Source organism: Lucilia sericata, unplaced genomic scaffold (genome assembly GCF_015586225.1).
Source record: "Lucilia sericata isolate MDLA Ls3-8-SP2 unplaced genomic scaffold, ASM1558622v1 Contig000296F_arrow, whole genome shotgun sequence".
Taxonomy (NCBI): Eukaryota; Metazoa; Arthropoda; class Insecta; order Diptera; family Calliphoridae; genus Lucilia; species Lucilia sericata.
Window position 1 is genome coordinate 251,976 of NW_023994321.1, and position 72,089 is coordinate 324,064.

At 31.2% G+C, this 72,089-nt stretch overlaps 3 protein-coding genes and 1 long non-coding RNA gene across 6 annotated transcripts; 1 reads left to right on the forward strand and 3 right to left on the reverse strand.

Annotated features, from left to right (window-relative positions):
- Nucleotides 1–2,961: 2,961 nt before the first annotated feature.
- LOC119603362 (facilitated trehalose transporter Tret1-2 homolog) lies at nt 2,962–35,738 on the reverse strand. 2 transcript variants are annotated; one of them, XM_037955370.1, is made up of 7 exons: nt 35,522–35,738; nt 16,229–16,343; nt 16,014–16,163; nt 11,274–11,330; nt 11,007–11,135; nt 10,696–10,940; nt 2,962–4,348 (listed from the first exon to the last, which is right to left on the reverse strand). In XM_037955370.1, the coding sequence occupies exons 1-7, from the start codon at nt 35,546–35,548 to the stop codon at nt 3,575–3,577; spliced, it is 1,497 nt and encodes a 498-aa protein (XP_037811298.1). In that variant the 5' UTR covers nt 35,549–35,738; the 3' UTR covers nt 2,962–3,574. The 2 variants fall into 2 exon arrangements, with proteins under 2 accessions (XP_037811298.1, XP_037811297.1); XM_037955369.1 differs by lacking the exon at nt 35,522–35,738 and adding an exon at nt 21,035–21,459.
- A 117-nt stretch (nt 35,739–35,855) lies between these two features.
- Nucleotides 35,856–38,680, reverse strand: LOC119603366. Of its 2 annotated transcripts, none has more exons than XM_037955380.1 (3): nt 38,403–38,680; nt 38,097–38,313; nt 35,856–36,436 (listed from the first exon to the last, which is right to left on the reverse strand). In XM_037955380.1, exons 1-3 carry the CDS (start codon nt 38,561–38,563, stop codon nt 36,287–36,289), a joined length of 528 nt encoding a protein of 175 aa, XP_037811308.1. In that variant the 5' UTR covers nt 38,564–38,680; the 3' UTR covers nt 35,856–36,286. The 2 variants fall into 2 exon arrangements, with proteins under 2 accessions (XP_037811308.1, XP_037811307.1); XM_037955379.1 differs by having other exon boundaries at nt 35,859–36,457.
- A 115-nt stretch (nt 38,681–38,795) lies between these two features.
- Nucleotides 38,796–41,206, reverse strand: LOC119603365. Its single transcript, XM_037955378.1, has 4 exons — nt 40,997–41,206; nt 40,654–40,921; nt 40,486–40,587; nt 38,796–39,748 (listed from the first exon to the last, which is right to left on the reverse strand). The coding sequence occupies exons 1-4, from the start codon at nt 41,078–41,080 to the stop codon at nt 39,024–39,026; spliced, it is 1,179 nt and encodes a 392-aa protein (XP_037811306.1). The 5' UTR covers nt 41,081–41,206; the 3' UTR covers nt 38,796–39,023.
- Nucleotides 41,207–45,611: 4,405 nt separating this feature from the next.
- On the forward strand, nt 45,612–46,312 carry LOC119603367. Its single transcript, XR_005231406.1, has 3 exons — nt 45,612–45,810; nt 46,124–46,216; nt 46,289–46,312. It is a non-coding gene; the product is annotated as an uncharacterized LOC119603367 (long non-coding RNA).
- Nucleotides 46,313–72,089: the final 25,777 nt, after the last annotated feature.

The following is a 72,089-nucleotide window of genomic DNA, read 5'->3' on the forward strand; positions in this document are numbered from 1 at the left end:
TACTTTAACACTCATTACTGGCCTAAAAATTCGAGTATAGCGATGAAATTCGGTATAAGTAAGTTTCTTACGAACCAAAACCTTTTAACCAATTTTTTTTAGGATCGGCCCATAAATGACCCCCATATACGGTCCCCTTCTGAAAATGACTCTAACACTCATTACTGGTCCCAAAATGCAAGTATAGCAATGAAATTCTACATAAATAAGTTTCATGTGAGCCAAAATCTTTCTACCAAATTTTTTGAGGATCGGTCCATAATTGACCCTACCCCCATATAAGGTCCCCTTCAGAAAATGACTTTAACACTCATTACTGGTCCAAAAATGCGAGTATAGCGATGAAATTCGGTATAAGTAAGTTTCTTACGAACCAAAATCGCTCGACCCTATCCTCCATCTGAAAATGACTTTAACGCTCATTACTGGCTAAAAATTACGAATATAGCAATAACATTTTACACAATTAAGTTCCTCGCGAGCCAAAATATTTTTAATAACTTTTATGTGGATAGGTCCATAATTGGCCCTACTCCCCCTATTGGGTCCACTTCAGGAAATAGCTTCAACGCTCATTACTGTCTTAAAAATATGAGTAAAGCGATGAAGTGCTACACACTTAAGTTTCTTACGAGCCAAAACCTCTGTACCAATTTTTTTTTTTGGATCGGCCAATAAATTACCCTTCCCGCATATAAGGACCACCTCTGCAAATAACTATAATGCTCATTACTGGCTTAAAAATATGACTGTAGTGACGAAAATTGATGCACATAAGCTTAATGCGTGCCAAAATCTCTCCACCAAATTTAGGGAGGATCGGTCCATAATTTACCCTACCGCCCTTCAGAAAATACTTAAACGATCATTACTGGCTTAAAAATATGAGTTATGAAATTCGCTCCGAATTTCATGCGGAATGTGTCGGTAATTCACTCTACCCCCCATACAAGCCCCCTTCATAAAATTACATTAACGTTAATTACTGGCATAAAAATTCGAGTAAGGCGATGATATTTAATGTAAACAAGTTTTATATGAATCAAAATCGGTCTACAAAAAAAGTTATGAGGATAGGTCAACAATTGACCATACCCCATATGAGTTCCTCTTTAGAAAATTTTATGAAGAAAATTCAGATAATTGGAAGTACAGCGATTAAAATCGACATTAAAAAAGTTTATACTTAGGAACATAATTCTTCATTCCGAATTTAATGAGGACTCATTTATAACTGACCCTAGCCCCTATAAAAGGTTCCCTTCAGGAAAGAGTTTTGGTTATTGAAATACGAGTTTTCCTTATTTAAAATAAGAGTATAGCGCTGAAATTTTGCATAAACAAGTTCTATACAAACGAAATCTATGTACAAAATTTTATGAGTATCGGTTCATAATTAACGCATATAAAGGTCCTCTTCAGAAAATTACTCATACGCTCACGGTTTAAAAATTTAAATAAAATATTTGGTTTTTAAAAATTAATATTTTGTTAGTTCAAAAGAGCTCGGTCCATAATTGACTTAAGCCATATTCCAAATATCACCCTGATGTTTATAGGGGATCATTCCTTTTATGGCATACAGTTTGATGGTGGGCTCAGCCGAATATAACAGTCTTACTTGTTAATTTTCATACTGCTCTACGTTGGCCATGAAGCAGTAACTTTAGCTTTTATTACATTTGAAAAAAGGCACATTAAGTTGGGTTTCCAATGATGGTCAATTTATGATAATCGATGAAAAAGGTTATGAGTTGTGCTAAGTTTTATAAAAATATAGCATATTTCTTCCATACAAAAACGTTCATGTTTCTGGTTTTCTTTGTAACAAGTTTAAAAAATGTTTATATATAAATGTTTGTATGGAGAAAACCAAAAATTCGAGAAACATTCTATTAGAAAAATTGGCATAAATCATCCAGTTTTTCATAGATTTTTATGAAATAACAAGTTTTAGAAACCTTCCTTTATGTGATTCTTCAGGAAAGTAATAAAAGATGAACTCACTGCCTCATGGTCAAAGTAGAGCATGATGAAAATGAAAATTTTTTAAAAAAGTGTGAGTTTTTGACATTTGACCATAAATTTTGGATTTCTGTTTTTGGATTAAAAGACACTTGTATCATTAGAAAAAATATCGGATTTGAAAATCGGATGAAAACTACTAAACTTATGATTTTTCAAATTTAAAACTTCAAATATGGCTCTTTTTCGCATCTTTTGCTCTTAAAAAGTACTCTATGGACTATAACGAAATAGAATTGGTATATGAGAACGCCTGCATTTTATTTTTCTTCACTTTTGTATCACAGTGTTATTTATAACAATAAGACATCAAAATATGTATGGGGGTCCGTGAAATTAAATAAATTCCTCAAGGGGTCCGCGAAGTAAAAAATGGTGGGAACCGCTGGTCTAGTCTATAGTCTAGTCTATAGTCTAGTCTATAGTCTAGTCTATAGTCTAGTCCATAGTCTAGTCTATAGTCTAGTCTATAGTCTAGTCTGTAGTCTAGTCTATAGTCTAGTCTATAGTCTAGTCTATAGTCTAGTCTATAGTCTAGTCTATAGTCTAGTCTATAGTCTAGTCTATAGTCTAGTCTATAGTCTAGTCTATAGTCTAGTCTATAGTCTAGTCTATAGTCTAGTCTATAGTCTAGTCTATAGTCTACTCTATAGTCTAGTCTATAGTCTAGTCTATAGTCTAGTCTATAGTCTAGCCTACAGTCTAGTCTATAGTCTAGTCTATAGTCTACTCTATAGTCTAGTCTATAGTCTAGTCTATAGTCTAGTCTATAGTCTAGCCTACAGTCTAGTCTATAGTCTAGTCTATAGTCTAGTCTATAGTCAACAGTACTTGACAAAAACTCATTAAATTATTATTTTTCGTTTTTTTTCCAAAATAAAAATTCCTTTATTTTTACAAATTCAATATTCATATTAATAAGTAAATATAATTAATAACTTTTACATAGTTTTTTTTGTTCTTTCTAAAATTTGTTCACTAAACAATAAACTTAAAAATAGTGTAAATATTTGCACATTACAGTTTGTTATTGTTGTTTTTTTTTTAATAAATTAATAAATAACAAAAATAAACATACGTTAATATTTCAACAAAAAATTATAAAATAATAAATAACTTAAAAAGTAACAACAAAAAAATTAATTCCATAATAAAATAAATTTAAACAAGACAACTAATTTGTATTTTACTACAGATTAAGTAAATATGTATTTTTTTAAACAAAATGTTAACAATCATTTGGAAAATTTTTTTTAAATTTTAAAAATCATTGTAAATTCATAAATTAAAAAATTTATTTGTTAACTTCCTTAATGTTTTATTACGTATACCAAGTAAACTTAACTATTTCCGATTTAGTAGGGAGGTTTCATTTTATAAACTAAACATTTTTTTCAATATATTTCATTTGTAGTTTGGTGTTAAGCTGTTTTATATACAAATTAAAAATTTATCTAAACTATAGACTACAAGAAACTTTAAATTACATAAATTATTACAACTAAAACAAAATAAAATAATAACTAAATTATCTCTGCCTGTCATTAGTTTATTTATCACCGCCCAACCACATTTGAATTTGGGCAGAACTTTTGCCTTTTGTCTCCAACACCATTGTGTAGACATAAATGGTGGCGATAAGCATGCATAAGGCAAAGAACCAAAAAGTCATATCGGAACCCCAGGCGGTGATCATGGAACCAAAAGTTTTTGTCACACAAAATACCGAAAACCAATTGGACATGACCGTAAGAGCCACAGCAGTGGCTTTAACATCAGGCAAAAATAGTTCACCCATCATTAGCCAGGGCACTGGACCATAACCCACCGAAAAGGTTACCATAAACAAGACCACACAGAGTAGTGGTAACCAGCCCAAAGAAGAAACGTCTTTACCGTTATCCTTCATATTGAAATAAGCACCCAAAATGACCAAACAAATGGTTACAATGGTACTACTGAAAAGCAACAAAGATTTACGTCCAGCTCTTTCAATCATAAAGGACGAGGCCAAAGTCATAACGACCTGAACAAAACCCACAATAATTGAACAGATTGAAGGATCTAAAGTACTGCCGGCTGACTGGAAAATAGGTACTGTATAAAAGATGACCGCATTGACGCCTGAAAACTGCTGAAAGAACATGAGCAGCATAGAGATGATCAGACCACGACGTGCCGCAGGTATACGGAAAAGATCCATAAATGAGACATTACTACCGGCCTGATCCAATTCTGCTTGAATTTGTTGAATGGCCGAGCGTGAATCACAATAACGACCCCAGAGAAATTTAAGAGATAAAGCAGCATCACCACGACGACCCTGGAAATAGAAAGCGAGGGAAATAAAATTGTTACGATTTTCGAGTAAAAAATAAATGTTCCGATTACGGACCATGTTTTAAGACTTCTTAAAACTTCGTCAAAGAAGTAAATAGCTTTTTTAAAATAAAAAAAAATATTCTGAATATGTGGGTTAATCTCCTACGAACAATACTACTGATAAAATAGGCTATAGAATAGACTATAAAGTAGAATATAGACTAGATTATAGACTAGACTATAGACTATAGGCTAGACTATAGTCTATAGTCTAGTCTATAGACTACACTATAGACTAGACTATAGGCTACACTATAGTCTAGACTATAGACTAGACTATAGACTAGACTATAGACTAGACTATAGACTAGACTATAGACTAGACTATAGACTAGACTATAGACTAGACTATAGACTAGACTATAGACTAGACTATAGACTAGACTATAGACTAGACTATAGACTAGACTATAGACTAGACTATAGACTAGACTATAGACTAGACTATAGACTAGACTATAGACTAGACTATAGACTAGACTATAGACTAGACTATAGACTAGACTATAGACTAGACTATAGACTAGACTATAGACTAGACTATAGACTAGACTATAGACTAGACTATAGACTAGACTATAGACTAGACTATAGACTAGACTATAGACTAGACTATAGACTAGACTAGACTATAGACTAGACTATAGACTAGACTATAGACTAGACTATAGACTAGACTATAGACTAGACTATAGACTAGACTATAGACTAGACTATAGACTAGACTATAGACTAGACTATAGACTAGACTATAGACTAGACTATAGACTAGACTATAGACTAGACTATAGACTAGACTATAGACTAGACTATAGACTAGACTATACTATAGACTAGACTATAGACTAGACTATAGACTAGACTATAGACTAGACTATAGACTAGACTATAGACTAGACTATAGACTAGACTATAGACTAGACTATAGACTAGACTATAGACTAGACTATAGACTAGACTATAGACTAGACTATAGACTAGACTATAGACTAGACTATAGACTAGACTATAGACTAGACTATAGACCAATCGCAGGGGACAAGCCCTCATGGATTTCTTTAATACTAAAGACTTGATAACATTGAACTTAGGTAATAAAGCTACCTTCGTCAATAGAATCAGAGAAGAAGTATTAGATATAACTATATGTTCAGAAGAGCTTATAAACGAAATTCAGGATTGGAGAGTTTCGGACGAGCACTCCTTTTCTGATCATCGGTACATAAGATTCAAAATACTAAGGCCACCACCAAAGCCGATAAAGTTTCGGAATAAGTCTAAAACTAATTGGACAATGTTCGGGGCCTTACTAAAGAACCGTTTAGGTCAGGATACTTTTCAATGTCGAAATAAAGAGGATATAGATGCCAAAGTGGAAACGTTCACAAGTGCCCTGGTTGAATCGTTCGAGGACAGCTGCCCTCTGCGAGAGCGGAGATCTGCCCAGGAAAAACCCTGGGTAACTGGGGAGATCCGGAACCTTGGGAAGACTCTTCGCAAACTATTTAACCGGGCACGGCGTAAAAAGACCGCAGTATACTGGGATGAGTATCGTAATAAACTTGGTGAATATAAGAAAATCGTTCGAAAAGCCAAACGAGACTCCTGGAAACTTTTCTGTGAACAGGTAGATAGCGTAAATGACGTATCGAAGATAAAAAAATTCCTATCCAAAACTCATGTCCAACCGGAATCTATGATCGATGACACGGGCAGGAGGCTTGAGGATATGGAGGAGACAATGAAACTCCTAATGGATTCTCATTTCCCACCCGGTATATCGAATAACATAGATGAACCGATATTGGAGGAAGGGGAGGGTAACACGGAAATAGTTATTACAACTGACATGGTTAAAGGGGCAATCAAGAGCTTTGCTCCCTATAAAGCTGCAGGGCCGGATGGAATTTTCCCGGCACTTTTGCAGATGGAGGCGGGACTGGTTTCCGTACATCTGTCACAGATATTCACTGCATGCTTAAAATTGGCATATACCCCAGTTAAATGGCAGGGTGCAAAGGTAATATTTATACCCAAACCAGGGAAACCTAGCTATGCGACACCTAAGTCCTATCGACCGATAAGTCTTACGTCCTTCCTACTTAAAACCTTGGAACGGATAGTCGATAGCATGGTTAAAAGCAGCATACCATACAATGACCTTAAATATAAGCAGCATGCTTATGTAAAGGGACGATCGGTGGAAACCGCTTTAAATGAAGTTGTCCACTACATAAGTGAATCTTTCGATAGCAAACTGTATACACTGGCAGTATGCATTGACATCGAAGGCGCTTTCAATAACGTGCACACTGATACCCTTATCCAATCCCTAGACCAGTTTTATGTTGACCGGGTGCTCCGTAACTGGATCAACTACATGCTAAGGAACAGATGGATAAGCTGCGAGATGTACGATATAACTATCAGGAAACAGGTATTTCGCGGTATACCACAGGGTGGCATTTTGTCACCTTTACTCTGGGTCACCACGATTAATAGCCTCCTAAGGACCCTAACCGAGAAAGGACTTAGACCTGTCTGCTATGCAGACGATGTCGTAATACTTTTAAAGGGAAAGGATCCAAATTACTTGTGTAGAAGAGCTGAGGAGGCTCTGAATACGGCCTTGAGCTGGGCTCAACCGAGAGGCCTCAATGTTAACCCGGCGAAGACGGAAATCTGTCTTTTCACAAGAAAGACAAAAATTTCTACATATACTGAACCTTGCTTCTTGGGCAAGAAGATACCGGTGACAGACAAAGTTAAGTACTTAGGTGTAATACTTGACCGGAAATTAAAATGGAGACACCACATAGAGGATAGGATCAACAAGGCACATCGGTGCTGGGCGATATGTAGGAGAACCATAGGCATGAAATGGGGTCTTAGTCCTACTATGACAAATTGGCTTTATAAAAGTGTAATTAGACCAATTCTAGCTTATGCTTCAATAATTTGGTGGAGTGCTTTGGACAAAAAGTGTAATATCAAACTACTGCAGGGAGTTCAGCGTACATGCTGCTTGGGTATAAGTGGTGCCATGTGTACTACTTCAACCAAGGCTCTGGAAACGTTGCTAGATATTCCACCCATTGAAACATATATAAGATATGAGGCGGCGCTTACAGCCGAACGGCTCTTTACTTTAGGCGAACTGGCCAAAAACGGTTATAGGACACGTCATCAATGTATACTGGACACATTGGAAGGTTATACACATTCATCGGACGTGCCTGATCGCATACCAGACACTGAATATGTCGGAAACTTTGAAACGCTAATCCCAGATAGAATGTCTTGGTCAAGCGGAACATTAGAGCAAATACCAGTAGGAATCCGTTGCTACACGGATGGCTCTAAATTAGGGGACAAAGTGGGTCTGGGGTTCTATATTGAAGACCCAGAAACAGAAATATACCACCGTTTACCTAATCATAACACAAGCTTCCAGGCAGAAGTACGAGCAATAACGGAATGTGTAAATTGGATTAGAATAAATATGGCGCCCACAGGGCTTAATATATTTACCGACAGCCAGAAGGCAATTTGTGCGATATCAGGTGATAGAATTAAATCTAAGACTGTATTGGATTGTAAGAAAGCTTTAACTGAATACTCTCCCAGAGGTAAGGTTCACATCATATGGGTACCAGGCCACTCGGGAGTAGTCGGCAACGAAAGGGCGAATGTAATAGCTTTAAAGGGAAGGGAGCTCGATGTAGTTAACCTGACAAACGCAAAACCATTCGACGCAACAAAAGCTGAATTAAAAATATGGATGAGAGAATCCCATAAGGCCTCTTGGAATAATGAAACGGTGGGTAGAACCACAAAGATTCTATGGGGTGACCCTGATGAGAGCAAGACGAGAAATCTTCTCAAAATGAGCAAGTCTGAGGTTAGTATGATGGTACGTATTCTCAGTGGACACACAGGATTACGAGCACATCTATACAAAATTGGACGTGCGAATTCAGACGAATGTAGAGCATGTGGAGAGGACAGTGAAACTCTGGAGCACTTTCTTTGCCATTGTCAGGCATTCGTCGAAGTTAGATCCAAGTACCTTGGAAGTGATGTTATTCCAGAAATAACATTCTTAACCAACACCGATTGGAAGATTCTTAGGAATTACGTCCAGGAAACTGAGTTTCTGAACATGGAAAAATAATACATTCAGTGAACAATTTTTTTTTTTTTTTTTTTTTTTTTTTTTTTTTTCTTGAATTGGAGCGCACAACAGGCCCGATAGTGGCCTAGGTGTATTTCTTCGGATTTGATGTAGTATACATCCTCCTATCAACCTACCTACCTACCATAGACTAGACCATAGACTAGACTATAGACTAGACTATAGACTAGACTATAGACTAGACTATAGACTAGACTATAGACTAGACTATAGACTAGACTATAGACTAGACTATAGACTCGATTGTAGACTAGACTGTAGACTAGACTATAGACTAGACTATAGACTAGACTATAGACTAGACATTAGACAAGACAATAGACAAGACTATGGACTAGAATATAGACTTGACTATGGACTAGACTGCTGACTGAACTGAAAGTTGTAATATTCTTAATCACCGAAATTACCTTCTTCAATAATAGACTATAGATTAGACTATAGACTAGACTATAGACTAGACTATAGACTAGACTATAGACTAGACTATAGACTAGACTATAGACTAGACTATAGACTAGACTATAGACTAGACTATAGACTAGACTATAGACTAGACTATAGACTAGACTATAGACTAGACTATAGACTAGACTATAGACTAGACTATAGACTAGACTATAGACTAGACTATAGACTAGACTATAGACTAGACTATAGACTAGACTATAGACTAGACTATAGACTAGACTATAGACTAGACTATAGACTAGACTATAGACTAGACTATAGACTAGACTAGACTAGACTAGACTATAGACTAGACTATAGACTAGACTATAGACTAGACTATAGACTAGACTATAGACTAGACTATAGACTAGACCATAGACTAGACTATAGACTAGACTATAGACTAGACTATAGACTAGACTATAGACTAGACTATAGACTAGACTATAGACTAGACTATAGACTAGACTATAGACTAGACTATAGACTAGACTATAGACTAGACTATAGACTAGACTATAGACTAGACTATAGACTAGACTATAGACTAGACTATAGACTAGACTATAGACTAGACTATAGACTAGACTATAGACTAGACTATAGACTAGACTATAGACTAGACTATAGACTAGACTATAGACTAGACTATAGACTAGACTATAGACTAGACTATAGACTAGACTATAGACTAGACTATAGACTAGACTATAGACTAGACTATAGACTAGACTATAGACTAGACTATAGACTAGACTATAGACTAGACTATAGACTAGACTATAGACTAGACTATAGACTAGACTATAGACTAGACTATAGACTAGACTATAGACTAGACTATAGACTAGACTATAGACTAGACTATAGACTAGACTATAGACTAGACTATAGACTAGACTATAGACTAGACTATAGACTAGACTATAGACTAGACTATAGACTAGACTATAGACTAGACTATAGACTAGACTATAGACTAGACTATAGACTAGACTATAGACTAGACTATAGACTAGACTATAGACTAGACTAGACTAGACTATAGACTAGACTATAGACTAGACTATAGACTAGACTATAGACTAGACTATAGACTAGACTATAGACTAGACTATAGACTAGACTATAGACTGGACTATAGACTAGACTATAGACTAGACTATAGACTAGACTATTAGACTATAGACTAGACTATAGACTAGACTATAGACTAGACTATAGACTAGACTATAGACTAGACTATAGACTAGACTATAGAGACACTAGACTAGACTATTAGACTAGACTATAGACTAGACTATAGACTAGACTATAGACTAGACTATAGACTAGACTATAGACTAGACTATAGACTAGTACTATAGACTAGACTATAGACTAGACTATAGACTAGACTATAGACTAGACTATAGACTAGACTATAGACTAGACTATAGACTAGACTATAGACTAGACTATAGACTAGACTATAGACTAGACTTAGACTAGATATAGACTAGACTATAGCCTATAGACTAGACTATAGACTAGACATTAGACAAGACTATAGACTAGAAGACTAGAATTTAGACTTGACTATGGACTAGACTGCAGAGGACTGAACTGAAAGTTGTAATATTCTTAATCACAGAAATTACCTTCTTCAATAAATATGTTGGGGTCTCCGGCAAGAATAGCATGCCCACAAACAAAGCCAATGGCACCATCAAACACAACACACTCAATGTGGTCCAGCTGACAACAGCACCAATCAAATACACCAATAGAATGCCAAAAGTCAACATCAACTGAAACAAAGTACCCAAAGTGCCTCTTATACTATCTTCAGCAATTTCCGAAATATACATGGGAGCAACAACACAGAAACTGCCAGTAGCCAGGCCTTGAAATAGGAAAAACAATCTGTTGTTAAGAATGGTTTATAGAAGTATTTTACAACTGTGTCTACCAATAGTAAAACGTGCAAAATATAACATGCCAGCAGATTTGGCGAAAATAATGCAAATCCAGGCGACAATAAAAGGAACATCCATGGCCAAGGCGGTGTAACGTCTACCAATGGCATCAGCAACATAACCTGGTTGAAAAAGAAATAGATTTTAAAAATGTAAGTCAATAGATTTTTTTTTAGATAATACAAACCAGTTATTCACTTAGTGAATGAGTATATGGTTTGTGTTATCATATTAAGCTATATTTCAGAGTTAAAACTTACCTGTTGGTAAAGCTGCCAAAAAGGCTCCTATAGCCAGCAAGGAACTAACCCAGGTCTCTATAAAAAAAGTTAAATGTTTATTATGATTAAATAGTTATATTTTGATATTATAATCGTATGTGCGGGGAATATGTCAGTTACGTGGTGTCAACATTTCATCGAATTACTTATTATATAACTTCGTGATTACATTTCATATTTGCTAATACATTTTCAATTGTCACTATTGTATTTTGCCATTTGTTTAATTTTGCAATCTTCATGGAATTGTTATTTAATTAAATTATCAAGGTTTTTACCCTTGATTGATTTTCATATTCTATTTATTAAATGATAAAAATATACTATTCAAGTTTCATTAAATTTTTAAGTACTATTCAGATCGCAATTGACTGTGGAAAATTATAGAACTGCTCAAGATAAATTCACTTGTCTAGGTTGGGTAATGTTTAGGGGAAATATTTTCAGGAAATTATTTCTAAAAATTTCTTTTAAGGTATTTCTTTATTTTAGAAAATAACTCATTTTTACTCTATATTATGATTTTCTTTCAATTTATATATACATAGATGTTATGGATACATAGATTTCTCATTTTTGAGGCAGTTTTGTCAATAGTTCCCTTAATACTCTGATGAAGATATGCCGTTATCAACTTTCAACAAAGTAATCTAAAAAACTTTCCACTTATTTAATAGGTATTAAATAATTTTTGGCACAATTTGTTTAACCCAAAGTATTTGTTTATTTATCTGCAATTTCCTATGTCGAATGCAGATAAAAATTAAATGACTAATTAATTTGGACGCCTTAAGTTGGTGACGTTGATTTGAACCTTTGGACCGATATCAATGTAGTAACAATAATCAAGCATTTCTATATGTATTTTATGTCTGATATATTCAACTTCTAACCTTCAAAGTACTTATTTACATTCAGATTCAGATCTCGTAAATAAGAAATTTACGATTTTTGATTCTAAATCTAATAGTTTGCCATGCTTACCTGGTAATTTCGCCAAGTGTTAATTGGGATTTCAATGTAACCTATGACAAATTTTAAGATTCTGGCTCTAATAGTTTCCTAGATATACGATTTTTTTGTATCATATGGGGGCTTGGCACCTCCCATATGAATTAACGCCCTTTTTTCTCAATGTTCTTCTTAAAAAATTTGATAATTCTACTTCTAATAGTTTTCCAGATAAAATAATTTCTATATTTAATTTATATGGAAGATGCCACGCCCCTATTGCTAGTCGAATAATTTATTATCCAAATGTTTACATGGATGTCAAAGTTGTTCTTACAAAATTTGGGGATTTAATATCAATTAGTTTCTCAGATATAACAATTTTTGTATGAGGTGTCATGCCCCCTATAGATAGTCCGCTAATTGTATCCCCAAATTGTTCTTGTAAAATTTTATGATTCTAGCTCTAACAGTTTCCCAAATGAATTTCTGTATTTAATTCATATGGAAGATGACACGCCCCTTATTGCTAGTCCGCCCATTTTTTGTCCTTGATATTCATGTTGCTACTAAATTGGCTCCGAAAGAAATTTGAGGACTCAAGTGTTAGAGTTTCTGAGATATGCAACTTTAAATACTTATTTTGTATGTCAGGAAAATTGTTCCAGCCGTTTAGCCGTCGAGAAATTTTTGTCCGTCTGAATGTTTGTTTAAAAATTTTTTCTGAAGATATCTTTAGAAGTCAAATAATTCTGTCAGGCATTCTATCGAGAAGTTTCCTTTTTAAAATCGGTCCACAAATAACGGAAATATAAGCAGAATTCCTAAAACAATAACAGATTTTGTCGCAATACTTTCCATCCAGAGATAAAAACGGCTTTTTGGTCGCTTAGTGGGATGTGAGTGGGATATGTAGCGAATTTCATCCCTATCGTAAAATATTGGTTTCAAAAGTTGGGTCATTTAACATGAAATCCCCATATATATATATATAAAAACTAGGTATTGAAGAATATCCGAAGCACTATAACTTGTTAAAGTAGCAAGAGGACTGAAATCGTAAGCTAATTTTACACATGAATATACCTTAAACCCGAGATTCGAAATCTGTCGATTGGTATACTTTAAGAAGGGTGTGAGATCAAATTGTTGTTCATTACCAATACCATCACATCCGGTTATGCATATTTAATACTAATAGTTTTTAAATTAAACTGATTCATAATTTCGGAAATACCTTAAGAGCCACTAAACAATTCAGTTTTAACACTTACAAAACTATTTGTATTAGAGGTTATAAACGATTTCTTTCTTCCAACTAGGCGCCCTAAAACATAAATATTTGTTTAATTTGTGTTTATTTTTACCCTAGTATTCTATTTACATACTTCAAACATTAATTGAAATTAAAAATTAAGATTTTTTTGCGATAAATCAACACTTCACTTAACACATTACCAATGATTCAGTTAGAAAAAGTCGTACGTAAATCATAAACACGCGTTGCAATAGTGTTGCATGTTATTTACGGCAAAGTACTATAATTTGAAGTGTTCACACATGTCAGTGGAAAACTAAAAGAATGAGTTCTTTAAAAAAATACTAAGTTCCAATAGATTTCATGGAAGTATGCATAACTTTAATACTCTGTTTAATAGTTAAATAATAGTAACACTAGAATTGCATTACGTTAATTTAATATAAAAGAAAATTATAGTTTAATGTATAAAGTATGCATGTATGTATATGTGTACTACGGTAGTAATGAAAAATCCAAAACGAGCAAATTTATTTATTTAATATCAAGTTTACATTTATAACATCATCCACAATTCAACACAACTCAAGTGCAAGTATAAGGGAACTTAACACTTCTGCAAACAAAACTCATCAATTGCAATACTGTACAGTTCAAATCCTAGAAATTTTATTTGGACTGTGATTTAAAAAAAATCGAACAAAAACAATTATGAAAGTATAGACGGCCATAACCGACTATGTACGGATGTTTAATGTGGGGGCTAGGACCGATCGTCATGGAAAGTTTATAGAAGAGTTCATAAGAAACTAATGATCTTTTTTATAGAAAGGTTAATCAGAGATTGATGATATTTTCTTAGTAAGGTTGATAAGAGATTGATGATCTTTTCTATAGAAGAGATGATCAGAGACTGATGATCTTTTTATAGAAAAATTGATCAGAGGCTAATGATCTTTTCTACAGAAAAGGTAATCGGAGAATGATGATATTTTCTATAGAAAAGTTGATCAGAAACTGATAATATATTCTTAAGAGAAGGTGATAGAAGAATTCATATGAAACTCATGATTTTTTCAATAGAAATGATGATGATCTTTTTATAGAAAGATTGTTAAGAGATTGATGATCTTTTCAATAGAAAAGTTGATCGGAGAATGATGATCTTTTCTATAGAAAAGTTGATCAGAGAATGATGATATTTTTTATAGAAAAGTTGATCGGAGAATGATGATCTTTTCTATAGAAAGGTTGATCAGGGAATGATGATCTCTTCTATAGAAAAGTTGATCAGAGACTGATGATCTTTTGTATAGAAAAGTTGATCAGAAACTGATGATCTTTTATATAGAAAAGATGATCAGAGACTGATGATCTTATCTATAGAAAAGTTGATCAGAGACTGATGATCTTTTCTATAGAAAAGTTGATCAGAGACTGATGATCTTTTCTATAGAAAAGTTGATCAGAGACTAATGATCTTATCTATAGAAAAGTTGATTAGAGACTGATGATCTTTTCTATAGAAAAGTTGATCAGAGACTGATGATCATTTCTATAGAAAAGATGATCAGAGACTTATGCTCTTTTCTATAGTAAAGATGATCAGAGACTGATGATCTTTTCTATAGAAAAGTTGATCAGAGACTGATGATCTTTTGTATAGAAAAGTTGATCAGAGACTGATGATCTTTTGTATAGAAAAGTTGATCAGAGACTGATGATCTTTTGTATAGAAAAGTTGATCAGAGACTGATGATCTTTTCTATAGAAAAGTTGATCAGAGACTGATGATCTTTTCTATAGAAAAGTTGATCAGAGACTAATGATCTTTACTCTAGAAAAGTTGGTCAGAGATTGATGATCTTTTCCATAGAAAAGTTTCTAAAGAAACTGATGATCTTTTCTAGGGAAAAGTTAATAAGAATCTGATGAACTTTTTCTATAGAAAAGTTCATCAGAAACTGATGATCTTTCTTAATTAGAAGTTGGTCACAAACTGACGATTTTTTATAAAAAAGTTAATCTGAAACGGATGATGTTGTCTATAGAAAATTGATAAGAAACTGACGATCTCTTTTACAGGAATCAGGAACTAATGATCTTTTCTTAAGAAAATTTTCTCAGAAACTGGTGATCTTTGGAATACTTTTTCTTAATCAAAAACTGATGTCCTTTTCGAAAGGAAAATGGATTAGTAAATGATAATCTTTTCTATAGAAAATTTGATCAGAAACAGGTGATCTTTTCTATAAATACAATTTGCTAGAATTACTTTTGATAATTTACAAAATTGGAGTAATACTGATTCTCTCCAATAAAATAGTGTAGGGTATAATAATGTGTAATCACTTGAAAAGTATTTACAAACAAAAGTTTCTATGTAATACTTTAATTGAGGCATTGAAATCATTATAGTATTTGGTTGACACTTGAAAATTTAATCACAGTTAAATTGAACAATAAATTTATTTTTGTTCATATTTTCCGCATTAATGCATTTGACTTACGTTGGCTTAGCGTCAATTGTAATTCTGACGTATTAGTATCGGTTGAATTACTAACTGTTGTATTTGTACTCGTATCAGGAGCACTGATTTGTGGTAGAACGGGTGAGGTCCAGGCAAGTGCTGTACCCGCTGAGACGGCACCAAGACACACTGTAAAAAGTAGTGGTGATATATTATTTGAGGTTTTTATTATGCTTTAGTTTTCCACAACTCACCTATCAGGGCAGCCACATATTGCATTTTCTTAGAAGTTTTAACCACGCCATCTTGGAGTGGATCATACAGCATGGGATTGCGGGCATTTGGATCACTATCTTCCTGGCTGACAGTCTGTAAAATAAAAATAATAAATTATTATCTTGATAATTTAAACAAGAAATAAATTAAAAATTCTTAATTTTTTTGAACTATACCACTGTGCATATTTGTTTATTTAAATTAACAATTTGCTAAAAAAGAAATCTAAACTAATTTATATTTTTGCTTCCTCCTAAGTACTTCCTTCTTTTTTAATTTCTTTTAAATCGATTAAGAAACAATGAAATTCTTTAAAACATTTTTTTTTATAAAAAATAACAAATTTCGGACTTTGTTCTTTAATTTTAAAAGTTCAAGTTTACTTGTTTTGTTATTTTCTTAAAATAAATTTTCAAAAAATACACACAATTTTAAGATAAAAAGAAAATTGCTTCTGTCTAAGGTATGCACAACAACAACAACGAAAACAACAATAATATTAAATAAAAAAAAAAACAATGATGTTTTGTACCACTGTAATGTCTAATTTTAAAACAAATTGTTGGCGTATTGCACGTGCTGAAAATAACAACAAAAACAAGACAGAAAGAGAGAGATAGAGACAGTGAAAAAATCTTATACGTCAGTGACTAAATGGCGCCAAAGTTTTAAATATTTTCAAAATTTTTTATTTAAAGGAACTGAAGTAAACAATATTTTTAAAATTTTAATTAAAGAAATTACATAGAATTTTTTTATTTATTTAATATTTTTTTAAAATAATATAAATTTTGCATAATTTTTAATCTGCCGTATCTTTTTAATTTTATTTTTGTTGTTGTTTTTTTTTTTTGTCTTTTTCTTCGCAATTTTATTTGGCTTTAGTCCATGTACGCAATAATAGATAAAACTTAAATTGTGGTGTTTTCTTGGTGACAATTTTTTATTCGTCACAATTATTTAACACTTGCGACAACCGTTTGTATGTCTATTTATTTTAAAAATTATGAGTAATTCTTTTTAAATTAGATCAAACTTGTACACTTTTTAATTGCTGAGACTAAAACTTTTATCAAGCTAATGCGTAATTTTTTGGAGTTTTATAAAATTAATTCTTATTCTTACAATTAAATTATTACAAAGAATGAATGAAAAAAGGCGCTTTAAAACCGTTTCGTTGAATTTAAAAAAAAAAGCTTATTTGATTCAGAATTTTTTGCGAAATAGTTATCAAAACATATTATTAAATTGGATTGCATATCTAGAATGAAACGATTTGCATCTATATTAAGAGGATGCTTTCTTTTTTAACAAAACTTAAAACAAAACTTTTTCTTAAATCGTATACAGTGGGTTAAAAGTAATCTGAATAGGCCAAAATCAAATTATTTATTTTTTTTTTTTGGTTTTTTCCTTTTCCTCGTCTAGAATTTAATATAGTTCTAGTTCAGTTCTACTACAGTTCTAGTTCAGTTCTAGTTCAGTTCTAGTTCAGTTCTAGTTCAGTTCTAGTTCAGTTCTAGTTCAGTTCTAGTTCAGTTCTAGTTCAGTTCTAGTTCAGTTCTAGTTCAGTTCTAGTTCAGTTCTAGTTCAGTTCTAGTTCAGTTCTAGTTCAGTTCTAGTTCAGTTCTAGTTCAGTTCTAGTTCAGTTCTCAGTTCTAGTCAGTTAGTTTCTAGTTCAGTTCTAGTTCAGTTCTAGTTCAGTTCTAGTTTCAGTTCTAGTTCAGTCTAGTTCAGTTCTAGTTCAGTTCTAGTTCAGTTCTAGTTCAGTTCCTAGTTCAGTTCTAGTTCAGTTCTAGTTCAGTTCTAGTTCAGTTCTAGTTCAGTTCTAGTTCAGTTCTAGTTTCAGTTCTAGTTCAGTTCTAGTTCAGTTCTAGTTCAGTTCTAGTTTCAGTTCTAGTTCCAGTTCTAGGTTCAAGTTCTAGTTCAGTTCTAGTTCAGTTCTAGTTCAGTTCTAGTTACAGTTCTAGTTCAGTTCTAGTTCAGTTCTAGTTCAGTTCCTAGTTGCAAGTTCTGTTGCAGTTATAGTTCAGTTCTAGTTCAAAGTTCTAGTTCAGTTCTAGTTCAAGTTCTAGTTCAGTCTAGTTCAGTTCTAGTTCAGTTCTAGTTCAGTTCCTAGTTCAGTTCTAGTTCAGTTCTAGTTCAGTTCTAGTTCAGTTTCTAGTGTCAGTTCTAAGTTCAGTTCTAGTTCAGTTCTATTCAGTTCTAAGTTCAGTTCTAGTTCATTCTAGTCAAGTTCTAGTTCAGTTCTAGTTCAGTTCTAGTTCAGTTCTAGTTCAGTTCTAGTTCCGTTCTAGTTCAGTTCTAGTTCAGTTCTAGTTCAGTTCTAGTTCAGTTCTAGTTCAGTTCTAGTTCAGTTCTAGTTCAGTTCTAGTACAGTTCTAGTACAGTTCTAGTTCAGTTCTAGTTCAGTTCTAGTTCAGTTCTAGTTCAGTTCTAGTTCAGTTCTAGTTCAGTTCTAGTTCAGTTCTAGTTCAGTTCTAGTTCAGTTCTAGTTCAGTTCTAGTTCGGTTCTAGTTCAGTTCTAGTTCAGTTCTAGTTCAGTTCTAGTTCAGTTCTAGTTCAGTTCTAGTTCAGTTCTAGTTCAGTTCTAGTTCAGTTCTAGTTCAGTTCTAGTTCAGTTCTAGTTCAGTTCTAGTTCAGTTCTAGTTCAGTTCTAGTTCAGTTCTAGTTCAGTTCTAGTTCAGTTCTAGTTCAGTTCTAGTTCAGTTCTAGTTCAGTTCTAGTTCAGTTCTAGTTCAGTTCTAGTTCAGTTCTAGTTCAGTTCTAGTTCAGTTCTAGTTCAGTTCTAGTTCGTTCTAGTTCTAGTTCTAGTTCAGTTCTAGTTCAGTTTAGTTAGTTCTAGTCATTCTAGTTCAGTTCTAGTTCAGTTCTAGTCAGTTCTAGTTCAGTTCTAGTTCAGTTCTAGTTCAGTTCTAGTTCAGTTCTAGTTCAGTTCTAGTTCAGTTCTAGTTCAGTTCTAGTTCAGTTCTAGTTCAGTTCTAGTTCAGTTCTAGTTCTAGTTCGTTCTAGTTTCAGTTCTAGTTCAGTTCTAGTTCAGTTCTAGTTCAGTTCTAGTTCAGTTCTAGTTCAGTTCTAGTTCTAGTCAGTTCTAGTTCAGTTCTAGTTCAGTCTAGTTCAGTTCTAGTTCTGTTCTAGTTCTGTTCTAGTTCTAGTTCTGTTCTAGTTAAGTTCTAGTTCAGTTCTAGTTCAGTTCTAGTTCAGTTCTAGTTCAGTTCTAGTTCAGTTCAGTTCAGTTCTAGTTCAGTTCTAGTTCAGTTCTAGTTCAGTTCTAGTTCAGTTCTAGTTCAGCTCTAGTTCAGTTGTAGTTCAGTTCTAGTTCAGTTCTAGTTTAGTTCTAGTTCAGTTCTAGTTCAGTTCTAGTTCAGTTCTAGTTCAGTTCTAGTTCAGTTCTAGTTCAGTTCTAGTTCAGTTCTAGTTCAGTTCTAGTTCAGTTCTAGTTCAGTTCTAGTTCAGTTCTAGTTCAGTTCTAGTTCAGTTCTAGTTCAGTTCTAGTTCAGTTCTAGTTCAGTTCTAGTTCAGTTCTAGTTCAGTTCTAGTTCAGTTCTAGTTCAGTTCTAGTTCAGTTCTAGTTCAGTTCTAGTTCAGTTCTAGTTCAGTTCTAGTTCAGTTCTAGTTCAGTTCTAGTTCAGTTCTTGTTCAGTTCTAGTTCAGCTCTAGTTCAGTTGTAGTTCAGTTCTAGTTCAGTTCTAGTTTGGTTCTAGTTCAGTTCTAGTTTATTTTTGTCTTTCGACTAGCACTCATTGGATTACCCATACTCATAGACTGAATCATGATTTAACTAAGAGAATGGATTATGGGATGGATAATAGAGGAATTATTGTTTGTCAAAATTCTGTTAAAATCATACATCTTGCTTACATCGCAAGTGAGTGGAAAGTGCAGAACCAATTTTTAACAGTATATTAGAATGATATTAGAAGCTGTTGGACTCTTCCTTTTAGTAATTGGATTTGTAATTTTTCAGCATACTGAAATTGCTTCGGAATATTATAGCACGCTATAAATATTAGCGGATGAGATTCCGTCAAAAAATACTGATTCAAGACCAGCGACGTAATTTGGCCCACAAGACTTATTAACGTTGTGATCCTCCTAACTCCACTAAAATGTGCAATAGAAATAATATTTTTGGCATGGTTACCGACAATCCTTTCAGTTTGGGCAGTGGTTAATTGATTTTCGATAAACGAGATTTACTAGCTTTATCAATCGGGAAAGTTCGGGTTGCCTATTCATAGTTCTATTCCAATTCGGTTCTGTTTCAATTCTCGTTAAGTTCTAGTTCTATTTTAAATAAGTTATAGTTAAGATTGAATTAAGTTCTCTTTTGAACCGAAATATTGTTTATTAATAATGTGTTTATTGGTTTAAATGGTGTTAAACAAGATTATGACAATATGTATTCAAAATATTAGAATTTTAATGCTTGACTTATTATTTCGCACATTTAAACAAAAATATTTTGAAAATTAAATATTATTTTCCTACGATTTTTCTTTAGTTAAATATTTTAAATCTATTTTTAGGATCCTACAGCTGCTTTTGTAAATTAAGCAAAAAAAAAATAACTGCAAAAACAAAAAAAATAAATAAAATTTTAACAATATTATTTAATTTATAAATGTCTAACGAAAGGGGTGTGTACAAGTTCGAAAATATTCTGTAAAAGTAGGAGTGTATTCTATACATGGGGGCATGGATGGATGAATGGATGCAACAAAATTTACATAAAAATTAAAAATACATAAACAAACAAAAAATAATTAAATAAATTAATTTACCTGCCACCAACGCGCCATGGCCCGTACAACTTTGTCCGAATCCATTTTTTTTTTTTTTTTTTTGAACTTTTGATAAAATTATATAATTTTATTTAAAAAACAGACAAAAGCTCTTAAGGCAATTTTTCAAATATATTCCTTTTTTTGACAAATGTTATGTAAAATTATTTAATTTTATTTTAATATAAAATAAATTAAATTTTACTTTGATAAAGAAAGTTCGTTGAGAATTTTTTAATTATAATGAAACCCGTTTTACTTAAATTTATCAATATTTTTCAATATTCTATAACATTTTTATACAAAATTTTAGTTTAATTAACCGAACGAAAAGTTTATTTTTTAATTTATTTATTTATTTTTTTAATTATCGTGCTGCTGCCTCAATATCTGTTCAAAGACTAAATTTACTCTTCGAAAATTTTTGTTAAAAACTTTTATTTCAATTAATTTTCGAATCTTCTTCTTTTATATGCATTTTTACATTTTCTAAATAATTTTCCTTCTTCGAATTGTCTCTTAATTTATCTTCGTTTTTGTTCTGTTTATTTTATGCTTTTTTATTTTTTTATTTTCAAAATCGTAAAGATGATGCAGAAACAGAAATCTCAGAAATTGCAATGTTTTAATTTATATAAATTTTAATTCAATAGTATTTCAATTTAGTTTGTTTTTATTGTTGTCTGTGATTTACAAAAAAAGGAAGAAATAAAAAGAAATCGAAATATTTACCTCATAACAAAGTGAATTTTAATTGTTATTGACGTTAATTCATATTTATTTTAATTTACACTAAAATTCAATAAATCTTTGTGATTCATTTGAGGAGGCTGATTGGAAAATTTTGAAATCAGTTCATGAATTAATTAAATGACACAAATACGATCATGTGTTTTTGGACTACAAGTAATCCTTGTCATTTATTGTAACTTTTGAATGTGATATTATTTACTATTTCTAGTAAATCTTAAATTAGTTTGGTGATTTTTGTGACGAAATTATTTAGTTCCTTAGGCCGACACAATGAATAAAATTTTTAGGGTTTGCGGTGATTATTCATATGCTGTACCGTTTTTGAAACAATTATATTAAACAGACGAACAGACCCATAATCATATAGACACTTTTTTGATTTCTATACAAAATGAGTCGGTCGAATATACCAGAAATGTATACTTAAAATCGTTATAAGAACGATTCTATTGATAATTAGTAAAAAATATAACACTCGTCTTAGTTCAGTTCTATTTCAGTTCTAGTTCAGTTCTAGTTCAGTTCTAGTTCAGTTCTAGTTCAGTTCTAGTTCAGTTCTAGTTCAGTTCTAGTTCAGTTCTAGTTCAGTTCTAGTTCAGTTCTAGTTCAGTTCTAGTTCAGTTCTAGTTCAGTTCTAGTTCAGTTCTAGTTCAGTTCTAGTTCAGTTCTAGTTCAGTTCTAGTTCAGTTCTAGTTCAGTTCTAGTTCAGTTCTAGTCTAGTTCAGTTCTAGTTCAGTTCTAGTTCAGTTCTAGTTCAGTTCTAGTTCAGTTCTAGTTCAGTTCTAGTTCAGTTCTAGTTCAGTTCTAGTTCAGTTCTAGTTCAGTTCTAGTTCAGTTCTAGTTCAGTTCTAGTTCAGTTCTAGTTCAGTTCTAGTTCAGTTCTAGTTCAGTTCTAGTTCAGTTCTAGTTCAGTTCTAGTTCAGTTCTAGTTCTAGTTCAGTTCTAGTTCAGTTCTAGTTCAGTTCTAGTTCAGTTCTAGTTCAGTTCTAGTTCAGTTCTAGTTCAGTTCTAGTTCAGTTCTAGTTCAGTTCTAGTTCAGTTCTAGTTCAGTTCTAGTTCAGTTCTAGTTCAGTTCTAGTTCCAGTTCTAGTTCAGTTTATAGTTCAGTTCTAGTTATAGTGTATCGAAGAGTGGAGTGTTCTGTAGCAGTACTATTCGTATGTAGCAGAGGTCTTTCATATCATTTGCAATTGTAAGCAGAATTAAATTAAATGTTCATAAAAATTACTCCTTATATCATCCATTCTAGTAACATCGCAATGCACTGAATATGTAGGGATCATCGTTTGAGTACTGGACCAAAAGAAACAAAAGAGTATTTAAAACGACTTTCGAATAATCCAACAGTCGAACTTTTATTGAAAAAGTCGATGTTATTGTAAGAAAATAAACAAATAATCGACTTATTGAAAAATACAAGTAAGAAATTATAGTCGGGCGTGGCCGACCATATGATACCCTACACCTATTGCGAATATTAAATGTGATTAATTTTAATAATTACGCATTTCTGTTAATCTTATATAGGTTCCAAATAATGTCTGTTCATGTTCGGTTGTATGCTGACTAGGAAAAATAGAAGACCGATTTTAATCATTTTCAACAGCCATCGTCAGTGGATCAAGAGAATAGTATGTGACACATTTTAACAAATTATATTCAAAATTGCGATCTGTTGCGTGCACACAAGTTTTACACGGTCACAAAGACGGACATAGCTTAATAAGGACAAATATTTTTGAGTGCTACAAACATCAACACATTGTGCCGACTTTTGGATAGATAGTAGTATATTAGACGTAGTTAAAAGATAAACGACCGAAATCGGAAGGTCCGGATGTATGGAGGCTAAGGCAGAAATTGAGCCGATCCTTATAAAATGTATTATTGGGAATTATCTATATACATATATAAAAATGAATGTGTGTTTGTTTGTATGTTTATATGTTTTTGTGTTTATATGTTTGTATGTTTGAACGTTATATACTACTAAACGGCTAAACCGATTTTCTTCAAATTTTCACAGCACATTCGTATGTCTGGCAATAGGCTACTTTTTATTTCCGATCATGGCGAAAAATGACAGTGTTATTTATAATTACATATCAAACTCAGTTGTGCCAATTTTTGAGCTAAGAGGCCCTAATCGGTAGGTCCGGTTGTATGGGGGCTAGGGCAAAAATTGGTCCGATCCTAATAAAATTTAATGTCGACATTTTATATAAAATCTATTTGCGGTAAATTTCATATTGATACTAGTGTTTATAAGTGAATTGTGGACATTCAAGTCATTTCCTGAAGGGGATTTTGTATAGGGGATAGGGTCAAATAATGCCCGATCATTATAAAAATCGACAGTGTTATTTATAATTATATCCAACTTAGTTGTGCCGATTTTTGGAGAGATAGTAGTATATTTGACAAAGTTATGAGCTAAAAGGCCCAAATCGGAAGGTCCGCTTATATGGGGGCTAGAGTAAAACTTGGTCCGATCCCTATAAAATTTATTGTTGGGAATTATGTTTATATAAAACTCATTTGTGCCAAATTTCATCGTGATACTACTGTTTATAAGTGAATTGTGGACATTCAAGTCATTTTCTGAGGGGGACTTTGTATGGGGGCTAGGGTCAAATAATGCCCGACCTTTACGAAAATCACTAGAATTATTAAGACATATATAAAACTAAACTTTTCCAATTTTTGTAGAGATAGCAGATCATTTAACATAATTATGAGGTCAAAAGCCCTATTCGGGGGGTCCGGTTGTATGGGGGCATCAAATTATCTCAAAAATTGCGACCTGTAGAGTGCGCACAAGGTTTACATGGACACACAGACAGACAGACAGACGGACGGACGGACGGACGGACAGACGGACATAGCTTAATCGACTCAGGAAGTGATTCTGAGTCGATTGGTATACTTTAAGGTGGGTGTAGGACCAATATTTTTGGGTGTTACAAACATCAGCACAAACGCATAATACCCTCCCCACTATAGTGGTGTAGGGTATAATAAGAAGTGAAAAAAGTTAGACTATTTGCTGCAACTATAGGACGTTATTATATAGTACAGTGAGGTAGATTGACAAACGTATATTAAACATTTTACTGATCACCTACAATCGAGGTGATTTTATTGATCACCTATGATCGTGTGTATTTTTCTAAGTGGCAGTAATGTGACGCAGTATCTTTTGTTTTAAATAATTAGACCAACTTATTTTTGGTGGTGTCGACTTTTTACTATTATTTATTATTTAATTTGATGAGGCATTACATTAAAAATTTCTGATACAATGCCAAAAAATTATAAATATACATACATAGATATGAACATTTATTTGTTGTTGTGAATTTTTATTTAACAAATACACAATAAATCTGCATCACGTGCAACAAATTGTTTACAAACTTTTATGCTTTAAAAATAATTATTGTTTTTTTAATGATATTTAAATTGTATAGAGTTTATTGAAATATTTTTCGCCATTTGTTTATCATAATTATAATTATTATTTTTATTAGAATTTTAAATTTGTTTTTTTTTATTATACAACAAATCTAACGTCTAGTCATAATGTTGACTTGTAAGAAACTTAAAAAGTTCTATAAAGTTTTTTTCTTAAATTTCTTTATTTAATGATGATAAAACGTTTCGAAATCACGTTGAATACTGTAAAATAAGAAGAAATTATTTAAATTTGTTCATTCATTCATATGCTTTTCGTCTCATTCAAATTTGACCAGTGTCATTTTTGTCGGATTTTCATACTTGGCATAAGTTTACACTTTTCAATTAAGTTGCATTTTGTATTATTTACACAATCGGTCATTTAAAGGAATTCAAACATTAAAGAAGTGTTACGAAAGAGCATATCCTGTCGAAGAAGGACGAATATATAACAAATATGTAAAGACAACAGATTTGAATTTCAGTTGACATAACAAATTTTGCAAATAAAGGTGTCTTTGCGCTATTATAACATCGTAGTACTATCTTGACTGATGGCGAAAAACAATGAGAAATAATAGACCGACTTCAATAAAAAAAATTGAAATGCATAATTTTAATTTATTAAACAATACACTCTTTCAAATTTCTTCCCCAACAGCAAATTGATTTACATTTTAAATTACATATTTACAAAATATTTCAATTAAAGTCGACTAAATTAAACAAAAAATCAACGTCACAACAATAGAATTGCAAAAACAAAACAAGAAAACACACTGCATAAAACTAAAAAGAAAAGCAAACAACATAAAAATGGAACGTCAAAGTAGAGAAAAGAAAATTGTCGCCGGCACAATGTAAAAGAAAATAAAACTGTTTAAGAAAATTTCCCCAAGATCATTCATTAAACAAGAAAATAACCACAACAACAAAATATCACACTCAACACAACAATTGAACGAAAACACAAAAATTTTCCTCTTTTACTCAGAGAAACTAAAAATATTGGAGGCATATGATGTTAACACACCCACTTTTTATTTATTTGGGAAAACAACAACACACGTCAAATGACATGTAACACAAAAATTGTAAACAAAGCAACACGTACAGTTAGGTTATAAAGAGTACAACAATATAACCCTTCAAACATTTGCATGACCAAACTGTATACGGTTAAGTCACTTCTAGATGATAATAAATAGATTGTAAACATTTTACGAAATTGCTAAGGAATTTTTATAATTAGCCCAGTAAAATCTCAGTAATGACTTCCTTCTACTTATATAGTTAGTTAGTTCGAAAGAAGAATGTATAAAATCAAATCCGAAGAAATACACCTAGGCCTGTTGTGCGCTCCTTAACCAGTGCCTCAGGTGGGAATCAAACTCACCACCTACGATCTAACAGACTAGAACACTAACTACTAACTTACCGCAGGCCACTCTACTTACATAACCACTTAGTTTTTACTGACTTATGGAAGCTACATCTAGGGTTCTATCGTTATATATCAATGTTTAAGTCACTTTGGAAGAATGACAGTTCAAAGATTAAAAGTCACTTTCACGTGTATTATAGAGGAATGACAATTAGAATATTAAAAGACAAAGGTGTCTTATAGAGGATGCAAACTATTCTTCCTGACAATGATAAGATCAGAATAATGACACATCGACGATTGAATACGCAAGTGTGGAAGATACTTCTGCTACACTTACGCTCTCAATAATGTTTATAGGGATATACATATACAGCTACACTTCCATCTAAAATAACCATTAAAAAGCAACAAGTTTGCTTATGAAAAGCAATTTAATAGAAAAACATTCTCTAAAAGAAACCTACAAAAGAAGAAGAATATTTGTATTATTTTACAAAGAAAAAAAATTAAGAAATATGTATGTAAATTTATTTCCTTACTACTTATAGTAGTAGTTTTAGTACTAGTTATAATAGTAGTAGCACAGTTGTCTCTTAATAATTGAAGGTTATTTATTTTGAGCACTCCTTCCTGCCAGTTGTTCGTTATAAATTTATATGTTTTTTTTTATGAATATCAATCAAATGCCGATAAACAATTAAAGTTATTGAATTTTTATTTGTTTGCTATTTTAGTAGTTTTCTACTTTCAATATTTATAATTATTTAAATGAATGGTCAAGTTCGAGGTCTTCTTTTTCTTCTTGCTTTTTATTACTTTTTGTTTATATTTTCATTGTTTCTTATAACGTCACACTTACAAAGTAATACAGAGTACAGAGCTGTGCAAACATTGTCTCAGACAAATTGTATTTTCTGATTAAATTATAAAAAAATAAGTAAATACATATCTAACTCATCTAGACCCATACAATAACTTTCTATTTAAACCAGTCTATAATCTTGACTATACACAAGTGATTGTAGTCGTCACCAATAAGATGAAGTCATTTCGTTTTCGCGCGATTATAAATGTATATAAGATCAGTCTATAGTTTTGACTCCAGACCAATCTATAGTCTTGACTATATGACTATAGACCAATCTATAGTCTTGACTATAGACCAATCTATAGTCTTGACTATAGATCAGTCTATAGTCTTGACTATAGACCAGTCGATAGTCTTGACTATAAACCAGTCGATAATCTTGACAACATACCAGTCTATAGTCTTGACTACATACCAGTCTATAGTCTTGTCTATATACCAGTCTATAGTCCTGACTATAGGCCAGTCTATAGTTTTGACTATAGGCCAGTTTATAGTCTTGACTATAGACCAGTCTATAGTCTTGACTCCATACCAGTCTATTGTCTTGACTTTAGACCAGTCTATAGTCTTGACTCCATACCAGTCTATAGTCTTGACTATAGACCAGTCTATAGTCTTGACTATAGACCAGTCTATAGTCTTGACTATAAATCAGTCTATAGTCTTGACTATAGATCAGTCTATAGTATTGACTATAGACCAGTCTATAGTCTTGACTCCATACCAGTCTATAGTCTTCACTATAGATCAGTCTATAGTATTGACTATAGACCAGTCTATAGTCTTGACTCCATACCAGTCTATAGTCTGACTATAGACCAGTCTATAGTCTTGACTATAGACCAGTCTATAGTCTTGACTATAGATCAGTCTATAGTATTGATTATAGACCAGTCTATAGTCTTGACTATAGATCAGTCTATAGTATTGATTATAGACCAGTCTATAGTCTTGACTATAGATCAGTCTATAGTATTGACTATAGACCAGTCTATAGTATTGACTATAGACCAGTCTATAATATTGACTATAGACCAGTCTATAGTCCTGACTATAGACCAGTCTATAATCTTGACTATAGACCAATCTATAGTCTTGACTATAGTCATGTCTTTAGTTTTGACTATAGTCCATTTTATCGTCTTGACTGTAGACCAGTCTATAATATTAACTATAGACCAGTCTATAGTCTTGACTATAGGCCAGTTTACTATATTGACTATAGTCACATCTATAGTCTTGATTATAGTCATGTCTATAGTGTTCACTATAGACCTGTCTTTAGTTTTGACTATAGTCCAATTTATCGTCATGACTGTAGACCAGTCTGTTGTTTTGACTTTAAAACAGTCAAAAGTCTTGACTATAAACCAGTCTAAGATCTGGACTTGACTAGACTATAGTCTTAACAAAATACCAGTTCTAGGTGATCTGTTTTCTCCAGTTGAAAAAAATGCCTGTTTATAGTATTGGCTATACTAAATTCTCTGTTTGTTGATCTAATTGAGTCATGATTTTACTCCATTAACGTGTCAAACGCGCTTTACCTAGAAGAAGCATCTGGGTGGTATGTTGTCTTCATCTTAAAAACTTAAGTACGAGTACTCCTTTGGCATTCGTTTAAAAATTTCATTTTAAAACTAAATGTTTCTGCTGTCCAACTGCATCTTATTAAAAGGACTGCGGTTGGTATGAGTAATATTTAATTAATGAAATTTTTTCACAAGTATACGTGTGTGATCTAAAAAAACGTATGGTAATAATTCAGCGCAAAGGAAAACATGTATCTAAGAGAGTTATTTGTATTCGATTATATCCAATCCTGTATCGAAGAGTGTGACCTAATTGCAAATTGATTTGCGAAGACTTTAACGGGGCTACGATCAATATTTCGATAAGTTATAAACAAATCAATAACACTTACCACCCATTTTTTGATTGATGGTGGTTATATTCATTCATTCGTACCACAAACTAATTTGTATAAGAATCAACATTTCGGTCAAAGTGTGTTACTCTTTTATTTTAAAGCATCCAAAAGCGAACAATATTGATAGTAAACAACAAAGTTCAACCTGTTGCAATAAAATTATCTTTAGTTTATCAATTATCATTTAATATTGTCATATATAAACAATAATGTAAACAATAGGTGCGAGTTAAAATACAGCAATACTAATAACACAAATGATATAAGACAAATTAAGAATTTCACAACAATAAGGGAGTGTATGACAGACTTTCAAAACATGTAGACTGCATTGTTAGGACGTGCACATTTTCTTAAGTCAATATATGCATTTTCATTTGCAAGTCAAGTTAGAGAAAATAAAAATGATAATTTTAAGGTTGTTCTAAATAATAACATTGTTCCCTCATTGCTCATTGAGTAATATTTAGATTATTAAAGAAGCTAGATTTATATACATACATATGTATACAATATAAATATTTATCAAACATCTCAGTAACATGTTGTTATTCAGATAAGCTATAAAAAGATAAATAATATGAGTTAATATTTGATACTGCAATTTACAATTTTAGACCCGTATTCATAAAGATATCAATAGGTTTATTTTAGGTTTACTACCTACACTTTCCATACAAAATTCCCACAATAAAACATCAACAACTTTATTAAGCTTTTATGAATATGGGCGTTAATATAGTACACTGCTATGCTGGTTGAGGGAAAATCATATTAGTTCAGCGTACCTCTTAAAGTTTAATTCTCAGAATCACTGTCTTAGGAACAGATCTGGATGTAATAATGTCAACAGGACTACTCTACAGACTCGTCTACGGAGTAATCTCTTGACTAGTCTACGGAGTGGACTATTGACTTGTCTATGGAATTATATATTGAATACTTTATGGACCAGTCTATAGGCTAATCTATTGATTAGACTTCTGATTAGTCTATTGACTATTCTATAGACTAGTCTATTGAATAGTATATTGACTTGTCTATAGACCAGTCTATTGACTAAGCTTTGATTAGTCTTTTACCTATTCTATGGACTAGTCTAGAAACTAGTTTATTCACCAGTGTATGGACTAGTCTAGAAACTAGTCTATTCACCAGTGTATGGACTAGTCTATTAACTAGTGTTTGGACCAGTCTATTCACTAGTGTATAGACTAGTCTATTCACTAGCCAATGGACAAATTTATAAACTAGTCAATGGACTGGTCTATTGATTAGTCTATATGGACTATGGACTAACTTATGGACTAGTCTAAGGACTGGTCTATGTACTAGTCTATAGGATATGTTGTATGTTTTTGTCTATAGACCACTCTATGGAATAATCTATTGACAAGAATACTGACTAATCTGTTGATTAATCTATTGCCTAGAATTCTGATTAATCTATTGACTATTCTATGATCTAGTCTATTGAATAGTATATTAACTTGTCTATGGACCAGTCTATAGACTAATCTATTGACTAAGCTTTGATTAGTCTTTTACCTATTCTATGGACTAGTCTAGAAACTAATATATTGACTAGCCTATATTCTAGGGACTATTCTATTGACTAGTGTATGGACTAGTCTATTCTCTAGCCAATGGACAAATTTATAGACTATTCTATGGACTGGTCTATTATTAGCCTTTTATGGATGTGTCTATGGACTAATTTATAGACTAGTCTATAGGATATGTTCTATGGACTGATCTATAGACCACTCTATGGAATAATCTATTGACTAGAATACTGACTAAATTAAGGATTAATCTATTGAATAGAATTCAGATTAGTCTATAGACTAAACTTCTGACTAGTCTATTGACTACTTAGTATATTGACTATTCTATGAACTACTATATTGACTAGTCTAAGGACTAGCATAAAGACTTATCTATTGACTAGACTTCTGATTAGTATATTGACTAAACTACTGACTGGTCTATTGTCTGGTCTAAAAGAACTAGTCTAGTCTGGAACTATTTTATTGAATAGTCCGTGTACTATTCTATTCACCATTCTATTAAATTGTCTGTGGACTAGTCTATTGACTAGACTACTAACTAATCTATGGACTAGTTAATTGACTAGACTAATCAATAGATTGCCGTGATTGATGGGTTTTACTGTATAACTTGTTTATGAATAGAATATATGCGTTAAACAAATATGCATATCATTTTAAAAAGCTCAATAAATATAAAAAATGTAACAACATTTATATTTTAAAGCTCTTATCTTTGTTATAATTAATTATAATATTTATATGTTTATGCTTTTTAAATGGGTCAATACTTTTTGCTTCAATTATTTTAATTTTTTAAAAGATAAAAGTTTTTCACAAAATTTATTTTTGCCAGCTTACACTCTTTAATTAGCAAATTTATTTATAAAAATAATAATTATTTATAAATATTGACAAACAATTAAATTTACATTTCTCATGTCACAAGTTTTAAAACAAAAGTCATCTGTTTGATTTAGTTTTTGTAATAAAAATAATAAAATGTTACTAATTTTTTAAATAAATATCTAAAAATAATAAAAATGAAATTTTTGATAGAAAAAAATTTTTATGATAAATTCATTTTCTTTTAACGTAATTTTTTCGAATAGTCATTCAATTGTATTGCATTACTTAGATAGATACATGTGTATGTATGCATATTCATATTATTTAGTAATTTCAAGAAAATATAAAAATATTGTCTTCTTTTTTCATTAAAGAATACACTTAAAGTAATAAATGGTTTAGCATTAGTTAGCAAACTGAAGTAATCATTTTAATTAATTTTTTATTCACATGCATTTTTAATAATTGCATAACATTATTTTTCATTGTTGAAGGAAAAAACTTAAAACATACTTACACCCTGCAAAACACGCATGTAAAGAATACTCCTCCTAGGTGAGGACCACGACATCCATCCATGGTCCATGCCTTCATAACATAGGACTACGGATCATGTACTCCAATAATGTTTTCAGGGAAGTACTTTTGGGATAACCTAAATGCCTTACGTCCTTCCTACTTAAAACCCTGGACCGATAACCTAAATGCCTTACGTCCTTCCTACTTAAAACCCTGGACCGGATAGTCGATACAGTTTTTAAATGCAGTATAACAGACAAAGACCTCAGCATGCTTATGTAAAGGAATATCGGTTTACTTTATAGGGTAATCTTTCGATATCAAATTATATATACCAGCGGTATACATTGACATCGAAGGCGCCTTCAATATCGTGCACACTGATACTCTTCCAATCTTAAAATCAGTTTCATATTGATTGAACACTCTGTAACTGGATTAACTACATGTTTTATGCCCTTTATTCTCGGTAATCACGTTTTATAGCCTTCTAAGAACCCTAACCGAGAATGGACTTAAACTTATCTGCTGGGCAGACAAAGTCGTAATACTTCTAAGGGGAAAGGATCCAAATCAATTGTCTAGAAGAGCTGAATAGACCCTAAACTCTGCTTTCAGCTGGGCTCAAAAAGGGAGTTGAATATTAACCCGGCGAAGACGAAAATCTGTCTTTTCACAAGAAAGACAAACATTTCTATGTATATTGAAAGCTGTTTCCTGAACAAGAAGATAATGATGACCGACAGAGTTAAGTTACCGGTGTTGGGCGCTATGTAGAAGAACCAAAGACACGAAATTGAGCCTTAGTCCTACTATTACACACTGTCTTTTTTGGACAAAAACGTAATATCAAACCACTACAGGGAGTTCAGCGTACATACTGCTTCGGTATAATAGTGCCATGTGCACTATGTCAATAACTTCTATTAAAACATACATATACTTATAAGATATAAGGTCTCACTTACAGCCCAACACATTTTAACAGTTCATCAATATGTACTGGACACATTAGAAGGCTATACACAATCATCGGACTTGACCGATCGCATACCAGACACAGAATATGTCGGGATCTATTAAACACTTATCCTTTATAGAATATCATTGGCAAACGTATCATTAGAGCAAATACCCGTATTAATCCGTTACTACAAGGATGGCTCTAAACTGACAGACAAAACGGGCCTGGGGTACTACATTAAAAGTCCATAAACAGAAATATACTATCGTACTATATCTAAACACAACACTAGCTTCCAGGCAGAAGTCCGTGTAATAACGGAATGCGTAAATTGGATTAGATATGGCGCCAACAAGAGTTAATATAGGACAATTAGAGCGATATCAGGGAATAAGATTAATTCTATGACCCTATTGGACTATAAGAAAACGTTGATCGTTACCTCGCCCAGAAGTAAGCTCAGCATTTTATGGGTATCAAGTCACTCGAGAATAATCAGCAAAGAGCGAATGTACTTGCTTTAAAGGGAAGGAAACTAAATGACAAAAAAAAAGTACCAAAAAGGGGAAATGCGGGAATTTTGATTTCAATCGAACTTACTGAACCAATTTTAATAAAAACAAGTAAGAATGTATAGTCGGGCATGGCCGACCATATGATATCCTACACCAGTGAGTATTAACATACCAATAATGTGGATTATTTTTCTAATAAAGCATTTTCCCTTAATTCCCTCTGAAAGACGGGTTATATGGGGGCAAAGGTAAATATGGTCCTATCGATATATATTTTGGTAGGGCAATTTACGATGACATTAAAGTTATTTATGCAGAATTTCAATGTGATAGTAGTGTTTAAAGGTGAAGTTCCACCTTCAAGTCATTTTTTGAACAGGACTTTGTATGGGGGCTAAGGTCAAATGAGGCTTTATCATTACGAAAAACTTATATAAAACTAAGATTTGCTGATTTTTGTAGAGATTGAATAATATTTAACATTATTGTAAGCTCAAAAGCCCTATTCGGGGGGTACGGTAGTATGGGGGCTAGGCGAAATAATGGACCGATTTCAATCATTTTCAATAGACTTCATCCTTGGGTATGTGCCAAATTTTGAAAATTGCGACCTGTAGCGTGCGCTAAAGGTGGACAAGACGGACAGACAGACAGACGGGCGAACATCGACTCAGAAAGTGATTTTGAGCCGACTGGTATGCTTTAAGGTGGGTGTAGGCCCAATATTTTTGGGTGTTACAAACATCAACACAAATGCATAATACCCTTCCCTCTATAGTGGTGTAGGGTATACAATATTAAAAAAAAAGTTAATTTACTCACACAAAATAAGCTATTTAATGTGTTATTTGGAATTCGGGTATAAATTCTATTCCTGGTCGAGAAAGTAATTTTCACAAGAGAAGAATTTCATCATTCTAATCGTATCTCTGGAATTTTAACAATATTTAACGTACACAGTCCTGATTGTACAAGAAAGAATCTTTGAGGGAATTTTTTGGTACTTTTTCGTACTTCAAATAGAACTTTTTAAATTACCCAGAAACATAAAATTAAACTTTAATGAAATTAAAATCAAACTTTATGGTCTTTTTTCGTTATCCAAGTAGTACTTTTTTAAATCTCAGTAATTTTTTTGGATTCCTTCCCTATTTTATACACATTTCTTCATTATTATCGTTTACCCAATTGTTTCTATATTTAACCAATTTTGCTTTGTCTGTCTACCTGTTTATCTGTTGCTATTTGTAACCCACAATCTTCATATATTTTATATTTATATATCTAACTGAATAAATAGTTGCCCGCCAGTCTGTCTGTTACCGCACATGTGCTAAATTTCTAATCAAACGGAATCTGTACAGACAATTTTGTTTCCAGCGATGATAGCGTTAGATTAATATATACAATATAACAAATTTGAGTAAAATTAAGGATGATAGTTTTAATTGAATGATTTCAGTTAATTTTTTTACAAAATTAAAATAAAAAAAAGGTTTTTTAATGGAATCAAGTTTTTCAATACCTTTTGTATTTGTAATCAAACATGATTTTGAATTGTTTATGGTAAATAGCTATTTAATGATATTTCAAATATTTCACTAATTTTGAAATCAACTTAAAAAAAAATAGTTATTTGAAAATCAACTGATCAAATTCAATAAGATAAATTTCTCTATTTAATAAAATTTACCTTTTCTGTATCAGTTATGGCCACCATTTTGTAAGATTTTCTTAATAAAAGACGTTTTCTTGTTAAAATTTAAAATTACTTTCTTAATTACCACATTTCTTCTTATACTTTCAAACACTTTCGTCTTAAAGTTTTCAAAAAATATTTCAAAATTTGCGTATGAATAGGAAAAACTAAGAAAACACTGCGTATTAGTTGAAAGTCAATGTTAGACTAAACATATCTTAAGGAAAAATGCTAAATAACGCAACTAAAATTGTTTATTTACTTAAATTCTCTACTATTTTCTACACATACAAATGAGCTACTAATTTACAAGTAACATTTCTACAAAGACGTAAAATCATTACAGAGTAAAGCGAAACAGGCCGACAGAACCCACAACCAAACCTCAACGAAATAACAAATCCACTTGTTGCTGGATGAGGGTAAATGAGAGTAAATGAGTTGGAAAGTCAACAGCACGAAAGGAGAACATGTTTCACTAGCAGTAGTTCAAATTACAAATACGATTATCGTCATTATCATCATAATCATGCTCATCAGTATTATTATCACTGTTTTATAATTTGGAATTTATTACTCGGTTTTATTTTATAAACAATTTTGCAAACAATTTTACCCATCAAGATGTCATATTTTGAAATGCAGTCAACTGGACGTATAAGTATTATTAATTATTATGATATGATATTAATCATACGTATGAGTGTTTGCAAAGGGAAATTTAATACTAATGAAATTTTGAATTTTTGTTTTTTTTGTTTAATTAGTATCATCACTTTGTCTTCTTGCTGTTTGCTCTTCATCTTCAGCCTTTACCCTGTGATGTTCATTGATAAGTTCACTTAATTTTGTTAAACCATTTAGGAAGGTGGTCGACTTTACTTTATCTAAAAATTCTATAACATATAACTGTATATGATCGGTAAGTAACTGCATGAAATGAAAAAAGTACGAAAAATACAGCAATTATTAAATTGTAAGCAGAGCTAAGAAATAATGATTTCTACATAGAACTACTAGTTCAGTTCTAGTTCAGTTCTAGTTCAGTTCTAGTTCAGTTCTAGTTCAGTTCTAGTTCAGTTCTAGTTCAGTTCTAGTTCAGTTCTAGTTCAGTTCTAGTTCAGTTCTAGTTCAGTTCTAGTTCAGTCCTAGTTCAGTTCTAGTTCAGTTCTAGTTCAGTTCTAGTTCAGTTCTAGTTCAGTTCTAGTTCAGTTCTAGTTCAGTTCTAGTTCAGTTCTAGTTCAGTTCTAGTTCAGTTCTAGTTCAGTTCTAGTTCAGTTCTAGTTCAGTTCTAGTTCAGTTCTAGTTCAGTTCTAGTTCAGTTCTAGTTCAGTTCTAGTTCAGTTCTAGTTCAGTTCTAGTTCAGTTCTAGTTCAGTTCTAGTTCAGTTCTAGTTCAGTTCTAGTTCAGTTCTAGTTCAGTTCTAGTTCAGTTCTAGTTCAGTTCTAGTTCAGCTCTAGTTCAGTTCTAGTTCAGTTCTAGTTCAGTTCTAGTTCAGTTCTAGTTCAGTTCTAGTTCAGTTCTAGTTCAGTTCTAGTTCAGTTCTAGTTCAGTTCTAGTTCAGTTCTAGTTCAGCTCTAGTTCAGTTCTAGTTCAGTTCTAGTTCAGTTCTAGTTCAGTTCTAGTTCAGTTCTAGTTCAGTTCTAGTTCAGTTCTAGTTCAGTTCTAGTTCAGTTCTAGTTCAGTTCTAGTTCAGTTCTAGTTCAGTTCTAGTTCAGTTCTAGTTCAGTTCTAGTTCAGTTCTAGTTCAGTTCTAGTTCAGTTCTAGTTCAGTTCTAGTTCAGTTCTAGTTCAGTTCTAGTTCAGTTCTAGTTCAGTTCTAGTTCAGTTCTAGTTCAGTTCTAGTTCAGTTCTAGTTCAGTTCTAGTTCAGTTCTAGTTCAGTTCTAGTTCAGTTCTAGTTCAGTTCTAGTTCAGTTCTAGTTCAGTTCTAGTTCAGTTCTAGTTCAGTTCTAGTTCAGTTCTAGTTCAGTTCTAGTTCAGTTCTAGTTCAGTTCTAGTTCAGTTCTAGTTCAGTTCTAGTTCAGTTCTAGTTCAGTTCTAGTTCAGTTCTAGTTCAGTTCTAGTTCAGTTCTAGTTCAGTTCTAGTTCAGTTCTAGTTCAGTTCTAGTTCAGTTCTAGTTCAGTTCTAGTTCAGTTCTAGTTCAGTTCTAGTTCAGTTCAGTTCTAGTTCAGTTCTAGTTCAGTTCTAGTTCAGTTCTAGTTCAGTTCTAGTTCAGTTCTAGTTCAGTTCTAGTTCAGTTCTAGTTCAGTTCTAGTTCAGTTCTAGTTCAGTTCTAGTTCAGTTCTAGTTCAGTTCTAGTTCAGTTCTAGTTCAGTTCTAGTTCAGTTCTAGTTCAGTTCTAGTTCAGTTCTAGTTCAGTTCTAGTTCAGTTCTAGTTCAGTTCTAGATTCAGTTCTAGTTCAGTTCTAGTTCAGTTCTAGTTCAGTTCTAGTTCAGTTCTAGTTCAGTTCTAGTTCAGTTCTAGTTAGTTCTAGTTCAGTTCTAGTTCAGTTCTAGAGTTCCATCTTAAGTATAGTTTAGAGACCGCATAGCTAAAAATAGACTAAAATATAACTATGAATCTCACCTTAACATCATCGTATGTAACTTCATACAACTGATGTCTTTGACCCACATCACTCAATAACATGTTAATAAAGGCCACATCATTAAGACCACTTTCAATAAGACTACCATAGATATTCATTAACTGTGCAGGATGTTGATGCAAATTACTTAAATTGAATTTTCCAATCTCAACATTACGAAATCTTTCCAACAGAAAATAATTTTCACTGAAAAAGCTTAAAAAACAAATCAGTTCCAAGATATGATATACTTCAGTATTTGCCAACTAAATTTGAAATTGCCTTTAACAGTTTATAAAACTTACTCCGTAAAGATTTTCGCAGAATGATAGTTTAAACGGCGCTTAATTAAACACCAGCCATTCTGTAAAGCCACTATTTCAGTGGGTGTGAAACCAGTTTCTAAAGGGAAATTCTGTTTAATGAGTTGAGGCAAAGGTTTAGGATATATAATTTTAGAGGCCATTAAGTAAAAATTTTACGTAAATTTGTTTTCGTTAATATAAATTTATTTGAATAAAAAACGCGCCATCTGTTGTTTGGTAGGGTAAGTTATATATTTGACCTAAGCAAAAGCTAATTGTTATGAAAATCTCTTAACCCTTCAATGTACTTGAACATAAAGAAATGTTTAAATTAATCGGAAAGCTAAAAAAGTAATTCACAAAATTGATCTGCCCTAAAAATAAACGCAACAATTTTTACAACATAGTTAAATTTATTCAATTAACAGACAAAAATAAGGTTTCAAAACAAGTAAAAAAAACGATTGAATTTAAAAATTATAAAACTATTACTAAATAAAGAAATAAGTTATGAAATGATTAAGGAATATTAAAGAAAATAATAAATAATTCATGTTTTAACTATAAGCTAAACTATGGGTTAACAATGTCACTGAGTATTCATGCTACATAAAAACAAACTTAAAGATAAATACGGAATATTTGGCTTTTGGAAATTTTCGTATTACACATGGGACACTTATGAGTCAAACGTATGGCGTGTTCAATACACTCTTTACAGAAGACATGACCACAACGAGTTGAGGTAGGTTGGCGTTGTAAACATGATTCCATGCAAACGGGACACATAAATGGTGTATGAACAGAAGCTGTTGTCGCTGCTGAAGATGGTGGCGAAGTGGCAACATTGCCTGACCCTGATGAGGGTTTTTTGTATTCTGGTGGTGTAAAATATTCAGTGCGACGTTTTCTTGCTGTCGAGGGACCTTGGCAACATGAGTCTGCAACATCTTCATCTTGGTGCGTCAAGCGTCGTCTATTTAATTGTCTTTGATTTATTACTGGCCTAGGATTGTGATGTTCCTGATGTCCCCCTGGTGTACATAAATCCACTACAGGATGAATATTCGCAGATACCAAAATAACATCATCGTCGTCGTCATCATCAATATGGCGGTTATTATTACTATTAACGCTGATAGTGTGTCTGTTTATCTCTGGTGTTTGTGTTTGTGACTCTGATAAATCTATAACATGAGCAGCTATTGATCCTGTGGGTGACGATCTTCGACGTCTGGGACGACTTCTTTGCGTATTATTATTGCGTACTATTGTGGCAATCGGTGGACTATTGAGTGTTAGAGCCGTCATTGATGAAGTAGATGAACTGGGAGTACTTGTTAAATCTTTTAATAAAAGGGGAATTTTTATTGAACAAAAGAAAATAATAAAATGAGTTTTATAGAAATACATACATACACAGAAAAAATTAATTTTAAAAAATTTTCAATTAAACGATTAATCAAAAATTTTAAAAGGGTTCAATTCATTTTGTATTTGATTCATAAAAATGTATAATCAAATACGTATTTAACAACAACAAAAATAGAAAAAAATAAAAATTTTGTGTACGAAATCAATTATAAGTAGTAATTGAATATACAATTTTTGTTATAGGTTGAACTTCAAAAAATAAAATAATTGAAAACGAGGTTTTGGTAATTGAAATCGTTTTTCAGTTTTTTCTGTGTACTATAGACTAGACTATTGACTAGACTATATGATAGACTAGACTATAAACTGGACTAGACTAGACTATAGACTATACATTAGACTATAGATTAAACCATAGATTTGACTATAGACTAGACTATACTATTATAGATTAGTCAATATAACAGGCAAGAATAGATAGCCCAATATAAAAGATTATAGTCAATACAATAGACAATACAAGACTATAGCCTATACTATTGATCAGACTATGGACAAGACTATAGGTGGAACTATTGACTAAAGTCAAGTCTATAGTAAAGTTTATAGTATTGACCACACAAAGTCTTGAATAAATTCTTAGTCAAGAATACATACTAGACTATAGACGAAATAAAGAAAATAACTACATAAGAATTAAAGAACTTACTTGAATTTAAAATATTTTCCGAAGTGCTATTGTCACACGAATTGTTCATAAAAAGACCAATTGAACGTAGATTCTGATCAACATTATCACAAATTCTATTGACTGTAGGAAAAATGCATGAAATAAAATATTATAAAAGACAATACATTCCTAAACACAAATACTGACTTCTTTCAATCTCTGCATCCATGTTGCGACGTGTGGTCGGCGAGACTACTGCAGAAGCATTTTCAATTATTGAAATAGAAGTTGCCCCAGCTGGAGAAGTATTATCGGATGAAACTGATGAATCGTCGTTAAGTGATCTACGTGTGCGAAATGTTGCAGAATTGCCCAAAGAAGTACGTTGAGGAGGACTAATGCTCAGGTCACGATAAACACCTTCAATGAAGGAATCAACATTAGCTAACATATCATCCACGGATTCATTATTTAACTAAATGAAAAGTGACAAAAACAAAGAACATTAATTCACAAAATTTGTGAAATTAGAAGAATGTGTCCATCATACTGAATCTTTAGGCGATTGAGCTGCATAATCTGTCTTATTCTTATTTTCCTTTTCCATATTGTGCTGCCTTTTACGCGATGTCATATTTTCGGGTTTTTTAATTATTTATTTTACAGTTATAGATTTATAAAAGAATGACAAAAAATGCCTACCTACGCGCTAAACAAACGAAAAAATTTAATAAACAACAAATTTTTAAGCAAAATGTCTGAATTAGTGATAACAGCAGTGTTGCCACTTTGGTTATTATTAACCAAAAGTGGTTATTTTTATTTTGCATGTGTACATGTGAATTATTTTTTCGTTTTGGTTATTTTTTTTGCAAACAATTGAACTAAATGCTGTTTGCTTTTATTCTAAAAATAAAATTAAAAAAACCTTCTTTTATCTCTAGTTTTAAATCAACTATGTAAATACACATATTGTCCCTGTTTTAAATTTTGGTAATATGTGGAATTTTTTTTACTATTTGAAACTTTTTTATTACTGCAATTTGTACATCTACTGGTTATACTTACGTGCACAAAGGTATTTTTCGATATCTTAATTGGTTTAGGATTTAGCAAAAGTACCTATGCATTTTCCACATATTAAATGAGTTGATTTAAATCATAACAACACCGTAATATTATTTTATTTACACTAGCCAATCTAACACCGTGAATAATGGATCCTCTCTCTCCTTTTGGTGCATCCATGAACTTAAAATCGCTTTTTGGGTCGATTCAAACTCGTCCGTCCTTCCGTTAATATTTCTATTGGAACTTTTTATGTAAGGAACTTGCGGTACTTATAAGAAAAAACGAAATAGGCTGTACTTCGCATTTCGATTTTTATGGAATTTGGTGGGAATAGTCTACCTACTTAGTAGATTATGTCCTCCAAATTTAATTTAAAGTATAATTGCAACTTCTATACCTATTTGAAATTTTGCATAAACAGATACTGTGCTAATTTGCCGAAATTCTAAGATAAATGATTTAATCAGAATTAATAAAGTATTTTCTGCTAATTGATGCAAGAATAGTATCACAATATCTTTAAAGTATTAATCAACTGATCTTTTAAGCAACACAGCTAAGGAAAATTAAATTGTATTGGCTACAACAGTTGTAATAACATCTAATCTCGTACGACGAACAATAATCGCGATATATGCAAAGATTTGATACTCATGACCTTTGACTTCTACTAAATATCTCACCATGATTTTTAGTTCTTTACCCCATGTCTATATTAGACAAATATTTATCACGGCACTTGACAAAACGTCGGCAGAAAAATTGTCAGTTTTTTGTTTATGTTAATACATAGGGGTAACAAAACGCTGATTTTATCACGACAACTCAAAGATAATTTTATTGAAATAAAGCTATATTTTATAAAAACAATTAAAATTAAATGCAAATTTTGTAAATAAACACTAATTTCACTAAAACTAATGTTAAAAATAAATTTTAATTGCACAAAAACTAAATTCTAAACAAATTTTACAATAAAATGACGTTTGTTATCAAGACAACGTTGTCTAAACAATTGTTTAGACAACACTGTCATAACGGCGTTATAACGCTAATAAATGCCGTCTGTACCTGCTAATTTTTTATTATGATAACAATTTGACGTTTAGCATAATAAATATTTGTCTAATATAGACACGGGGTTATTTACATTTTCTAGATGATGTTGTATGCTTGTTTTTATGTTGCCGTCTTAAATTCTAAATTTTGGTCAATTTGTCGGATAATTTGGATAGATTACGTTTACAAATATTGCTGAAGTTATGAATGTAAAACTGAAATATTTTGCCAAAATATTTTTAGTTGACCCAGTTTGCTTGCGAAATATCGGTCAAAAATTTCACCTAGCCCCCATATTATGCCCTATTCAGAAAATTACTATATTGCTTAAAAAAGCATGTATAGCGATGAAATTCAATATGAAAAAGTTTTTTTTGGAAATGTATTTGTCAAGGCTTATGAAGATCGGTATATAATTGACTCTATCCCTCATAAAAAGTCTCCTCAGAAAATGACTTTAAAGCTCATAATGTACTGCAATATAGCAACAAAATTCAACATAATCAAGTTTTAAAGGAACTAAAATATCACTGTTAGATTTTATGAGTATTGGTCCATAATTGACCATAAGTCTCATATAAGATCCCCTAGAGAAAATTACTTTAACGCTCATAACTGTCTTCATAATACCAGTTTAGCGACGAAATTTAACATAGTTACAAGTTCCACTTCAGAAAATGAATTTGTTATTTTAATGTCCAAATGTAAACATGAAACAAATAAAAATAATTTTGTTTACTTTTTTCTTAATTTGGTTATTTTTTATTCGAATTTTGGTTAGAAAAAAATTTTTGTTGTGGCAACACTGGATAACAGATAGATGAAGGCGTTACTACACCGCACGCGATTACTGTAACAAGTTATCGGAAAAATGTTGCAAAAGCAACAGGATGCTTACAATTTAAATTTTGTTGAATTAGAATCAGGGATGGCAAAATTGGTACGATGGTACTTTTTTTGATACTATTTGATGTTCAAAAGTACCGTTGTACTCCCGAGTCTTATTTGATACTCTCAGGGCCAGACAGATAGATAAAGAATTTTTATATGAGAACCTTTAATATATCGTTTCGATAAAAAAATAACAGGTTAAAGTAGGTACATTTAAAATGTCAAATTTTAAATTCCAAGAGTGTTTTAGCACATTGTTATATAAAATTCTCAAAAATGCATCAACTAAAAGCCGTTTTTTTCTAAAAAAATAATAATAAAATTATAAACGGCTAATAAAGTTGTACATATTTTTATCTTGATTGACATTATATGAATATTAATCTTATTAAAATTTCATTGTTAATATTTTATGAGAAAATTACCAGAAATTTAAATTTTGAAATAATATTTGACTTTAAAACAAATGATTTCCAAATGATAGGAACTCGAAGGATTCAATCTACTATAAAACCATATGCTTTGAAACTAAGCAATTATCCAAAGATAATATAAGAAGTTTTAGGTCAAAAATATTTGGACTTTTAAGCAAATTATTGTTTCATGTCATATTCAGAATCGGATGTACGAGTAAATATCCTATTTAAGGTCCCACGACGGTTCAATAAGACATATTTAAGCGATTTATTGACAATGAACAGTCGATACTAATACTTGTAGCTCAATTATTAGCATTTAGTTGAAATTCTAAATTCGTCCTTTTATAGGGCGAAATGTGGCCTGATTTTAATTAATGCCGGATTTATTAAAATATAATAAATTATATCATGACAGCTTTAAATTTAAGATATTTACATAGTACAATATCTGGCTAATATTTGAGATGTAAAAGGTGAACATTGAGGGACGGACAAGGATTCGTCATATTAACATATAATGCCTTTCTACTTCTGTTATGGATTGTTTAAAAAAAAATTAAATGTAAATGTAGTTAAGAATTGCCATCATTTAGCAAAAAAATATTTTAGTACTTTGAGATCGAAAAAAGTACCCTCTGAAATATTTTTTGATACTGACACAAAATCTCATTTTCCATCCCTGATTAGAATGTATCAAACGATTCGAACTTTTGGAATTGGAATAAAAATTCAACTTTTTCAATTTAGCAAAAGTTAATTATTCGATTTCTTGCAATTTCAAAATTGTTGACATTTGGAATTTATCTTATATCGTCTTTTCCGATTTATCGATTTATTTCTTTACCTACAATACAGCGATTGTTTTGAAACAAAATAGTCGAATTCAACTTTTCTCGACAAAAAGTCACTTTTTCGAAAGTCTATTTGTAGAACCCTAAAATAGCATTTCGAAAAATATACTTTTTGCCAAAAAAGGTCGAAAAGTTGAATTCGAATATTTTGTCAAGCAAACACTACAAATAATTGAAATAGTGAAATATCTTTCGCTCTATCTTTTGTAGACTTTATGGCGTTTTTCGACTTCTTTTTCAAAGTTTATGTTAAAAGTGTATTTCCATGTTATATTTCTACAATAAAAATAAAAGTATGTTTCTTTAAGTCTTAGATATTAGACTGATTTTGTTATTTAGTACGTTTGTAACAATAACTATATCTGACTCTAGAAAAAATTCAGATTTTATTTATTTTTAACAGTAACTTTTTTCGACTTATCGACTTTTATTAACATGTCATATTTTTGTTATTTTCAATTTTTCGGAAGTCGATTTATAGAACCCAATAACAGAGTGTATATTTATATATGCAAAAAGTCGATTGTTCGAAAGACATAAAAAATAAATAAAATTCTTTTAAAAAAGTTTCAGTTAATTTTGATTTCAAAAATTCGATTTAGCAGTTATGATTTAGTTTTATTATTTTCTAAAAAATAATTAATAAAGATAAAAAATTAAGAATTTATTAAACTTTTTAACTGAAGTTTTATGAAATTCGTTATTATGAACCTTTTTTGTAAACAAAATAAAATTTTAAAAATTCTGGCGCTTAAAGTTATTAGTAAACCTCTACATTTTCAATTCAATTCAAGTAACACCTAATAAATCGCTAAAATTCCTTTTAAAAACTAAGTTAGCTTTTTCCCGCTAGATTCGTTGCAAAATCGTTCCATTTAATAATGAAATAGCTAAATTAACATCATTGTTCAAGTGGTGAACTTGGTTCGTTGAGTGTCACAAAAAAACCTAAAAAAATATTTAAAAAATAATTAAATACATGTTTATTTAAACAAAAAATTTCGTTTTTATTCAAATTATTATATTACCCTAAACAAACTAGCGTTTTTTAAAGAATTATCAAACAAAATCAAGTAAGTTTCTGTCTACTCCATATTTAAAGACTGCAAAAAAAACCTAAACAGCAACAATGTAAAAACAAAAACAATTTGCAAGGGCGAATGCCAAATAAATGCACTTGATTGCTTCAGGGCCGACATATTGATGTGTGTTGTTATGGTTGTCAATGTTGTTGTTGTTATTTTTATTTTGTGCACTCTAATTGGAATTTATTGAGGGATTTCTTTAATTATAGCATGTAAAATTTGTTTTAAAATTAATAATTTATTTTAAAACTTGTATTCCATATTGTTATTGTAAGTTATATGCAATTTTCTTTTTTTACAGTTTTTTGCGCTTTTTTTATAAAAGCGCGTGGGGCGTTCTTTGAAAGACTTGTAAAAAAGTCGGGCGTTATCCCGCTTTTTTTATTTTAAAACGGTAAATTTTATAATTTTTATTTAAATGAATTGTATGATTTTGTTTTTAATATCTTTTCTGATTTTGTTGCAGATTTTATCGGTTTTAAATGTAAGTACAAATTCTATTAAATTGTTTAATGTTTTTAAATATGTTCTTAGAAAAGATTTGCTGTGATTATGGCATTAATCATTTACTTATAGTTTCGACTACACTGCAGACAGGATTACAGGTCATCTATGGGCAGTACTATAGTTAACTAAAGAGTAATTTATGTCTGATTATAGAAAGGACTATAAAAGACTATTGACAATTTAAGAGTCCCGTCTATTGACATAATGTTCCTCCAACTATTTAAAAGACATGACTTTATTATTGTCAAGTTCATGGACTGGATAATAGTATCTTCTATATACCTATAAAAAATAGATTATAGCATCATAGTTGTAGATATAGTAATAAATATGGTGTGGTCTAGACCATAGACTCGACATTAGTCAGAACTAAAGTCTAGACTAATGTCTCGACTATAGACAAGACGAACGACTGGACCAACGGCAGGACCATAGATTTGACAATAAAAAAGTGTTAATAGAAAGGTATATAGTATCGACTGTAGACAGAATTATATTGTGCAATCTGTATAGTATATAGGCAGATCTATAGTCTAGTGTAAAAAGAGATAAGATAATCTCGATTAAAGTCTCAAATATAGATTATAGTGGCTATCTAAGTTAAAAAGCTGGCGGAAGGCAGGCAAAATGCTCCACCATCCTTTGTTATCAGTGTGATATTTTTTATCATAAAATAGAGATATTAGTAATACAAGTCGCAAGCCAATAACCTTTGGTTATCATACCAAGTAGAACATCTTAATGTTGGTCCATATAGTTTATAGTGGATTTAGTCATTTTAAGCTTAAAAGAGGAACTCAAATTCGTAAATTTCCCCTACTTTCTCTCAACCCATATCTGTAAACCTTTTAAATACGTCAACCAGTTTCAAAGCTCGATCTATTCGGAATGTGTAATAGCATAAAAGGACATAAACATAGGTGATGTAATACAATTTACCCATCTTGATGAATATTGTCCCTATTATAGTATGTGTCTTTAAATTCTAAGTGCTTTATTATGAACTTAATCAGTCTCAAATTCAGAGAGGAAGATAATACATGAAAACATGTTCTCTGCCATTGTCCTGGTTTTGATCAACTAAAACAATACGTGGATATTTAGACCAATGAATTGGCTTGAACGTAATGTTGACCAATTGGATTATAAATTATTAGTATAATCACAAAACTGTAATGGGCGCTAGTGAGCTCTGTTTAAGACTATATACTAGATTATAGTTTCGTCTATAGAGAGGATTGTATTCAATACTATAGACTCGAATATACACAGAACAGGACTTTAGTGTTTACTATAGACAGGAATTAGACATCTCTATGAACCCGACTAAGGACAGGACTATAATCTCGACTATAAGCAAGTGAGCTCTGTTTAAGACTATATATTAGATTATAGTTTCGTCTATAGAGAGGATTGTATTCAATACTATAGACTCGAATATACATAGAACAGGACTTTAGTGTTTACTATAGACAGGAATTAGACATCTCTATGATCCCGACTAAGGACAGGACTATAATCTCGACTATAAGCAAGACAATATATAGACGGACTATAGTCAAGACTAAGGATACGACTGTAGGCAGAATTGTAGCCACTAGAGTAGACTAGAATATATCGTCACCTAAAACGCAAACGGCACTATCTAACATTTTGAAAATTTTACAGGAGAAGCAAAAAGCTATTGAAAAGTTTGTTTCTATCAACGCGATTTATTTGTAGTAAATAAACAAATTGTTTAAAAGTGAAACCTATCAGTTGTTATGATAGTTGACAATGGCGTATATAGAAATGGATAAATTGGACTTTTTACCTTTAATACAACAGACAACTGAAATTACATATATAGTTAAAAATTATTCCCTACTCTTCTTCTTCTTCTTTGCTCTGGTTAGCAAAATCAGTTAGATCTGAACCCAGTAGACGAGCCGCATCAGGTTCCAACTGAGTTGGATTTGCCCTGCATTTGAAAAGGTGTTGAACATTCTGTGGTCCTGTGCCACACGCAGGGCAGAGATCTTGAGAGAGATCGCTTATTCTCGACCAGTATGATTTTAAACGAGTACACCATCCCGAACTATGTTGTGCCAATACCAATCTAGTACGACGTGGTAGGTTTCGTTCCTCGTTTGCAACGGGTGGGGGATGTTTTTGTAGATAGGGCCTTTTGTTTATTGTCAATAAAATTGCTAATTTTGGTCGTAGGAGTCCAATATTTTGTGTGGACATTTGTTTTGATGCAATACATTATAATAAACAATAAAATAGATTTTGAATTTTTGGATCGTTAGGGCCGTTCGCGTTTCAGGTGACGATGTATAATTCAGGACTATAAAGACCCATACCGACTATATATATAGGCCTAAAGTCCATTCTATAGCCGGTAATAAAATCTACTCTATAGTCGAAACTAAAATAGAAAAATTTGCAATACTAGCATGAAACTAATTATATTTAACTAGAATATGCTAAACTTATATTTAAAACAAAAATGATAATATAATTATAATTTTCATAATTGTCTTATTTCTATTATTCTATTTTAAAGGGAAACCAATAATTTACTATGATTTCAAAAATTACTTCCTTATATTAAAAAAAAAAACTTATAATAAAATCACTATTTTTTAACATTCTCATATTTTAAACGAAATTATAAAACAAAAGCACAAATAACCTTGAACTTCGAAACAAAAATAAAAAAAGCATATACTGCTGTACTACGTACGTGTACTTGCTTCTTAGTACGTCTTACATACTTTACGTTTAGCTGGTAAAATATACAAATAAAAGTAACAAATTTTACTGAAATACCTTATGGGTTTGTTATTTAAACCAAATATTTTTACTCACTCGCTATTTAAAAACTCTGTAATTTGAGTTGACGTATTTGGCTCTCAGCGTATTCCAAAAATTACTGATTAAAAGGTTAATGATTTTTTTTCATCAGACAATCAGCAACATTTATAATATAAATAAATTCTCCAAAGTGTTACTGTTTGGTATTTTTTTTTAAAGCAGGTGAATGACCACATTTTATTTATTTTTTTTTTTCGAAATTTAAATAAACAAATAAAATTGTTTATGGTTATTTTGTATTTTGTTTACAGTGAAATATGTACAAGTTGTTTTATTAGTCTTGTATGAATATAGTATACAATGTATGAGTTTATATTTAAAAATATAAATAAAGTACATATACTTGATGATAAATCATTTAAACATGACCTTTGCCAAACAATCAGGCAAATGTCAATGACTATTATATGTACTTTTTTTGCTGTTTTTAAGTAGATCATCATGTTAAAGGAAATTATTGCACAAAACTGCTCTCATTAATTATATTGCAATTAATGAGTGATTCTCTTGAGAGGAATACGGTAGTTAAAATTTTAATATTAAAAATATTTGATTGTTCAGAATTGAAAAAAATAATTTTTTAAATATAATTTACAATGTTATGTTAGGTTGTAGATAATGCAGAAATGAATCAATATATAATGCGAAAGAGCAAATGTATGTATCTAACGAATGACAATTCTCGTTAATTCTAATGCAACAGATAGCCTCTAGCAGTTCTCCAAGTCAATGAAGGCGGTTTCCACATTCTTATATGTTAAAATCTCAAGAAAAATAAAATCCTCTATCACCAAACCTATTAATAATTCCAACCGCAATAGCGCAATAGTTACACCAAGTCCAATGTAAAACATGTTTTAAATGATAATTCATATAGTTTATAACGAATTAGTGGTTTAGAACTTAAAGGAGTACTCAAAAAAAGGAACCCGTTTTTGTTAGTTTATCTTCAATATTATCAGGATTACCATAATATCCAGAGAAGCATTAGTTTCAGATTACTTTGTTAAAAGACATTATACATCATCATGGAAAATTCAGTATTTTAGTACTTTTTCAGTATTTTTTGATATCTAGTTTATAATCTAGCCTATAGTCTAATCTATAGTCTAGTCTATAGTCTATTCTATAGTCTATTTTATAGTCTGTTGTATAGCCTAGTCTATAGTCTATTGTATAGCCTAGTCTATAGTCTAGTCTATAGTATAATCTATAGTCTTATCTATAGTCTAGTCTATAGTATAATTTATAGTCTAGTTTATAGTCTAGTCTATAGTCTAGTCTATAGTCTAGTCTATAGTCTAGTCTATAGTCTAGTCTATAGTCTAGTCTATACTCTAGTCTATAGTATAGTCTATAGTCTAGTCTATAGAATATCTATAGTCTAGTCTATAGTCTAATCTATAGTCTAGTCTATAGCCTAGTCTATAGTCTAGTCTGTCTATAGTCTGGTCCATAGTCTAGCCTATAGTCTAGCCTATAGTCTAGTCTATATTCTAGTCTATAGTCTAGTCTATAGTCTAGTCTATATTCTAGTCTATAGTCTAGTCTATAGTCTAGTCTATAGTCTAGTCTATAGTCTAGTCTATAGTCTAGTCTAGTCTATAGTCTAGTCTATAGTCTAGTCTATAGTGTAGTCTATAGTGTAGTCTATAGTCTAGTCTATAGTCTAGTCTATAGTCTAGTCTATAGTCTAGTCTATAGTCTAGTCTATAGTCTATAGTCTAGTCTATAGTCTAGTCTATAGTCTAGTCTATAGTCTAGTCTATAGTCTAGTCTATAGTCTAGTCTATAGTCTAGTCTATAGTCTAGTCTATAGTCTAGTCTATAGTCTAGTCTATAGTCTAGTCTATAGTCTAGTCTATAGTCTAGTCTATAGTCTAGTCTATAGTCTAGTCTAGTCTATAGTCTAGTCTATAGTCTAGTCTATAGTAGTATAGAGTCTAGTCTATAGTCTAGTCTATAGTCTAGTCTAGTCTATAGTCTAGTCTAGTCTATAGTATCTAGTCTAGTCTATAGTCTAGTCTGTAGTCTAGTCTATAGTCTAGTCTAGTTTATAGTCTAGTCTATAGTCTAGTCTATAGTCTAGCTTATAGTCTAGTCTAGTCTAGTCTATAGACTAGACTATAGTCTAGACTATCTAGTCTAGTCTAGTCTAGACTATCTAGTCTAGTCTAGTCTATAGTCTAGTCTATAGTCTAGTCTATAGTCTAGTCTATACTCTAGTCTATAGTCTATAGTCTAGTCTAGTCTATAGTCTAGTCTATAGTCTAGTCTATAGTCTAGTCTATAGTCTAGTCTATAGTCTAGTCTATAGTCTAGTCTATAGTCTAGTCTATAGTCTAGTCTATAGTCTAGTCTATAGTCTAGTCTATAGTCTAGTCTATAGTCTAGTCTATAGTCTAGTCTATAGTCTAGTCTATAGTCTAGTCTATAGTCTAGTCTATAGTCTAGTCTATAGTCTAGTCTATAGTCTAGTCTATAGTCTAGTCTATAGTCTAGTCTATAGTCTAGTCTATAGTCTAGTCTATAGTCTAGTCTATAGTCTAGTCTATAGTCTAGTCTATAGTCTAGTCTATAGTCTAGTCTATAGTCTAGTCTATAGTCTAGTCTATAGTCTAGTCTATAGTCTAGTCTATAGTCTAGTCTATAGTCTAGTCTATAGTCTAGTCTATAGTCTAGTTTATGGTCTAGTCTATAGTCTAATCTATAGTCTAGTCTATAATCTAGTCTATAGTCTAGTCTATAGTCTAGTCTATAGTTTGTTATTAATAATTAGTGCGATTATAAAACGGTATCACATCGAGACCTGTGATTGGATCTATATGGGCTCCGATTTGAACTTTTTATATTTTTTATTCACACATCATGTTTAACATTAGTCCTTTCAATCTTAGAATATTTTTAAATGAATTCAAATTCAATTCAAACATTTCAAATTTTGCAAATCCAAAAATATTCCCAAACTCTCACAATATAAATCACACAAATTTTATCTGCTTTATTATTGCAAATATAACTCATAGCTAAACTAACTATATAAAAATTTAATTAACACAAATATTATACAACTATTTAGTGAAATTGTTTATAAAGTAATTCACTTCCCCCATTCACCCACTGGCCCTCTTTCCGGCAACTATAGTTTTTTTTTTTTAACTAATGTACACAACAAAATAATATATTTAGTGTCAATTAAAAAATATTGAATTTAAGTAAATATTTATATATAAAATTTATAAATTTAAACGGAAAATATATATATATATATATAAAATATCATTAAATATAATCGTGATTATGGCAAATCAACAAGTGTGTGTATTATTGAATATGACAAACAACAGCAGGTTGTTGTCATCCATGCAACAATTTAACATACAACAAAAATTGTCTTTACATACTATATGCTTGTATGTATAGTATTTTTTATATATAAAATCAACAAATGACAGATAATTTTTAAATATATAATGAATGCAAAAATAACGAAAAATCTTAAAATATAAACGTAATAAAATAATTTTGTCTATATATATTTACAATGACATCAACCATATGGTGAAAAAAAATCTATTATATAGAATTAAATTTGTTTATTTGTGATATTTTATAGAATTTATAATGAATTTAAGGTACGATAAATTATACATACATTTTCTTAAGGTTTTTTTTTTTATAAATATGTACTTTGAAAGGACATTACATACTAAAGTAAAGGGCAGAAAGTTATTTTTTCTCATTATTTGAAGGTTGAAAGCTTTCTCTCGAATAGTTTTAATTATAAGAGCTAAGCAGCATGTTTTGCTTAATATTGGTTAAAAAATTTCCAGAATATTAATATTTGCCGTAGTAAAGGGTCTTTAATTGAACATCTAAGAAATCGATTATTTGGTGATCGATAGGTTATGCACGATATGAGGTTTCTGAGACCATAAGGTCCATGGTTATTCCCTTTGTAGAAAAAAACAAAAAGCAAATAGAACATAAGCAAAGGGGAGAGAGCAATGAAAACAGGTCGACTACCAAGGGGTTTCAACCCAGTAGAAGAAATGTCTAATTACCCCAATAAAATGTATTCTAGGACAGTGGTAGATTATCTCTAAAAATGTCGCTAGTTCGTCTGCATATCCTGCAATAGCATGGTATACTACTGTACCATTTACTGACAAAGGCCCTAATTTAGCAATGCCCCGTTAAGATCTCTGTCAGACTCCTAAGACTGCGCCATTCCATTCCTATAAGTAACTTGGTAGCCCTACACCAAGTGTTTGCCATAAGTCCTTTGATATTTTGCAGTCCATTCTACTATTACAGGACTGATTGATGATGTCACGGATTCTTTCGAAAATCAACATTTAATAGTGACAGATATTTCGAACCTTATCAAAATAGTTCGTCTGTCATACGTGTTCAATTTTATATCGATTTTGAATATAGAAAATTATTTAAGAATCATAATTGACATAAGAAAATTCGATTAATCGACTTTAAAATTTGAAACGAAAATTTTTGATAAAAATAAGTTTTATTGATATTTCCTGCCTTGAATATTCATCAAAAGGATATTGATAAACTTTAGATACGAATGGACAGAAACACACGACAATGACGACTTTTCCATTTACTTGCGTGGCTATCCAACCATCCCGGTTGTTACGCAATTAACAGTATTTAACCGAATAGTTTAGGTTATTTCGCTACATAACTCACCTTAAATAACACATCTGAGATTCGAGATATCGTGTCCTGAAATTTGAAAACTCTTATCTTTGCCCTTTTTGAAACTTTATAACAGCGCCAAGACAACTTTAGTTAGAAAATGTTGTATGGAAACTGAAAGTCCATTCTGTCAGCTTTATATAATCCTTCGAAGTATCCTCACCTTATGCATTAAAAAAAAGGGTAAAATATTTAACCATTATGATTTCGGAATAGCCATGTAGTGCCTTTCGAGTAAGGAACCGTTTTTTATCTGCATACATATTTCTGTTTTTATCTTAAAACAAACAAACACAATAAAAATCAACAACAATAATATTCTTGTTTTTAATTTATATTTTGCAATTTTCTTTTTATTTTCAATTTCTTTCCTTGTTAATGTCAATCAACATGCGGCGGGTTAATAAGTATGAGTGAGTATGTTGTTGTTGTACATACATAGTTTGTTTTTAACAATATTCATTTTGTTGACATTTTCTTTATGTAGCCAGTCCGGTCCGTCATTTATAATTTTTCATTTATAATCCTTTGTGTTACTAATGGTCATCATCTTGGTCATTATTATCACCATTTTAATCATTGTCATATAGTTGTTGTTGAGTGGATCATGTTAATATGTGTTGTTGTTGTATTGTGTTGACATGTAACCTGAAATGTCTCTCTTATTGTCAGAGTAGTTTGTTGTACATACATACATATTTATGTCTATCCATGTGACATTCATAAAAATACATATTCGTACATAAAAATATGAATTTTTAGTTTTGTTTTTTTTTTTCACTTTATTATCACAAAAATACACATATAGAGAATTTGGAGTAAGGTTACAACATAAAACACACAAAAACACATTTATATAGTTACTTATATACCCAATAATATACAAACAAATATAGTCAGTCATTGCATACTTTCGAGCCTTAGTAATAGTAATCAAGGTTGGCAACCGTTATCGCTAAGCTATCGTTACCGCTAAAATACCTTTTCAGCACAACTACCGTTACCGCTAATATACCCATATCGAAATAAGCCAAAATACCGATAACCCTAAAATATCAATACCGAAATAAGCTTAAATACCGATAACGCTAAAATACCAATACCGAAATAAGCTAAATTACCGATAACGCTAAAATACCAATACCGATATCTTATTAAAAAGAAATAAAATTTCCAAAGTAAGTAAATATTCACTTTATTAATATTGTTAATATCACTGGCGATTTTTCATTTCTTCCTCAAACAATGGCAACCTTCTTTTTATACCCACCATCAAAAAAGGAGGGATGTATTTCTGAATTGCTGAGTTTAATCGCGATACTAATGGTTATAAATCAATATTTGGACGTTTAAGATATCTTTATATCCTCCACCACCATCAGTGGTGATAGAGGGTATATATAACTTTGTCCCAACAAAGTATATATATTCTTGATCCTTATGAAATTCTGAGTCGTCTGTCCGTCGGTCTGTCTGTTTGTCTGTGTAAAACACGCGCACGTTAAAATTAAGCACGAAAATTCACCCAACACGTTCTTTATTATCCGGTACAGTTTGGTATTGAAAATCAGTAAAATCGGTTCACGATGTAAAAAGTTATGAGTAAAAATTTCAGACTACATCGAAAAAAATAACGTTCTTTTTCCCAATTCTGAAGTAGTTTTCTCAGAAACTACCACAGATATTTCGATGAATTTTGTCGCACATTACTTTTTTGTGCCAGGGATCAAGTGTGTTCAATTGATCCAATATTTCCCATAGCCCCCATACAAAGGTGTATACTCCCGGAAATTAGTTTATCGTTAATAACTCCCTCAAAAATATCGGTATCAACACAAAATTTTGTACATAAAACTATAATATGAATAGAAATCATACTAGCTCCCATATAAGGCCCTCTTCCGAAAATCATTTAAACTCAAATATTCCATTGTCAAATAAAGCTATCTTGATAAAATTCGACACAAATAAGTTTTGTGTACATACATATGAATCACTCTACGAAATTTTTCTGGAGAGGACCGTAATTGGTCATAGCTCCTATATAAGGTCCACTTTCATTAATAATTCATTAATAAATCTATTGGAGTAATATTCGACTTGAATTTTTTGTTTGCATATACATCATTATACGAAATTTTTTCTTGATAGGTCCATAATTGGTCACAACTCCCATATAAAGATCATTTCCGAAAATTACTTAAACGCACATTGACAATCAAAGTCACCGGGATCAAATTCGACATAAATGTGTATTTTGTATATATAAATCGTTATACGGAATTTTACTTCTGAAAATCACTTAATACCACTTAATTCATTACTAAATGATTATATCCAGATAAAATTCGACATGAGTATGTTTTGTATAGATAAATCATTATATTAAAATGTTTGCAACTGGCCTTTTAATATAAAATTTTATGAACCTAATCGAAATTAGTTCCACATATGCATAAATATTAGTACCCTCACTACGGAAACAAAAATTTTGAGAAGTTATGTAAAAATTAGATAGTTAAATGGGTTTTAATAAAAAGTAGCTTGCTGGTGAAGGATATTTAAGATTCGGCATAGCCGAATCGAGATTGCTTTTATTCCTATATAAAACTTAATTGTGCCAATTTTTGGAGAGATAGTAGTATATTTGACGTAGTTTCGAGTTAAAAATCCCAAATCGGAAGTTCTGGTTGTATGGGGACTAGGATAAATAAGTACTTTGCATCTGTGCTGATGTTTGTAACGCATAAAAATATTGGACCTACACCCACTTTAAAGTATACCGATCTAACTGGATGAACTACATCCAAGGAACAGATGGATAAGCTGCGATATGTACGATATAACTATCAGGAAAAAGGTATTTCGCGGTATACTACTGGGTGGCATTTTGTCACTTTTACTCTGGGTTATCACGATTAATAGCCTCCTAAGGACCCTAACTGATAAAGGACTTAAAACTGCTATGCAGATGATGTCGTAATACTTTTAAATGGAAAGGATCCAAATAACTTATGTAAAAGAGCTGTGGAGGCTCTGAATACGGCCTTGAGCTGGGCTCAACCGAGAGGCCTCAATGTTAAAATCTGTCTTTTCACAAGAAAGATAAAAATTTCTACGTATACTGAACCCTGCTTCCTAGGCATGAAGATACCAGTGACAAAGTTCAAAGTCCATTAATTCAACTACCCCCACCACCTACCGGTTTGGGGTTTTTAACTCATAACTATGTCAAATATACTACTATCTCACCAAAAATGTATAGAGGCATAAACGACTATGCCAATTTTTATAATGATCGGCCGCCCCCATACAACCCCCCTTTAAAAAATATCTTAAACGTCCAAAAATTGACTTGTAACCATTAGTGATGAAATTCTGCATAACTAACATCCCTCTTCCCAATTTGTTGAGTATCTGCCCATATTTAAACCTAACTCCCATAAAAAGCTTCTTTTAAAAATTTTGTTTTTCATCAATAAATTGCTTTAATACATCGGAATTAAGGTAAAATTCAACATAATATTTTTTTTATGAAAAATAAATAATTTTTAAAATATACCCATGATGTAGGGTACAATATAGTCGGCCATGCCCGACTATACTTTCATACTTGTTAGTTATTTAAATCATACTGAAATTACCGCTAAAATATATTTTTTGTACACTACCGATAACGCTAAAATATCAATACCGAAATAAACCAAAATACCGATAACGCTAAAATATCAATACCTAAATTAGTCAAAATACCGATAACGCTAAAATACCTATACCGAAATAAGCCAAAATACCGATAACGCTAAAATACCAATACCTAAATAACTCAAAATGCCGATACCGCTACCTTATCACCGTTTCGAAACGGTTGCCAACCTTGATAGTAATATTTTGCAAAGTGTACTTACTGTGGTGCCCCATTTTGTACATCAAAGTCAGTTAATTTTATCTCTTTACCAAAGGATGACCCAGTTATTGTTTTTGTTTTATTTCGTTTATGAAGAGTATGTCACTTGTATTTTCACCCAAAGTATGTCAATTTTAAGTATTTACTTTATAAATATACTCACATTCATATAGGTGTACATATGTATGTAAACGTGTATAAAAATATATATAAAAAAACCATACAAAATCATATTAAATCTCATTTCAATTTTTATTCATAAAAAAGGGGTTGTGTTAAATAAACATATATTTTTGTGGAATGAGAAGATATTTTGATAAGGATTATTATTGAAAAAAAAAAATCGATAAATATTGGCTTTAGTCTATCAAATGTTCAAACAATTTTGAACATTTTGAATTACAATTGTATTCAGTATTCTTACCAGAAAAATATTAAATTATTTCAATACATTCATAAATATGTTATAACAAGTTAAATCAGAATCGGAAGTTTTGGATTTTTTTTTTATTTTCCAAGTGTCGAATCAGTTTTTTAATTCCTACGCTTTTTAAGGACGAACAAACTTTCATTGACCCAGTTGATAATAATGAGTTATTCGATAATAATTCTTGCTTGCCTGAAAGCGATCAATCACTGCCTTCCAAATATATTATTTCGAACACGTGCCATTAAAAGGATTTTATCGGATTTCGACATAAGTCTTCTGGACCAAATGGCATAACGGTAAATGTTTCTAAAGCAGTGCTCTTCGACGATAGCTCGTTCATCAACTAATCTTTTCAGATGCTGTTAATCTATTCACCATTTTGACAGTTTTCTCAGAGATTGCACTATACGAGTTATTATGGAAGGAATGTCATCAGGGGTTTAAAATGAATTCAAGGCTTCCATCTCTACAATGACAGTAATATCTGCAACTCCTATTCATTCAATTATAGACCTAGCCCTTAAGAGGTTGGGTCATGATGTCGAAGAGCTATCGGTGAGCATCTGCCGTGTTCACCTTATTTGACGGTGGTTCTTTTTCAACCGCTGGATGAGCTTACTAGACGATTCACCACCATCTCATTGTGCTTTTTATACACCGGTTGTACATGGTTCTGCCGGCCCATGTACAAGCACTTTGCTCAAGTACTCGAGCTATCTAATCTCTGACCATTGCTGCCCCGTTGCTTAACTTCCGAGGTGCAAAAACACCACTTCCGTTGACAACGGCTGTTGATTGGGCACCTAGAATCCATCAAATAAGCCAAGGACTTGTTCTTACTCACAGAGAACACGCTGTGGTAAATCTGGTATGAACATAGTAAACCCTGAACATACCTGAACAAGTAAGGAAAATTCACTTGCATAAGAATCTTATGATAAGATACATTTCATCCATCACCATTCAATCCAGCACACTTCTCATTCATTCGACACACTTAATCTCACAGTCACTCCTCTGTGGGTTATATGATGTCCCGGAAACAGCACCGAAACCGACATTCTCTTTCCGCGAATTTGCGTTTTAACCATGTGCAACATGAAGGGACCTCTTCGATAACCGGGACAAGGCAAAGTACGAATCTCTGCCCTGCGGGGTAACGGTTCCAGAGGTACCAGATTATTTGGTTCTCTGGTTGGACCCCATGTCAAATCATCATCAGTTTATAGTCACGGCAGACTAAATGTACTAGTAGCACCTCTTTTCACGGAATTGCAATAAGACAAAGATGTGGTCTTTCATAAAGGTAACATGGCCCGGGGGAAAGAGATTGAGGCAATGAATGACAACCAGAAACTGGTGATATTGTGGGCATGAAAATACTGTCCCTTCAAGGAATGACTATACATCAGTGTTCTCATCGCCAGAATGAAATCAAAACAATTTCGGGTTGTCATAAGGGATCTATTTTTCTTCTACAGCAATTATTTGATGAGAAAAATTGCAGGAACTACAGATAAATTTGTTTTCATAATTCGGAACAATGAATTGATAAGTAGATCAATATTAAGATTGCAGACTGTTTCACATAACGCCATATTGTTTGATATGAAAATTCAGATAAAGTTATTAAAGCTTTAAAGATGGGTTTCGAATTAAACCCACTTATGAAGAACTAATGTCTCGGTTTCCATATATCATCTAATCATTTGCGCTGATTTAATAAATGTTTAATTAAAATTTATTTTTATCACATTTATTTTATAAATAAATATCTATAATTATATTAATTGTTATTCGATCTTTTCCATAAATTCCATTTACAATTAACGTGCGTGCAGCATATAATTATTGTTACCTCTATGCATTATAATTGCACCTACTCGTAAACTGAAAAATAATACTTTGAAATAAATGTACATGACTAACAGCCTGTTTTTCTAAAACAATTTAGTTCTCACACGAACATTTCATTTTATTACGATCAAGTTTAAAATTAGGTTTTTATAAAACATTTGAAAGTTTTCGTTTAAAAATGTCTAAAATGAAATGAGCTTTTTCTATCGTAACAGAACATTATTGCCTACGTATTTCATTTCTGAATTTTTAAATATTTTTTCATGTAGTAATAAGGTGTTTGGTGTTAACCCTAAAAAATAAACAAAAATAAAATAATTTTAGAAAAAAATTGAAATTATGAAAAAATGTTTTTTTAAAAACAACATGAAAATTGTATGCAATGTCTCAAGAAATTTAAAGGTTTGTATTGCGAATTACATTCTGGTTCAAATGGCCACATATTATTACGTATTTTGGTAAAATTTTCGTTGTTTTTTGGGCAAACGAAAGGCCTTTGCCTATCGTCTATTTCTGACATTTCTTTCGTTTATTACGAACGAATTCATTTTCTAAAAACCAAAAATATATGGAAAAATAAAGCTCTTTCGTTGTCACTCACATGAAAATTTATTTTTTCGTTACAAAAACGTAAAGCCAATTTCGTTCGTTATTTTTAAGAACGAAAACAAATTTTCATTTTAGAAAAACAAGCTGTAAAACGTGATTATTATATGGCTACAATACAAAGTTTTTTTTTTTCATACAAAAATTTATTTCGAATCATTTATTTTGTCAGTTTTGTTTTGAGTTTTTCTGTTTCTCGCATATTTTCTTTATTTCTGAAGCGTATTGTTTGTAACTATTAAAAAAAAAAATCAAGATTTTCAGATATTTCAAAGATTTTACTCATTTTCGTTAGAGCAAAGGATGTCTCCGGTAGATTAGTTGGTGTCATTAGGAGTTTCCTCATTGAAACAACTGTCATATATAATAAAGGCGTTCAGATATCTGGTATATTCCAAATAACTCTGAAAGATCCTCTGAAAATCGATGTCTCATATATCGGAAGCCTATAAACTAACATCTAAATCGTGGGATACCACTTCATTCGGTAGGATTATTCCGCTATATTTTGAGCAGGAGTTTAGAGTAAATTTTCGACATGTAAACTTTCTAACATTCTACATTGTCTGAAAACTTTATTTCAAAAATTAAAGAAGTTTAATTCTAATTACAGATTTAATTCTTTATAATCTCTGTGTATTGTAAATGTATTTATTGTTGTTGTCGTTGTATTTATGTAATTTTTTTTGGCATATGTTATTTGTAACTCTATAAAACGACATGTATTGAACATACGACAATGTACTTTTCTGTAAGTATGCAGTCATAAGTGTTGTAAGTATCTGGCTGTTTCAATATGGGGACAATGCAAATATACCCACACTAACAAGTACATTCATGCAACGTATACTCTATATTATAATGGCTTGGCTGCATTTAGCTGGTTGCAACTGCAAGAACTTCGTATGTATGTATGGCAGCAACATGTAAGAATTTCAAATTCCAGATATTTGTCATTTCCTGCCATAAAATCTTTGTGTTTTGAATCATTTGTTACATTTTAATAAATAGGTTTTAATAATTATTACTCTCTATAATGTCTCTGTATCTTTGACATTTTATGGTTTATTTACATATTCTTTTAAACTTTAATGACTACTTAACCCTTCTTCGTTTAGAAATACATTTTTACTATATTTTATTGAATCTTCTAGTATTTCTTTAACATGCAGTTTTCAGAAATGCATAACATTGTATTTGTCTTAAACGTTTAGCACTTATCAGGGTTGGTAAAATTAGTACAGTTGTACTTTTTTGATAAGACAAAATTTGAAAAATGTTGAAATCCAAGTTATATTTTTCGAAAGGATTGAGCTGCGCTGACATCAAAATTTCTCCATCACATCTGGTTTTGGATATATCATGTCCATACTAAGTTTTATATTAGAATATTGTAGACCCCACACAAAGTCCATTCTGAAAATTACTTAAATATCCACATTTCGCGATGATATATCCATCGAATTGTATATAGGTTTGGTCAACATTTCTACCAAATATAAAGCATCTTTCAGAAAATTAGTTTTCAACAATGAATTTCTTTAACCCTGATCCATTTGGGTAATCCCAAAACTACTCCATTGTAAACATTATTGGAGTACATGATCCGTTTAGTAGTCCTATGTAATGCTGACACAATATGGTCCACAGCTTGCATTACATAGGACCCTGTTGCGTGTATTATATAGTCGACCTCGCCCGACTATAATTTCTTTCCATCGTTGGACCAATGATAAGTTTTTCTACAAAACTTAGCAACTATTGAATAGTCTGTAGAGTAGTTTTTTGTCTAGAATATAGACCAGTGTTTTCTGTAGTCTATGGACTAATCGATTGTCTAGTTTATAGACTAGTCTATTGTCTGGAGTATGTTCTGAAGTATATACATAGACTAGTGTTTTCTCTTGTCTATAGACTGGTCTATGGACTAGTATATTGAATAGTCTATTGACTAAATGAGAGTATTTATTGATTACTCTATTAACTAATCCATATATTGATTTATCTACTGACTAAAGAACTCACCTTGAAATAGTTTTGTTTGATATTGGTATGAATTTGACAAAAAATAAAGATTTAGAACAATCGGAATCGAAAGAGTTCAATTTTTAATGCTGTTTTTGAAAATTCCATTTGCCATCCCTGCCTCTTATCATAGTGTTCGCCTTTCTCATTAAACTGTTGTAATATTTTGATATCAACCATAATTCCTGTGTCATTATTTTTATTATTTTAAGCTAAAGGGGTTCCTCATCGTCGTCATCATATTCATAGTCATCTACTTCATCTGGTTAAAGCCAAACTTATGTTTTTGTTTCTACACGTGCTGTGTGTGCTTAAAGTAAAAAAAATTGTTTAAAAAAATATGTGGCAGCAATAGCAACGTGCCAACATGTATTTTGTCTCATTGGTTTCATTTCTAAAACGGGCTGGTTGGCATCTGTTGATGTTATATATTGTTGTTGTTTGCTTGCTGGTTGGCTGCCTGCCTTCCTTCATCATAAAAAGTGCAACAGAGAGCTGCCTCAATAAAAAAATGTCTTGATTGCATATTTTTCTGTTTCTCATCTCTCCTCCAACACCGCTGCCTTGGTTGCACTATAAGGGGTCACCAGTAAATGTTAATATGTATAAACAATAATATGCATTTTTATATTCCCCGTCAAATAGGTTCCTGGCACGCAATTAACCACAAGCCAAAAGTAGATTTTAAACAAACAACACTAAAAGCGGTAAAATTCAAAATGTTTTAAACTTTTCAAAATCTATTGCTATAGTCATTCATTATTGTTGTTGAGGACTTTGTAAATTTCCTAAAAGTTTAAAGATAATACAGCTTATATCTCTCTAATAAGCACTCCATAATTTGAAAGGTGATTACCAACATTTGTTATATAATTTAAGCAAATATTTAATGCTATAAAATTACTGGTCATTGGAATTGTTTTTAATTTTTCAGTTCATCATACCTTTCAGCTTTGCCATGCACAAATTTGAAAAGAACGAACTACACGTGTTAAAGAAATGTCACGTTCTAGATTATGAATATTTTTTACACTATTTCCAGAAATTGTGTTAGTAGGAACACTTTTTTAATTTTCATTTTTATAAACAATATGGGGGTGTATTGATTATGTAAAAAATCGTATATTGATCTCAAAACAACAAAAGTATACATATATATTTTGGGTCCATATTTGTTTCTAAGACGATTTAGCAATATCCGTCCATTTGACTATTGAAAGCACGATAGACTGCGAACATGAAGAGCTAAAGGTCTAAAATGTTCCACAAATATTCTCTATTGGTGCATATCTAAAATAGGAAAAAGCAGAAAAAGACCTATGAGTCTAACCAGAGTTCTATCACAATCTGATACCTACGGCATTGGTTAACCTTGTTGTGTATCGAGTATGTTGTTTTAGAAAACTAAATCGCTGGTTATCATGGGTTTGTCTGGAAACGAACTGTCGGGATCTGACCGGAGATACAAGCCGTCTCGGCTCAAATCGAGGCGGCTGGTCGCCTAAAAGTATAAAAATATATCAAAAGATCAATTTATCCAAATTTTATATGAACAATGCTATCTATGCATTGTTTGAGAGGTCTACCTATATAAGATTTGTAAAAGTGCTGTCATTCGGGACACTCTAATGAGTACTCAAATACATATCTTCATGGTTTTTTAGATTTGAGCTGCATTTGAAAAATGGCAACCGTATTTATATCAAGATAATTTTTTGATGGCATATTTACTTGATCATAGATTTTTATTGTTATTTCGATTAACAATAAATTAAAATTTTTTATTTTTGATATAAAACTCGATTTGTATGGAAAATATGAGTGATTACGGATCTTTATTGTTTTCTCAAATTGAGAGTTATTTAAAGTAATTTTTTAAAGAGTTATATAAATAGACATTTTAAGGGGAGATATGAATGATTTTCTAGATAGATTTAGGTGTTATAAAAGGAACCAAAGCCGATTTATTTATTCGAATTTAAGTGAAAATGTAATATGAATATATTATTTTCTCTATTTTAGAAGCGGTTTTTGTTCAGTAATTTTTATTCTGCATACAAATGTGGCATCGTAGACATTCATTTAAGATCTAATAAAGATTCTGTTTTAAAATAGTTATTTTCTGAGAATATACAGCAGATTACAGGTTTTGAAATAAAAACAGTTTTCCGGTGGAAACGCTTTAGATGAAAATCGATTTTTAATAATATATTAAATTGAATACAGATTTTTATTTTACGTAATCGTAAAGTTAGTTAAGGATCTACAAACATTTTAGAGTTTTCATATAAAAATAAATTTTTGATTAAAAATTTAACTAAATAATAATTCTCATATACTATGAGAATTATATATCATGATCTTTAGCATTATAAATGTAACAAAAAGTGGACGGGAAAAGGTGATTGCATTTCATTAAGAGTAAGGTGTATTTATTCGGATTTGGTGTATTAAACATTCTCTTCCTCAAATACTGTATGTTGCCACATTTCTTGAAAATCGGTTCATGTTTTTTATATTTAGCCTAGAAGTTTGGTGTTATAGCAGTTATTCAAAAAGTGAACATAAAAATGTGCGTATCATCCAATCAATATCATATAGAGTTTTTTTTATACCCTCCACCACCATCAGTGGTGATAGATGGTATATATAACTTTGTCATTCCGTGTGTAACACCAAGAAATATTCATCTGCGACCCAACAAAGTATATATATTCTTCATCCTTATGAATTCTGAGTCGGTTTAGCTATGTCCGTCTGTCTGTGTAAAACACGCTCACGTTAAAACGAAGCAATAAAAATTCACTAAATTCACCCAAAACATTCCTTATTATCCGGTACAGTTTGGTATTGAAAATCAGTAAAACCGGTTCACGACGTAAAAAGGTATGATTAAAAATTTCAGACTACCTCGAAAAAAATAAAGTTTTTTTTTCCCAATTCTTAAGTAGTTTTCTCAGAAACTACAAAAGATATTTCGATGAATTTTATCACACATTATTTTTATTATTTTTTCTGCCAGAGATCAAGTATGTTAAAACTCATAACAATTGATCCAATATTACCCATAGCCCCCATACAAAGGTGTATATTCCCGGATATAAGTTTATAACTATAATAATGACAATTTTCTATAGAAAATACTTACATAGAGATACCTTTCTATCTAACAAACCAAAATAAACACATTTTTCTATATAACAAACGCATATATAGAAAATTTTCTGAAAAGAACAAATTCTCAGCATAGATTTAGCCGATATTTTAGCCGCCGCTGGTATATTTTATAACAATCCGCCGCCGCCGACCAAAAATGGTCGAGCCGTCGCCGCCGATCATTTTGCATCGGCTTGTATCTCTGGATCTGACCACAATATATAATCTGGCATAGGTGGAAATTTTTAAAGAGTACTAACTTTTACCAAAAATAGTACTGTTTTAGGGACTTGGAACTTATAACGGTTCATCATAAGTAGTTCATAATAGTTAGTTACTTAGTTAGTTAGTTAGTTAGTTAGTTAGTTAGTTAGTTAGTTAGTTAGTTAGTTAGTTAGTTAGTTAGTTAGTTAGTTAGTTAGTTAGTTAGTTAGTTAGTTAGTTAGTTAGTTAGTTAGTTAGTTAGTTAGTTAGTTAGTTAGTTAGTTAGTTAGTTAGTTAGTTAGTTAGTTAGTTAGTTAGTTAGTTAGTTAGTTAGTTAGTTAGTTAGTTAGTTAGTTAGTTAAGGCGGGTTTCTTACAGTTAAACTAGGCTTAACTTGCTGTTAGATTCAACTCGGAACAAATTTTGAAGGACTTTAACCGATGATTGAGTTTTTTCAGTTATGGATTTAAGTGTAGTTAACTTTGTTAGTATTACCAACTTTTCAGCCAAAAACATAAACAATGAATAGCTGTTTTTTGCACATATCACTTTTGTAAAATTAAAAATTTTGGTAAAAAATTTAAACATTTAAAACAATAATAATATTGATAGTACTAATAAAAATACAAATTACTTTAAAAATTAAGTTTTTCTTCTTCCGAATAGATTATTTTATTGTTGTTGTTTATTCTGTTCTCTAGCTTATAACTTAGGTTTAATTGGCCAATTGCACTTTGTTCAACTAAGATAAGTAACGTAACTGATTACCGAAAAACACAAAATATAGATTAAACAAAGAATGTAGATTATCATTATCAGAAAAACCCGACCTTAGTTAGTTAGTTAGTTAGACACTAACTAATACCCTTCCGGAGCCGTAGGTTATAAATATGTTCTTAAATGTACGACGGACATATTTAACCCAGCCTCCATATAAGGTCCCTATAACTTCAATGCATTCATGTTTGAAATGCTTGTATATCCAATAAAAACAAGGTGATGACTTGTACTTATTCAGCAACTTACTTTTCAGTAACTACTACTTACCATCTGCATCACTTAGAGGAGTAATGACTTACAAAATATACGTTATGTAAGTGCTTACTTTTTAGTTTTGACATATTGTTTTCGAACTTTGTTTTTAACACCCATTAAGATTTTATAGTTCCTTAATTTGTCATGATTAAGAACATGTTGAAGCGTTCTTATTAGAAAACCCTTTAATTTTCCACAATTCTGGCAACAAATATTATATTCACCTACATTTCACATAATAATTACTTCTTTATCTCTATTATAGTTGTCATCACAATTATGATTTTTATTGCTGCTAGATTTGTTACAAATAATGTTTATTATTATTGCCGGCTGTTACTTAAATGTCATTTATTTTCTCAAGCAATAATTTACAAATTTTCGTATCATTTCAAGCATAGTGTTGTTTAATTATTTTAGCACTTTATTTTCTTTACTTTAAAATGTATTTTTTCATTTACTCCTTTTTCTTTTTCTTTGTTGTTATTTTAACGATAAATAAATCTTTGTCAAAATGGCTTTGTGCTGGTTTCTTTCTTTAAAAAAATATATTTTTATTGTCTTTCTTTTTTTTACTTGGAAAGACTTGCAATACTTTAAGTGTGTAATATTGCAGAGTAATTGTGTGGTTAATAATTTTAATATGTAATTGTAATTACAAAAAAATTTCTTATATGAGTTTCTTTGATTCCATGTACTACTAAATTGTTGCATATGTATAAACATTTTATATATTTAATACATATTTCTTTTACAATATTTACAATATTTTCTTTGTTTTTATAGTTTTTTTTTTCTGTTCAGCTTTCTTTGGAAAAATATCAGTAAATGGTATATATCTTTTTATCACATTGAAATAGCTTTCTTTTCCTTCTTTTTTTAAGGCCATTTTGTTGTGTAAAGTGCTTTATTTATAAGATTTTTTTTTGCATTTTATAAAAGGAGCCATATAATAACATCATTATCATCAAGGCTACCAGCTTACTTGTTCAAATTATAACTTTTTTATACAACATAACTATAATATTGTAACCATTAGGTCTCATTTGATCCGTGCCCCCATATAAAGTCCCCTTTTAGTTCCTTTGAGCGTAGATTTTTCGTTTTAAATATGTATATTTGCTTAATGCTTGGCATCCCTATTCTTCATCATTGATATTCTTTAAATATTTGTTTTATTGTTATAATAATGTTTATTACTTTGATTGTTGTTGTATTTTTTTGCTGTTAAATGTTAAGAAATTTATACAAAATGGTTTTTATGATATTTGCATTAAATTTAAATGTTTTGTGTATATTTTTTTCTATACCAACTTGAAATTGAAAGAGAATTTTATTTAAATTTCGCCATTTTGTAAATTTATACTTTACAACTATAATATTTGACAATTTCTTTATGCCACATATTTTTAGTGGCATTTAAAATATATAAAATATGATTTAAAGAAATAAAACTGGCAATATTCATCGCTATAAGGTCTGGACTGAAAAAATTTATACACTATTTTCTAAACAGAGGAAAAAAGGACGTTTTAAAATTATACACGCTTGGTAGCAAATTGACACCAAAGTGTTTATAATTTTTCAATAACAACGGATTTCAAAATATTTACGGATAGTTGTCAAATTCACAACAAAAATATAAAAAATACACGACGTTATAATACATGACGTCGACGTTAATAATATATGACGTCGAAAATCTTACAAGCAGGTTATCTTTTCGGACTGAAAACGATGTGTTATCAAAGTGACAACACTATGTTGTCAAACATAATTGTCGAAATCACAACGGTGCATTACTGAAAGACATAAAGCGTAATCGAAATAACAACAATGCGTTGTTGCAATGACAACGATGCGTTGTAAAAATTATAGCGGTGGTTGTCAAAATAATTACTTGTAATGTGTAATTGACCAATAACCAATTACAATGACTTGTAATTGTAATTAAGGTATTACTAATTACAAATTACATGTAATCATAACGAACAAAATTCACAATTACAATTACAAGTAATTGTAATTGGCAAAACTTCAATTACCATTACAAGTAATTGTAATTCTCAAAAATTTATTACAATTGCAAATAATTGTAATTGGCAAATCTTCATTATTCAATTATTTCAAATGTAATTGTTGACGTAATTGTATTTTCTACACAGAGGATAATAGGACGTTTTAAAATTATACACGCTTGGTAGCAAATTGACACCAAAGTGTTTATAATTTTTCAAATCAACTTGACGTCGTCATATACGCAGATTCGATCTACGACTGGCGGCGGCTGACTAAGAAAATTTTACAAGCAGGGTATCTTTTCGGACTGAAAACGATGTGTTATCAAAGTGAAACTATGTTGTCGAAATCACAACGGTGCATTACTAAAATTACACACAGCGTAATCAAAATGACAATAATTCGTTGATGCGTTGTCAAAATAACAACGGTGGTTGTCAAAATGATAACTGGTGGTAATGTTTACACAAAGTAATTCATTCCATGGTCAATTACAATTACTTGTAATGTGTAATTAAGTAATAACCAATTACAATTACTTATAATTGTAATTAAGTAATTTACAAAACTTCAATTACCATTACAAGTAATTGTAATTTATTCCCTCTGTATACGTGTTAAGTATTGTTCCATATTGTTATATACTTGGTGTTCCCTATTACAACCAAATTTCTCCTTCCTCCTGTAACAAATACTTTTGTTACATACTGTATACAATTAGAAATTCAATGAGAGTTAAATAAACATGATCACTACGTGTAGATTTTATACAAACATCAATTGATCTTTCCACCACCATTTCTCTCTTATCACTTTCCGGTGATAATTTCTACTATGTGTGAGTCCTCTAAGGATGTCTTTAACAACATCTGTTACCACATGTAGGGGTTACAATCTGTTTTGTATTGATAAATCTGAAAAAAAAAAACATGTTTTTAACTAACATGTCAACATTTCATAGTTTGGGATGGAAAAAACATGGTAAAGAGGTAACATTAAGCAGTTTTTTGGATAAGGATGGTTATAGTTTTACTAAAATTAATGAATATTTAAAATTATGAATATTTTCTAAATAATAATTAAAATACCAGTTTTATTTTAAATCTGGTTTGTGATTATTAAAAAAAGGGAAATTCCCAGATGCAAAATCTCTTATCAATAATTTGTTTCGAAACTAAAGCAGGTTTAAAGCAGATTTTGATTTAGTCGTGGAACTTTCTGAACTTTATACGATTTTAACCCAGCATTAGCTTTGGCTATATGACCAAAGGAAGCAGAGCATTTAACTGTATGAGCTTATTTTCTAATGGAAGTCTTTGGTGCTGTTCGAAAAAGTTGTTCGACTTATTTTGCCGTATCAAGATCTGCTAGAACTTTTTATACCGACTATAGAAGGGAGGGTATTATGCTTTTGCACTGATATTTGTATCATCCAAAAATATTGGCCCTAAACCCATCTAAAAGTATACCAAACGGATCAAAGTTACTTTCTGAGTAGATTAAGCTAAGTCCGTCTGTCGTTCTGTGTGTCCTTCTAAACTTGTGCACACGCTACAAGTTGTAATTTTCAATAAAATTGGAACATACTATTCTGTTGGTCCAAGGACGAAGCCTATTGAAAATAGTTCATTCCATCAGTCCATTATTTCTCCTAGATCCCATATAACCGTATCTCCCGAAATAGGGTTCTTGAGCTCATAATTATATTAAATGTTATGACAACTTAGTTCTGTATAAGTCTAAAAGTTACTGCCGATTTTCTTATTAAACGGGCTTCTTTTGACCCTAGCTCCCATACAAAGTCCCCTTCAGATTAAAAATGATATTAAATCTATTAGCGATTTATTAAGCTTTTCATTTTCGACATAAGTTTTAAGTTTTTTCGAATCGACTTAAACTTTTTCTAATTTTGTGGATTAGTTCCGATCTATTTTAGAAAACTGCGGCTGACGAGAGTTTATTTTGAATCCAATTGAAGGGACTTTCACACGACAAAACATTATAACGCCTCGAATATGGCAAAACTTGATCTTATGTATATTAGACGATACTATAGTTTTGTATTGGGGTTTGGCCTACGGATACTATTGGAACAAGTTAAAAGCTTAATTTGAGTGCTTTCAAAACATATCCGAAATTTACCATTATAACCAATTGAGGGAATAGTTCCAAGGTTTTTAAAATGTTACTCCTTGCTTTGCTAAAAGTATAAACTTTGAAATTGACTCAGACTAAATGACCAAGCGAAATTTAAGTTTATCATAAATATTCATTCTGTAATGATCAGGTAACAAAGAGCAATATAAAAAAATGTTAATTATAAAATGAAATTCAAATAGGAAATAAAAATAACAAGGTAAAAACACAAATAACACAATTCCTCAAAATCAATGAGAACAATTGAAGCATAAAGCGGTGGAGTTAGAGGCAAGAGAAAGGTGAATTCATCATATAGACAACGTACGTTCAGTGAGGCAAACACTGGCAGCAATACATACATTGTTTTGGCTGACTGACTGCATTTTTACTCACTTGGGTGTTACACTACTTGGATGTTGAATATTTGTTTACTTATCTACTACGTAGTGGCATAAATTTTACACACGCAGTTCGCTCGTTTTGGCTTTTCATTGTCCCGATAACACCACCACATACGTTAGCCTGCTTTAAGTAAATTAAACTCTATTGGTGGTGTTTCTTTGTTACAAGACATAGAGGAAGAGTGAGTGAGTGGTTGGTTATTCCATGACCATAATTCACCTCACTCACACAGCACTTCAACTCTTCATACAAACAAAATTTTTATTACAATTATTTCCTCTACTTTTTATGAGTCCCTCAGAGAGTATGTGTGATTTTAAATTGAATTTCGTTTTAGATGACAGAGATTTCTAGTCTTAAATTCTATTTGTAGTCTTAATGGAACAAGTATATTTTTTA

Bases quoted from the DNA above. Each gene is read 5' to 3' on its own strand.
- LOC119603362 (XM_037955369.1), bottom strand. From the start codon at position 21,079: ATGGATTCGGACAAAGTTGTACGGGCCATGGCGCGTTGGTGGCAG. The intron at 16,164-16,228 runs GTGAGTTGTGGA...TACTTTTTACAG, and splicing joins ATATGTGGCTGCCCTGATAG to TGTGTCTTGGTGCCGTCTCA. The intron at 10,941-11,006 runs GTAGACACAGTT...TCCTATTTCAAG, and splicing joins TTTTGCACGTTTTACTATTG to GCCTGGCTACTGGCAGTTTC.
- LOC119603366 (XM_037955379.1), bottom strand. From the start codon at position 38,563: ATGGCCTCTAAAATTATATATCCTAAACCTTTGCCTCAACTCATTAAA. The intron at 38,314-38,402 runs GTAAGTTTTATA...TTGTTTTTTAAG, and splicing joins TCTGCGAAAATCTTTACGGA to CTTTTTCAGTGAAAATTATT. The intron at 36,458-38,096 runs GTGAGATTCATA...CATTTCATGCAG, and splicing joins TTACATACGATGATGTTAAG to TTACTTACCGATCATATACA.
- LOC119603365 (XM_037955378.1), bottom strand. From the start codon at position 41,080: ATGACATCGCGTAAAAGGCAGCACAATATGGAAAAGGAAAATAAGAAT. The intron at 40,922-40,996 runs GTATGATGGACA...CTTTTCATTTAG, and splicing joins CTCAATCGCCTAAAGATTCA to TTAAATAATGAATCCGTGGA. The intron at 40,588-40,653 runs GTCAGTATTTGT...TTTTTCCTACAG, and splicing joins GGATGCAGAGATTGAAAGAA to TCAATAGAATTTGTGATAAT.